This window comes from Bubalus kerabau, chromosome 19 (assembly GCF_029407905.1).
Source record: "Bubalus kerabau isolate K-KA32 ecotype Philippines breed swamp buffalo chromosome 19, PCC_UOA_SB_1v2, whole genome shotgun sequence".
Taxonomy (NCBI): domain Eukaryota; kingdom Metazoa; phylum Chordata; class Mammalia; order Artiodactyla; family Bovidae; genus Bubalus; species Bubalus kerabau.
The window spans coordinates 70505805-70576999 of record NC_073642.1 but is presented as its reverse complement, the minus strand read 5'-3'; the positions used below and the strand labels follow the sequence as shown (position 1 = coordinate 70576999).

General features: G+C 51.4%; 2 gene segments (V, D, J or C); both read left to right on the top strand.

Moving 5' to 3' along the window:
- Positions 1–20804: 20804 nt before the first annotated feature.
- On the top strand, positions 20805–32654 carry LOC129633969 (Ig mu chain C region membrane-bound form-like). The segment is given in 8 exon segments: positions 20805–20852; positions 21097–21163; positions 28421–28744; positions 28821–29153; positions 29406–29720; positions 29852–30184; positions 32165–32280; positions 32382–32654. Coding segments are annotated over 8 exon segments (1545 nt in total).
- Positions 32655–37968: 5314 nt separating this feature from the next.
- Positions 37969–48383, top strand: LOC129633968 (immunoglobulin heavy constant delta-like). The segment is given in 9 exon segments: positions 37969–38041; positions 38945–39268; positions 39409–39498; positions 41166–41231; positions 41476–41799; positions 41904–42224; positions 46573–46732; positions 47078–47267; positions 48273–48383. Coding segments are annotated over 9 exon segments (1659 nt in total).
- The last annotated feature ends 22812 nt before the right edge of the window (positions 48384–71195 follow it).

Genomic DNA, 71195 nt, shown 5'->3' with positions numbered 1-71195 from the left:
CTCCAGTAGTCATGTATGGATGTGAGAGTTGGACTGTGAAGAAAGCTGAGCACAGAAGAATTGATGCTTTTGAACTGCAGTGTTGGGGAAGATTCTTGAGAGCCCCGTGGACTGCAAGGAGATCCAACCAGTCCATTCTCAAGGAGATCAGTTCTGGGATTTCTTCAGAAGGAATGATGCTAAAGCTGAAACTCCAGTACTTTGGCCACCTCATTCAAAGAGTTGACTCATTGGAAAAGACTCTGATGCTGGGAGGGATTGGGGGCAGGAGGAGAAGGGGACGACAGAGGATGAGATGGCTGGCTGGCATCACCGACTTGATGGACGTGGGTTTAGGTGAACTCCGGGAGTTGGTGATGGACAGGGAGGCCTGGCGTACTGTAGTTCATGGGGTCACAGAGTTGGACATGACTGAGCGACTAAACTGAACTGAACTGAAATATGGTTTGAAAATTTCCTTATATTTTATGCTATTTTTGTATTATCTTTTGGGGTTTTGTTAAATCTATTGTATTTTTTTGATTTGTGGTGGCCTCATTTTTAAGTATTAATTAGTGAGTGAAGTGAAGTCACTCCGTCATGTCCAGCTCTTTGTGACCCCATTGACTGCAGCCTTCCAGGCTCCTCCGCCCATGGAATTTTCCAGGCAAGAGTACTGGAGTGGGTTGCCATTTCCTTCTCCAGGGGGTCTTCCTGACCCAGGGATCAAACCCAGGTCTCCCACATTGTAGGCAGATGCTTTACCTTCTGAGCCACCAGGAAGCCCTTCCTATATTAAGTATGCTCAGTTCAGTTCAGTTCAGTCACTCAGTCGTGTCCAACTCTTTGCGACCCCATGAATCGCAGCACGCCAGGCCTCCCTGTGCATCACCAACTCCAGGAGTTCACTCAGATTCATGTCCATCGAGTCAGTAATCCCATCCAGCCATCTCATCCTCTGTCATCCGCTTCTCCTCCTGCCCCCAATCCCTCCCACCATCAGAGTCTTTTCCAATGAGTCAACACTTCACATGAGGTGGCCAAAGTACTGGAGTTTGCTTTACCATCAGTCCTTCCAAAGAAATCCCAGGGCTGATCTCCTTTAGGATGGACTGGTTGGATTTCCTTGCAGTCCAAGGGACTCTCAAGAGTCTTCTCCAACACCACAGTTCAAAAGCATCAATTCTTCGGCACTCAGCTTTGTTCACAGTCCAACTGTCACATCCATACATGACCACAGGAAAAACCATAGCCTTGACTAGACGGACCTTTTCTGGCAAAGTAATGTCTCTGCTTTTCAATATGCTATCTAGGTTGGTCATAACTTTCCTTCCAAGGAGTAAGCGTCTTTTAATTTCATGGCTGCAGTCACCATCTGCAGTGATTTGGGAGCCCAAAAAAATTAAGTATGTTAACCCTTCCTACATCTACTCACTTTAGACTGATAGTTATTTTGGCTCAATCACATACTAAAAAGTATTTATATTTTCTTACTCTCCTTTTCCATATTTGATGGCTTTCATGTCCTTTTTTACATCTTCATTTTTATCCTTTTTCTGATCATTGTGGTTATTATTACTTTTCACAATCTTTTTTTAATTTTTTAAATATGTATACTGGTTTATTTAAGTGATTTACTTTCCAGTTGTGATTTTCTCATTCTTATAGCCTCTTCCTTATTTTCTATTTAGAGAAGACCTTTAATATTTCCTTGGGACTTCCCTCGTGGCTCAGACAGTAAAGCGTCTGTCTGCAATGCAGGAGACCTGGGCTGGATCCCTGGGTTGGGAAGGTCCCCTGGAGAAGGAAATGGCAGCCCACTCCAGTATTCTTGTCTGGAAAACCCCATGGACCACAGAGCCTGGTAGGCTACTGTCCATGGGGTCGCAAAGAGTCGGACATGACTGAGCAACTTCACTTTCACTTTAATATTTCCTTAAGGATAGGTTTAGTATTGCTGTATTCTTTAAGTCTTTGCTTGTATGGGAGATTCTTTATCTCTCCTTTCTGAATGATAATCTTTCTGGGTAAAGTATCCCAGGCCATAGGGTTTTTAATTTCAGGACTTTGACTATATCTTGCCTTCTGGCCTACAGAGTTTCTGTAGAGAAATGGGCTGATGGCATTGCAGACGTCCTTTGTTTTCATTTTGCTGCCTTAGAATCCTCTCTGAATCTTTAAATTTTGCCCCTTTTACTATAATATGTCTTGGTGTAGATCTGTTCAAGTTCATCTTGTTTGGAACCCTCTGTGCTCCTGTATCTGGATCGCTGTTTCCTTCTTTAGGTTTGAGAAATTTTCAGCCATACTTCTTCAAATACTTTTCAATCCCTTTTTCTCTTTCTTCTCCTTGTGGATTCTCTATTATGCATAGATTTGCACACTTTATATTATCCCACGGGTCCCTTACTCTTTTCTTTTTAATTTATTTTAATTGGAGGCTAATTGCTTTATAGTATTGCGGTGGATTTTGCCATAGATTCACATGCACCAGCCAAGGGTATACATGTGTTCCCCATCCTGACCCTCCCTCCCACCTCCCTCCCCATACCATCCCTCAGGGTCATCCCAGTGCACCAGCCCTGAGCACCCTGTCTCATGCATCAAACCTGGACTGGCAATCTATTTCACATATGATAATATACATGTTTCAATGCTATTCTCTGAAATCATCCCACCTCACCTTCTCTCACAGAGTCCAAAAGTCTGTTCTTTACATCTGTGTCTCTTGCTGTCTAGCATATAGGGTCATCATTACCATCTTTCTAAATTCCATATATATGCGTTAATATACTGTATTGGTGTTTTTCTTTCTGACTTATTTTGCTCTGTATAATAGGCTCCAGTTTCATCCACCTCATTAGAACTGATTCAAATGTATTCTTTTTAATGGCTGAGTAATACTCCATTGTGTATATGTACCACAGCTTTCTTATCCATTCGTCTGCTGATGGACATCTAGGTTGTTTCCATGTCCTGGCTATTATAAACAGTGCTGTGATGAACATTGGGGTACACATGTCTCTTTCAATTCTGGTTTCCTCAGTGTGTATGCCCAGCAGTGGGATTGCTGGATCATAAGGCAGGTCTATTTCCAGTTTTTTAAGGAATCTCCACACTGTTCTCCATCGTGGCTGTACTAGTTTGCATTCCCACCAACACTGTAAGAGGGCTCCTTTTTCTCTGCACCCTCTCCAGCATTTACTCTTTGTAGACTTTTGGATAGCAGCCATTCTGACTGGTGTGAGATGGTACCTCACTGTGGTTTTGAGTTGCATTTCTCTGATAATGAGTGATGTTGAGCATCTTTTCATGTGTTTGTTAGCCATCTATATGTCTTCTTCGGAGAAATATCTGGTTTGTTCTTTGGCCCATTTTTTGATTGGGTCACTTATTTTTCTGGAATTGAGCTGCAGGAGTTGTTGTATATTTCTTAGATTAGTTGTTTGTCAGTTGCTTCATTTGCTATTATTTTCTCCCATTCTGAAGGCTGTCTTTTTACCTTGCTCATAGTTTCTTTCGTTGTGCAAAAGCTTTTAATTTTAATTAGGTCCCATTTGTTTATTCTTGCTTTAATTTCCATTACTCTGGGAGGTGGGTCATAGAGGATTCTGCTATGATTTACGTCAGAGCGTGTTTTGCCTATGTTTTCCTCTAGGAGTTTTATAGATTCTGGTCTTCATTTAGATCTTGAATCCGTTTTGAGTTTATTTTTGTGTATGGAGTGAGAAAGTGTTCTAGTTTCATTCTTTTACAAGTGGTTGACCAGTTTTCCCAGTGCCACTTGTTAAAGAGATTGCCTTTTCTCCATTGTATATTCTTGCCTCCTTTGTCAAAGATAAGATATCGATAGGTGTGTGGATTTATCTCTGGGCTTTCTGTTTTGTTCCACTGATCTATGTTTCTGTCTTTGTGGCAGTACCATACTGTCTTGATGACTGTTGTTTTGTAGTATAGCCTGAAGTCAGGCATGTTGATTCCTCCAGTTCCACTCTTCTTTCTCAAGATTGCTTTGGCTCCTTGAGGGTTTTTGTATTTCCATGCAAATTGTGAAATTATTTGTTCTAGTTCTTTGAAAAATACAATTGGTAGCTGGATAAGGATTGCATTGAATCTATAGATTGCTTTGGATAGTTTACTCATTTTCACTATATTGATTCTTCCAATCCATGAATATGGCATATTTCCCCATCTATCTGTGTCATCTTTGATCTCTTTCATCAGAGTTTTATAGTTTTCTATACATAGGTCCTTTGTTTCTTTAGGTAGCCTTGAGAACCCCATGAACAGTATGAAAAGGCAAAATGATAGGATACTGAAAGAGGAACTCCCCAGGTCAGTAGGTACCCAATATGCTACTGGAGATCAGTGGATAAATAACTCCAGAAAGAATGAGGGGATGGAGCCAAAGCAAAAGCAATACCCAGCTATGGATGTGACTGGTGATAGAAGCAAGGTCCGATGCTGTAAAGAGCAATATTGCATAGGAACCCAGAATGTCGGGTCCATGAATCAAGGCAAATTGGAAGTGGTCAAACAGGAGATGGCAAGAGTGAATGTCGACATTCTAGGAATCAGCAAACTAAAATGGACTGGAATGGGTGAATTTAACTCAGATGACCATTATATCTACTACTGCGGGCAGGAATCCCTCAGAAGAAATGGAGTGGCCATCATGGTCAACAAAAGAGTCTGAAATGCAGTACTTGGATGCAATCTCAAAAATGACAGAATGATCTCTGTTCGTTTCCAAGGCAAACCATTCAATATCACAGTCATCCAAGTCTATGCCCCAACCAGGAATGCTGAAGAAGCTGAAGTTGAACGGTTCTATGAAGACCTACAAGACCTTTTAGAACTAATACCCAAAAAAGATGTCCTTTTCATTATAGGGGACTGGAATGCAAAAGTAGGAAGTCAAGAAACACCTGAAGTAACAGGCAAATTTGGCCTTGGAATACAGAATGAAGCAGGGCAAAGGCTAATAGAGTTCTGCCAAGAGAATGCACTGGTCATAGCAAACACCCTCTTCCAACAACACAAGAGAAGACTCTACACATGGACATCACCAGATGATCAACACCGAAATCAGACTGATTATATTCTTTGCAGCCAAAGATGGAGAAGCTCTATACAGTCAACAAAATCAAGACCAGGAGCTGACTGTGGCTCATATAATGAATTCCTTATTGCCAAATTCAGACTTAAATTGGAGAAAATAGGGAAAACCACTAGACCATTCAGGTATGACCTAAATCAAATCCCTTATGCTTATACAGTAGAAGTGAGAAATAGATTTAAGGGCCTAGATCTGATAGATAGAGTGCCTGATGAACTGTGGAATGAGGTTCATGACATTGTAGAGGAGACAGGGATCAAGACCATCCCCATGGAAAAGAAATGCAAAAAAGCAAAATGGCTGTCTGGGGAGGCCTTACAAATAGCTGTGAAAAGAAGAGAAGACAAAAGCAAAGGAGAAAAGGAAAGATATAAACATCTGAATGCAGAGTTCCAAAGAATAGCAAGAAGAGATAAGAAAGCCTTCCTCAGTGATCAGTGCAAAGAAATAGAGGAAAACAGCAAAATGGGAAAGACTAGAGATCTCTTCAAGAAAATTAGAGATACCAAGGGAACATTTCATGCAAAGATGGGCTCAATAAAGGACAGAAATGGCATGGACCTAACAGAAGCAGAAGATATTAAGAAGAGGTGGCAAGAATACACAGAAGAATTGTACAAAAAATATCTTCACGACCCAGATAATCACGATGGTGTGATCACTGACCTGGAGCCAGACATCCTGGAATGTGAAGTCAAGTGGGCTTTAGAAAGCATCACTACGAACAACGCAAGTGGAGGTGATGGAATTCCAGTTGAGCTATTCCAAATCCTGAAAGATGATTCTGTAAAAGTGCTACACTCAATATGCCAGCAAATTTGGAAAACTCAGGAGTGGCCACAGGACTGGAAAAGGTCAGTTTTCAGTCCAATCCCCAAGAAAGGCAATGCCAAAGAATGCTCAAACTACCGCACAATTTCACTCATTACACACGCTAGTAAAGTCATGCTCAAAATTCTCCAAGCCAAGCTTCAGCAATACGTGAACTGTGAACTTCCTGAATTCAAGCTGGTTTTAGAAAAGGCAGAGGAACCAGAGATCAAATTGCCAACCTCTGCTAGATCATGGAAAAAGCAAGAGAGTTCCAGAAAAACATCTATTTCTGCTTTATTGACTATGCCAAAGCCTTTGACTGTGTGGATCACAATAAACTGTGGGAAATTCTGAAAGAGATGGGAATACCAGACCACCTGACCTGCCTCTTGAGAAACCTGTATGCAGGTCAGGAAGCAACAGTTAGAACTGGACATGGAACAACAGACTGATTCCAAATATGAAAAGGAGTATGTCAAGGCTGTATATTGTCACCCTGCTTATTTAACTTCTATGCAGAGTACATGATGAGAAATTCTGGAAGAAACACAAGCTGGAATCAAGATTTCCAGGAGAAATATCAGTAACCTCAGATATGCAGATGACACCACCCTTATGGCAGAAAGTGAAGAGGAACTAAAAAGCCTCTTGATGAAAGTGAAAGTGGAGAGTGAAAAAGTTGGCTTAAAGCTCAACATTCAGAAAATGAAGATCATGGCATCCGGTCCCATCACTTCATGGAAAATAGATGGGGAAACAGTGGAAACAGTGTCAGATTTATTTTGGGGGGCTTCAAAATCACTGCAGATGGTGACTGCAGCCATGAAATTAAAAGACGCTTACTCCTTGAAAGGAAAGTTATGACCAACCTAGATCGCGTATTCAAAAGCAGAGACAATACTTTGCCAACAAAGGTCCATCTAGTCAAGGCTATGGTTTTTCCTGTGGTCTTGTATGGATGTGAGAGTTGGACTATGAAGAAGGGTGAGTGCCGAAGAATTGATGCTTTTGAACTGTGTTGGAGAAGACTCTTGAGAGTCCCTTGGACTGCAGGGAGATCCAACCAGTCCATTCTGAAGGAGATCAGCCCTGGGATTTCTTTGGAAGGGATGACGCTAAAGCTGAAACTCCAGTACTTTGGCCACCTCATGCGAAGAGTTGACTCATTGGAAAAGACCCTGATGCTGGGAGGGATTGGGGGCAGGAGGAGAAGGGGATGACAGAGGATGAGATGGCTGGATGGTATCACTGACTTGATGCACATGAGTCTGAGTGAAATCTGGGAGCTGGTGATGGACAGGGAGGCCTGGCGTGCTGCTATTCATGGGGTTGCAAGGAGTCGGACACGACTGAGCCACTGAACTGAACTGAACTGAACTGATACTCAAATTTTTAAAACTCAGCAGTGGCCACAGGACTGGAAAAGATCAGTTTTCATTCCAATCCCCAAGAAAGGCAATGCCAAAGAATGCTCAAACTACTGCACAATTTCACTCATCTCACACGCTAGTAAAGTCATGCTCAAAATTCTCCAAGCCAGGCTTCAGCAATACATGAACTGTGAACTTCCCGATGTTCAAGCTGGTTTTAGAAAAGGCAGAGGAACCAGAGATCAAATTGCCAACATCTGCTAGATCATGGAAAAAGCAAGAGAGTTCCAGAAAAACATCTATTTCTGCTTTATTGACTATGCCAAAGCCTTTGACTGTGTGGATCACAATAAACTGTGGGAAATTCTGAAAGAGATGGGAATACCAGACCACCTGACCTGCCTCTTGAGAATCCTATATGCAGGTCAGAAAGCAATAGTTAGAACTGGACATGGAACAACAGACTGGTTTCAAATAGGAAAAGGAGTACATCAAGGCTGTATATTGTCACCCTGCTTATTTAACTTCTATGCAGAGTACATAATGAGAAACACTGGGCTGGAGGAAGCACAAGCTGGAATCAAGATTGCTGGGAGAAATATCAATAACCTCAGATATGCAGATGACACCACCCTTATGGCAGAAAGTGAAGAGGAACTAAAAAGCCTCTTGATGAAAGTGAAAGAGGAGAGTGAAAAAGTTGGCTTAAAGCTCAACATTCAGAAAACGAAGATCATGGCATCTGGTCCCATCACTTCATGGCAAATAGATGGGGAAATAGTGGCTGACTTTATTTGGGGGGAGCTCCAAAATCATTGCAGATGGTGATTGCAGCCATGAAATGAAAAGACGCTTCCTACTTGGAAGGAAAGTTACGACCAACCTAGACCACATATTAAAAAGCAAAGACATTACTTTGCCAACAAAGATCCATCTAGTCAAGGCTATGGTTTTTCCAGTGCTCATGTATGGATGTAAGAGTTGGACTATAAAGAAAGTTAAGCACCGAAGAATTGATGCTTTTGAACTGTGGTGTTGGAGAAGCCTCTTGAGAGTCCCTTGGACTGCAAGGAGATCCAACCAGTCCATCCTCAAGAAGATCAGTCCTGGGTGTTTATTGGAAGGACTGATGTTGAAGCTGAAACTCCAATAGATGGCCACCTGATGCGAAGGGCTGACTCATTTGAAAAGACCCTGATGCTGGGAAAGATTCAGGGCAGGAGGAGAAGGGGACGACAGAGGATGAGATGGTTGGATGGCACCACCGACTCAATGGACATGGGTTTGTGTAGACTCCGGCAGTTGGTGATGAACAGGAAGGCTGGGGTGATGTGGTTCATGGGGTCACAAAAAGTTGGACACAACTGAGAGACTGAACTGAACTGAACTGATTCCTAAGTATTTTATTCTTTTTGTTGCAATGGTGAATGGAGTTGTTTCCTCTATTTCTCTTTCTGTTTTCTCATTGTTAGTGTATAAGAATGTAAGGGATTTCTGTGTGTTACATTTATATCCTGCAACCTCACTACATTCATTGATTAGCTCTGGTAATTTTCTGGTGCAGTGTTTAGGGTTATCTATGTAGAGGATCATGTCATCTGCAAACAGTGAGAGTTTTACTTCTTCTTGTCCAATCTGGATTCCTTTAATTTCTTTTTCTTCTCTGATTGCTGTGGCTAAAATTTCCAAAACTATGTTGAATAGTAGTGGTGAGAGTGGGCACCTTTGACTTGTTCCTGACTTTGGAGGAAATGCTTTCAACTTTCACCATTGAGGTTAATGACTGCTGTGATCATTATCTGCTTAATATGCTGATATATATCTGATCAATATGCTGCTTATCATATGCGGCTCTTATTATGCTGAGGCATGTTCCTACTATGCCTGCTTTCTGGAGGGTTTTTATCATAAAGGGATGTTGAATTTTGTCAAGGGCTTTCTCTGCATCTATTGAGATAACCCTATGGTTTTTATCCTTGAATTTGTTAATGTGGTGGTATCACATTGATGGATTTGCCACTTTGAGGAATCCTCGCATCCCTGGGATAAAGCCCACTTGGTCATGGTGTATGAACTTTTTAATATGATGTTGGATTCTGTTTGCTAGAATTTAAGGATTTTGGCATCTATGTTCATCAGTGACATTGGCCTGTAGTTTTGTGGCATCTTTGTCTGGTTTTGGAATTAGGGTGATTGTGGCCTCATAGAATGAGTTTGGAAGTGTCCCTTCCCCTTCAATTTTCTGGAAGAGTTTGAGTAGGGTAGGTATTAGCTCTTCTCTAAATTTTCGGTAGAATTCAGCCGTGAAGCCGTCTGGTCCTGGGCTTTTGTTTGCTGGAAGATTTCTGATTACAGTTTCAATTTCTGTGCTTGTGATGGATCTGCTAAGATTTTGTATTTCTTCCTGGTTCAGTTTGGGAAGGTTATACTTTGCTAAGAATTTGTCCATTTCTTCCATGTTGTCCATTTTACTGGCATATCGTTGCATATAGTAGCCTGTTATGATCCTTTGTATTTCTGTGATGTCGGTTGTGATTTCTCCATTTTCATTTCTAATTTCCTTGGTTTGATTCTTCTCCCTTTTTTTTTTTTCTTGATGAATCTGGCTAATGGTTTGTCTATTTTATTTATCTTCTGAAAGAAACAGCTTTTGGCTTTGTTGATTTTGGCTATGGTCTCCTTTGTTTCTTTTGTATTTATTTCTGCCCTAGTTTTTATGATTTCTTTCCTTCCACTAACCCTGGGGCTTCATTTCTTCTTTTGCTAGTTGCTTTAGCTGTAAAGTTATGTTACTTATTTGATTTCTCTCCTGTTTCTTGAGGTAGGCTTGTATTGGTATGAACTTTCCGTTTAGCACTGCTTTTACTGAATCCCATAAGTTTTGGGTTGTTGTATTTTCATTTTGATTCCTTTTATGCATATTTTTATTTCTTTTTATTTCTTCTGTGATTTGTTGATTATTCAGAAGTGTGCTGTTTAGCCTCCATATATTTGTATTTTTAATAGTTATTTTCCTGTAGTTGACATCTAATCTTACTACATTGTGATCAGAAAAGATGCTTGAGATTATTTCAAGTTTTTTAATTTACCAAAGCTAGATTTATGGCCCAGGATGTGATCTATCCTGGAGAAGGTTCCATGTGCATTTGAGAAAAAGGTGAAAATCATTGTTTTAGGGTGAAATGTCCTATAGATATCAATTAGGTCCAACTGGTCCAAGGTATCATTTAAAGTTTGCGTTTCCTTGCTAAGTTTCTGTTAGTTGATCTGTCCACAGGTGTGAGTGGGGTATTAAAGTCTCCCACTATTATTATGTTAATTTCCCCTTTTATACTTGTTAGCATTTGCCTTACATATTGCGGTGCACCTATGTTGGGTGCATATCTATTTATAATTTTTATATCTTCTTCTTGGATTGATCCTTTGATCATTATGTAGTGTCCTTCTTTGTCTCTTTTCACGGCCTTTGTTTCAAAGTCTATTTTATCTGATATGATTATTGCTACTCCTGCTTTCTTTTGGTCTCCTTTTGTGTGAAATATCTGTTTCCAGCCCTTCACTTTCAGTCTGTATGTGTCCCTTGTTTTGAGGTGGGTCTCTTGTAGACAGCATATATAGGGGTCTTGTTTTGTATCCATTCAGCCAGTCTTTGTCTTTTGGTTGGGGAATTCAATCCATTTACATTTAAGGTAATTATTGATAAGTATGATCTCGTTGCCATTTACTTTGTTGTTTTGGATTCAAGTTTATAAATCTTTTCTGTGTTTCCTGTCTAGAGGAGATCCTTTAGCATTTGTTGGAAAGCTGGTTTGGTGGTGCTGAATTCTCTCAGCTTTTGCTCATCTGTAAAGCTTTTGATTTCTCCATATTTGAATGAGATCCTTGCTGGGTACAGTAATACGGGTTGTAGGTTATTTTCTTTCATTGCTTTAAATATGTCCTGCCATTCTCTTCTGGCTTGAAGAGTTTCTATTAAAAGATCAGCTGTTATCTTATGGGGACCCCCTTGTGATCCCCATATTTGTTATTTTTCTCTTGCTGCTTTTAATATTTTTTCTTTGTGTTTGACCTTCATTAAGTTGATTAATATGTATCTTGGGGTGTTCCACCTTGGGTTTTTGCTGTTTGGGACTCTTTGGGTTTCTTAGACTTTGGTGGCTCTTTCCTTCCCCATTTTATGGAAGTTTTCAATTATTATCTCCTCAAGTATTTTCTAATGCCCTTTCTTTTTGTCTTCTTCTGGGACTCCTATGATTCAAATGTTGGGGCACTTAACATTGTCCCTAGGGTCTCTGAGGCTGTCCTTGTTTCTTTTAATTCTTTTTCCTTTTTTTATCTCTGCTTCATTTACTTCACTGCTCTATCTCCCACCTCACTTATCCTCTCTTCTGCCTCAGTTATTCTGCTGTCGGTTGCCTCCAGAGTGCTTTTGATCTCAGTTGTTGCATAAATATTCATGACTGACTCACACTTTTTTATTTCTTCTAGGTCCTTGTTAAACTTTCCTTGCATCTTCTCAGTCCTTGTCTCCAGACTATTCATCTGAAACTCCATTTTGTTTTCAAGATTTTGGATGATTTTTACTATCATTACTCTGAATTCTTCTTCAGGTAGACTCCCTATCTCCTCCTCTTTGGTTTGGTTTGGTGGGCTTTTGTCGTGTCCCTTTGCATGCTGAATTTTTCTCTGCCTTTTCATCTTTTTAGGTTGCTGTGTTTGGGGTGGCCTTTCCTCTTACTGCTTTTCTAGGGTTTTTTCTGTATTGGGGGGGGGCAGTGGTGGCTTTCTGTGCCTTTTATATTGGAAACCTTTCATTAGTCTATCTTCCAGGTCACTTATTCTTTCTTCTGCTGGATTCATCCTGCTATTCATTCCCTTGAGCTCAGCATTCATCTCAGCAAAGGAATTTTCTAATTTTTCTTGCTCCAGCTTGAGTTTTTAACTCCTTTTAACAATAATCTGCCTTTCTGTTGATACCTTTTCATAATTCCTTCAGTATTTTCATTATGTCCTTTTTGAACTTGGTGTCCTTAGGCTCAAGAGGTCTGACTCATTGTTTACTCCTTCTGGGGAATTCCCTTGGTCTTTTATGTGGGAGTGGTTTCTCTGATTCTTCATTTTGCTCATATTTCTCCCAGTCTGTGAGTTTAGGAAATACAGTTGTCTACAGTGGTCTTCATGGGCTATTTTATAAGGGAGTAGCCTGCGTGGGTTTAATATACTTCGGTGCAAAGGCTGTTTTTCATGTGAATGCCTGCCGTCCCTTTCCACAGTGTGTGCAGGCCGTCACTCGTCCCCTTGATAGGAGGTGTGCACTGGACATTGAGCAAGGCTTCCCCTTTGCTCTGTGGGTGTCACAGCCCTTGCTGTTGGAGTAGAGGCCCTCAGATCCGTTTCTGAGCTGCATTAATGATCTGTGGCGGGAGGTAGGTGTGACTGGAGCACCGCCACTGGAGAGCAGCCACTGAGCGCTCCTCCTCTGGAGCTGTTCATCCGGGAGTGTGCGGTGCTGTGTCACCCGTCACCCGACGTGACAGCTCATAAAGCTCACTGCTGCTGGCACGGCCCCTGCCCCACCTCATTGCTGGGGATGCTGGCCACCTGCCCTGCTGTCCCTCAGTCATTGCTTTCACAAGGCCACCGGCTCAGATCCGCTGAAGGCAGGCTCCAGGAGCACAGCGGGTGTGCGCCTGCACCTACCGTGGAGGCCGCTCAGAGCCAGACCCAGCCCAGTACTGGCACACACGCACCTACACAGCCCACAGCTGCCAAGAACAGACCTTTCCAGCTTCCAGAGAACCTGCAGTCCATCTGGATGACCTACAGTTGCTGAGTTCACAAACACGGCCATGGTGATAAATTCACAGCTCACACAGCCATGAGAGGCGATCTCAGTCCTGCTTCCTAAGTCTAACACACCCTGGGGCTCAATTATGGTTTCAGCCCCACCTCCATGAGTGGGCAACCCACTGTGTCTGCTCCTGGAGCCTGCCGAGGCAACAGCAGCTGAAACGTACACTCCTGAATCTGCCACTGTGGTCCTCTTGAGCACATCCCAAAACTGCCAAGGTGCTATCCTATTCATCACATCCCAGAGCCTACCAAGGTGGTGTCCTGTTGGGCAAACCCTGGAGCCCACCACGGTTGTGTCCAATCAGGCACACCCTGAAACCCGCCATGGTGGTGTCCTGTCAGGTGAACCCTGGAGCCCTCCATGATGATGTCCTGTCGTACACACCCAAAAGCCCAACAAGGTAGTGTCCTGTGAGGCGCCCACTAGAACCAATCAAGCTGGTGTCTTGTGGGGCACACCCTAGAATCCGCCAAGGTGGTTTCCTGTGGGGCTCAACTTAGAACCTATCAAGGTGGTGCCCTGTGGGGCTCACCCTAGAACCCACCAAGGTGGTGTCCTGTCAGGCACACCCTAGAACCCACCAAGGTGGTGTCCTGTGCAGCACATGGGGAACAAGGTTGCTAAGGCATGTCTTGCCCAATCATTCACAAGCCTCTCACCAATGGTGCTTTGCTTCTAAGGCAGCTCCAGACTTCTTCCATGTACCCCCTGACTGCAGCTGTACCACACCCCTGCCCCTTCAGGCTGTCTCTGTGCAGCCAACACCACTTCTCTTCCTGAGTCCTCTAAAGCCCAAGTTTCATCCCTCAGTTCCTGCCACACACCTCAGTCCCTGCCACACTCCTCCTGCCACAGGGAGCTGGTGTGGCTCCAAGCAGAAGCAGCACCACCAGCATAAAAGCAGCTGGCCATAAGTAGGCTGACTGTGGTGGGTCAGTTATGGTGGAGGATGGTGGGGGGGCGCACCTTTGGATGTGAAAGCCAACTCATCACCACACCTTCAAGGGGGATCTTCCTGTTGTGGGAGCTGAGCGTGCCACGTTATCTGGTTCTGTCCATCCTGAGACCTCATCCACAGGACAGCCACTTTCCCCAGTATGGTGTGGGTGGTCAGTCAGGACCCATGGGCACTGGGAGCCATCCAAGTATTCCAAGGGCGCTTGGCTCTTCTCCTGGCCCTTCCCTTTACCATTGGCTGGAAATTTATGGTGGCAGGAGTCTGTGGGAATGATGAAGGAAAAGTTCACAGCAAGAAAGAACCTCAAAATCCAAGTCATGACTGCCCTCAGGAGAAAAGCTGGCAAACCACCTCAAACACGCATAAGACTTGGCAAAGTGAACTACTGCATGCAAAGAAATTCACACAAATTCCTGCAGACTAATGAGTGTAAGCACATTCGTGCAAGCAAGTGCACATAGCAATGACAGGGCCCCCTGTTAGGTGCCCCTCCATGTCCTATAGGTGAGGGGGAGTGCCCACACCCTAGGCCCCACCTAGGGCTGTGGATCCCCCCTGGGGACTGTTGCCCAAGCATTGGCCTTGGCCTGATGTATGTAATCTTAGGGCAAAGGAGGGTTTGTGAAGGGGGTATCGTGGTCACTGAGACCCTGCTAAATGTGCAGGTCATTGTACTAAAGGGATAAGCATGTCCCACTGTCAGGGGGATTCTGCCCCAGGATCTGAGCCCCGGGGCTCCTGCCCTGTCACTGAAAACCCATCCACGTTGCTCATACCCTTTCCCTGGCAGCTCACATGGCAGCCAATCTGTCCAGGCAGAAAGAAGAGTGCGGGGAGCTGCCCGTGAGAACAGGATCCTTTGTCCGAAGGACACAGCTCTGGGAGCTGCCTCAGTCCTTGAGGGTTTGCTTGCAAACATAGCTCTCTGTCCCACCACCCCAGAGATTAGGCGCTTATTTACTGCAAGCACCTGGAGTTCTGTGCAAACTTCTCACACACAGAGAAATGTTATCTGGTGTAAGAAATAATAACAGGATGCCATTCCCATGCTCTCAAGATTTCTTGTGACTTTTTGTAAGATGTATAGGTCAACCAAGAAAAATGCTAACTGTCTTGTCTTTCTCATGCTCTTCTGTATAAATATGAGATGCTGAATAAAGTTGGTGTCAGACTGCGTCCCTTCGTGGAGACGTGTCTGAACCTCTCGACCCCATCTTTGTTGTAGATTTCTCTTGCTTTAGTTTCCTTTCTCAGCCCCGCCGTGCACGTTCTCGGGACCTGATCGACTTTGCCGGCTGGCACTGGCAGAAGAGGTTAAGACAAGGCACTCAGAAACAACTCTGCCTCCCTGGAATCTCCCAGAGGAGAGCATTCCCGGCTCCCGGGGTGCTGTGGATGCAGCATCGTTCTGAACACGGAGGTGTGGAAGCAGCAGGGCTCCCCTTCCTGCATGAACAGCCAAGCTGCAGTAGGGGTGACTTGCTGCTGCTCTTCCTTCCTGCCGCAGGGCTGAGGAGAGGGCCCGTCATGCTTCCAGCTGTGGCAGCCGGCCCATAGTCCTGAGAGAATGGCCAAGATGTCCTCAGAGACACAGCCCGCCCCCATACCCTCAGCCTTGAGCAAGCTCCCACCCCGTGTCCGCACTTGTGAGGAGGCCAGCCAGCCTTGGTCGTCCCAGGGAAGGTCAGGCCTCTGTCACCTGCAGCTGGAGGTGTCCTTCCCATGGAGTACCATGGCACCCCTGGTCAGTGTCCTTCTCCCAGGACTGTAGGGACTTAGGAGACCTCTCAAAGCTTTAACCCCTCAACTGCCTCTTCTGAGCTGTAGGGGTGTAGGGCAAACAAGCCAGTGGACACAAGAATCTTTTGTTACTTTCCTGAAATTTGCCTTTTGAAACTTACAGCATGTGTTGGTTCCCCTCCCCCACCCCACCTTTTAAAAACTTTCTTAGTTGTTACCTTTTCCTCTGGTTTTTACCTCCTTTGCTCACCCCCTTGGGTGTCACTGGAAGGTTCCCACAGACTTCTTTTTCCCTTTGGTGACTTCTTGCACATGTTGATTTATCAACTGAGGCAGCAATAGCCCTGATATAGCTTCTAACCTAATCAATGAAGTGTCAAGATTTTTTCCTCTTGTGGTTTTGCCCATAAGGACCCACCTTCTGGAACAAGTGTCCAGAACAGTTTCTGTCCATGAGGGGATGCCCTCAGAAGCAGCATCTCACATACAAGCACTCTCCCCCAAACTCAAGGAATGTCTTTGCTGCTGCTGCATCGCTTCAGTCGTGTCCGACTCTGCGCGACCCCATAGACAGAGGCCACCAGGCTCCCGCATCTCTGGGATTCTCCAGGCAAGAACACTGGAGTGGGTTGCCATTTCCTTCTCCAATGCATGAAAGTGAAAAGTGAAAGTGAAGTCGCTCAGTTATGTCCGACTCTTAGCGACCCCATGGACTGCAGCCCACCAGGCTCCTCCATCCATGGGCTTTTCCAGGCAAGAGTACTGGAGGGGGTGCCATGGTCTTTATCACTTGTCAAATCTCACCACATCCTGGACATCTGGTCTACCTCAGTGCAGGCTCTAGGAAACAAGGTCCCAGAGTGGGATTCACTCACCAAGTCTGCAGGGCTTGGAGAGCCCTGGGCCCACCCACAGCCCCCACCCTAGGTAAGGTCTCTGATCACCCAAGCAGATGTCATCTCTGTCTTTTCCATCTCCTGAACGCTATGACCCAGAATTTCAAGGAGCTGAGACCTCCCTCCCATCACAGCTCACCCAGTGGTCTTCCCCTCTGCCTTGGACATCAAGGCCCGAGAGCCCTTGTAGCTCACTGGCTATTTTTAGAAGCAATTGCATGGATGTGCCCTGACTCAAATGAGGCAGCTGTGTGACCAGGGCAACCTTTCCTCCTGCCTCAGGGTTCAAGTTCTCAACTGGACTCCACACCCTGCTTAGGGCAGCCCAGTCAAGAGACACCTTCACAGCCTCATGCTCCAGAGTGGGGTAGGTCACCCACCCTCCAGAGTGGTGTGGGCGGAAGATAGGAGACTGACTCAGCATGGCCAGTGGGCCTGGTTCCAGCTGCTCCATCATGGAGATCCAGACGCATCACCTGGCAAGTTGCTGGGGCACACGCCTGTAGCATCATGTCCTTTCTCTGGTTTGAGGAGGGTGGGGGCAGGACGGGATCCCAGAACTCAGCCACGGGATGCCATAGAAGGAGCCCAGCCTGGGCATGAACACGGCCAGTCTACAAGCTCTGGACCTGCCACCCCTGCACTAACCTAAGCTCTGCACACCATTACTGGGAAGAGGCAGTTGTGGGGTGGAGGGGGGAGGCAGGCCAGACTCTGAAGGGCTCAAAAAGTCAAAGCCATATCCTGTCACTCGTGGGGGCCAGACAAGGGCAGGGCTGCCGCCTGCACAGGGCCCACAATGCTGTGACCTGGCTGATCCTGTGCCAGCAGGGCCCCGGCTGCATGGGGCCGGAGATGCAAGCCCAGTGAGAGGGGCTGGCAGGGCACCGCGGGCACCTCCCCTCCCCCATGCAGGAACCAGAGATGCAGGAGGGCCACAGCAGTTGTTTCCTGGAGGGCCTGGGGCAGCCACATCCCCCATTTCCTGAAAGGGAGACACAAGGCCCCAGAGCCAAAACCAAGTCTCTCAACAAGCCCCCCATCTTTCAGCTGGGCACACAAGTGGTGGTGGTGGTTTAGTTGCTAAGTCGTGTCCGACTCTTTGCGACCCCAAGGACTCTCGCCTGCCAGGCTCCTCTGTCCGTGGGATTCTTCAGGCAAGAATACTGGAGTGGGTTGCCATTCCCTTCTCCAGGGGATCTTCCCGACCCAGGAATCAAACCTGGGTCTTCTGCTTGCAGGCAGATTCTTGACTGACGGGGCGACGGGCACCCAGGTGGATGAATTAAAGCTTAGCTGACAGTCCAAGTCCCTTTAAGGTGTGGGTGCACTTTCTCACTCATGTTTTCCTTAAGCCTGTGCAGCAGAGTGTCTTGCCTGAAAACTGGCCTTTCTTTAGGAGCTACTGATCACACAGCACAATGTATTACTCATGGAAATGATTTTCTGAGGCTCTATGTTAATGCTACGGAGAAGGCAATGGCAACCCACTCCAGTACTCTTGCCTAGAAAATCCCACGGACGGAGGAGCCTGATGGGCTGTAGTCCATGGGGTCGCTAGGAGTTGGACACGACTGAGCGACTTCACTTTATTTTTTCACTTTCATGCATTGGAGAAGGAAATGGCTGCTGTCTATGGGGTCGCACAGAGTCGGGCACCACTGAAGCGACTTAGCAGCAGCATGTTAATGCTTATTGAGTCTTGCCTGGGGACCTGTTTCTCAAGATTTGTATCCCTGATTACACAACAATGGGATATATCTCACCCAGATCAAAGCCCAGAACTCCCTGGCTAACCTTGTACTGAAGTTATCTCAGGACATATGCCTTGGGAAAGGGTCTGGTGGAACTCTTACAACCTTGAGGCATGCTTCTTACCTGTTCTCAGCAGCCAGTTGCGAAGTATTTAAGACTTAACTAGGCCGGTACTCTCCTACCCTCTCCTGATGTCTGTCAGAAGCTTTTTCTGTCACTTTCACTTCAAGTAAAATTCTACACAAAGATCTAGTGACTGAGACTGTCTTTGGTCCCAGAGTTAAATCTTCCCCTTTGGAGACTACAAAGGAGACCAGCGGCACTGTTCACCAAGCACTTTAAGCTATCACAGGTCACCTTTAAACCCAACCACAAAAACTACCAGCCATTCTCCTCTGGGCACAAGGCCCAGCCTCTAGTCGTGGCCTCAGCTGGACTCAGACACAGAGACTTCCCAACTTGCTGTCCACTCACCCACTCCCTCAGCAAGCCTCCAGGGCACGGTCACTCCCCCTAGTCCGAGCCATATCTGTGCCCTTCTCTCCCACCCCCAGCCGTGGTCCAAGGGCGAGCACACCCACCACACTCACAACCGCCCCCCCCCGAGGGCCCATATGTGGCACACCTGTGGGTTCCTGCACCCCAGCCCCAGCTTTGATGCTGTTGAGGGCAGGCCCCCTCCCCTCCAGCCCCCAGGGTGCGTGCAGGTCTGGAGGGGGAGTGATCCTCTCCTTGAAACCATCATGCCCCTCCCCTCACACCTGCCTGCCTGCCGGGGGCATTTAGAGCTGAACCTCCTCCCCGCGGACAGCAGCCAGTGGACACAGCAGGCCCCAGCCGTGGGGGCACCCCGTGGTCCAGCATGCAGTGCAGCCTCAGCCCCTGGACGCCACTCCCATGGAGGCAAGTGAGAGGTGGAGTTAATAAGGGACTTCTGCCAGCTTCACAGCCACAGCCAGAGAGAGCCCCTGACAGATGCCCAGGGCCAGCCACCCAGAGGGCCAGCAACAGCCCAGGCCCGCCCCCCACCCACTGCCCCCACGGGCCTTTCCCCAGCTGAGAACACAGCTCCAGTGCGGGTGGACCCAAGACAGCTCGAATCTGCCCTCATTTCCAGAAGGGAAGGGACCCAGTGCAGGCCACCTTCAGCACCTTGAGGATCACTAACAGTGACAGACTCTGTGTGTCCAGCCCAGGAATGACCATGGGGATCTGTGGGCAGGGCTCTCCAAGGGGCTCCGTGGCTGACCCCCGCAGCCCCAGCTCACCTGCAGCCAGCCCTCAGGGTTTTGGCCAAGCCAGGAACCACAGTGGAATCGGTGGGGCCACAGAGATTGACAACTTCACAAAAACCTCTGAGCAGAGCGGCCCCAGGGAAGCCGAGTGTCTCACTCTGAGGGTTCCCTGTCAGGGCACACAGGGTCAGGTCAGCCAGGAGCCTAAAGGCACTGGAGAAGAGCCACCTGGGCTGAAGGTGGAGGGGCCTCCCAGGCGGGCATGGAGCAGAGCCCAGCCCAAGCAAAGGCCCAGGTCCCCAAGGCCTGGGGTGCAGGGAGTCCAGGGAATCGGGGGTTGAGGTGGCGAGCCTCAGAAGGGGCAGGGAGCACATGACCTCATGGAACAAAGCAGGTCAGAAGACAGCAGACACTCAAATCCAGGACCAGGGGCCTGAGGCGGGCAGGTGCTTGTGGGGTGGGGGGCAAGTGTCTTCAGGAAGACAGACTTGCAGCTCCTGGGGGCTCCCTGGGGACCCTGGGTGGGTTTCCGTGCCCCCCACCATGGGGCCAGTCCACTGTGACTGTGTGACTTCCATCTCTGGGGCCAGGCTGCCCTGGGCACCGTCTCCTCAGGTGAATCTGGTGTCTAGTGTCCAAGTCAGGGGACAGCAGGACTTGGGTGGACTTGGGATGGGAGTCATGGCCAGCAAGGAAGTAGGGTGTGTTTTTGTGGAAAAGAAGCAGCAGCATGGAAGCCATGCTGCTGGGACTTGGATTTCTGGGGCCAGCGCACCCCAGTCACCGTGTCCTTGGGGAGTGTCTCTCTTGCAGCACTGCCTGGGCCTCAGGCTGTTCCCCGGGGTCCGTGCAGCCCCACCATGCCCTGAGCAAGGCAGGGTCCTGGTCCAATGGGGTCCCGCCCTTGCATCTGCCAGAGCCCCTGGAGGTGAGCCAGCTGAGGCCTGAGGGGAGGACAGGAGCTGGCTGGGCGGGAGGAAATGTGGGCAGAGCCCGACGGGGCAGGGTCTGTGCGGTGAGGGCAGGGGAGGTCCCCAGAACTGGTGTCCCCAGGGTTCATGTCTTGGGGGCAGCTTCCCTCAGCAATGCTTTTGACTCCTGGGGCCAGCGCGCCCCCGTCTCCGTCTCCTCAGGTGAGACAGCTCTCTGCCCGCTCCGTCCTGGGCCAGGGAAGATGTCTCCAGGGGCCCCTTGGTCTGGGGCAGACCCTCCGTGGTCCCTGGGGGATCTGCGTCTGAGGCCGTTTGCCTCTCTGCCCTGTTGAGGTGGCGCCTCTGCCTGTGGAACGCGACCAGGCAGAGTGCGCTCTGTGCCTGGGGGCCTGGCTTTGTGTGGGGGCAGAGGCTGCCAGGCTTTGGGTTTTTGCACAGCCCCTAGCGGGGCCCATGGCACTGTGACTATGTCGATACCTGGGGCCCAGGAGTCCTGGTCACCGTCTCCTCAGGTGAGTCCTCAACAGCCCTCTCTCCTCACTCTCTCTCAGGGTTTTGGTGCACTTTGGGGGAAATTGAGGCTGTCGGGTCTAGAGGGCCTGGGGTGGCCGGGGTCTGAGACACGGAGGGCCCAGGGGCCCAGGCTTACAGCAGCGAGGAGCAGAGGCTCCAGGCACCCTCTCCTCCTGGGCTCTGTAGCCAGGGCTTTCTCTGGGGCCCTCAGCCACCCCTGGGCTCTGACTCCCATGAGGCCACAGGTGAGGTGGTCCAGAGGCCTCGGCCGGCCACGAGCTCTCGCCTGGGGTCCCAGCATCATTGTCACTGTGTAACAACTGGCTCAAGCACTGGGGTCGGGAAGCCTGGGCACTGTCTGCTCGGCTGAGCCCTCACCACCCCACTTCACTGCACCTGGGGAGACCCGGGTGTCAGAGATCCAGGGGCATTCTGGAGGTCAAGATTGGGAGCTGGGGAGAGGGTTCTGGTGACAGGCAGAGCCAGACCTCCCCTCCCCAAGGACACTGCGATGTGGGTATGAGGTGGCTCCTTTGGCGGGCCTGGCTGTCTGACTTGAGCAGGACCAGGGGCTTCCGTCGCTTTCTGGGGCAGGCGGCTGCTCGAGGCTGGACTTAGGAGTCTGTGGTTCAGTCAGCCGGCCCAGGCAGGCAGTGGTCTGCCTCTGGGGACCAGAATGGGACATAGTGTCTCTGGCAGAGTCAGGGTCACACACAAGTGACTTTGACCGACGGCTTCCCTGTGGCGCCTGGAGATGGGTTGGGGGCCCAGGCGCCTCGAGCCTTGCCAGGCTCCTGAGGTTTTTGTTGGGCGACGCTGGAGATATCACCACTGTGATTCCTATAGTATATATCTTTGGGGCCAAAGGATCCGGGTCACCGTCTCCTCAGGTAAGAGCGGCCCATCCAGGGCCTTTGCTTTCTCTCCTACTCGTGGGATTTTTCAGAGCATCACTGTCTGGTCCTCTGATGTGTCCTTGTCCCCTCCTCCCTGGGGGGACTCGGCAGACTGGCCAGGAGGGGCCCAGCTGCCCTATGCATTTCAGAGTGTCTTATTTTCTGATGCCTTTAGAAAATCAGAATCTCGCTGGCATTCAGAGGGGGCTTGGTCAGGAAGGGCCACCAGTGGGGGAGGCCCAGGCCCCCCTTGGCAGCAGGGCAGCTTGGGATGTGGTAGAAGGCAACTTGCCGCAGTCCTAGTATCTGCGGAGGAGCGTGTCTGGATAATTAGGGCCTCAGGAACGCTGCCCGCGGTGGGCGCAGAGAACACCCTCCTCGGGTGAGGTGTGTTCTGCACTAGACTGTGTTTAAAATTCTTTATTGGGTAGGAAGAGAATTGTCTAGGTGAGGACGGACACGCAGTGTCCCGATCGTGGTGAGAGAGGGGAGCCCAAAGAGGTGACGGGCACTGGACTTTGTGAGGCCACTCTAAGAGAAAGAAATGCCGTTCGCCAGAGGAGGTGTGCTTGCGAATACCAAGACAGGGCATCTTCGAAGCGATTCCTGATAGTGTGCAAAATTGAAACTTTAAAAAAAGATGTTTAAAGTATTTTAAATTTTTATCATTTAATTAACAACCGCAAATCATGGCTTTGGAGAGTTGAGACGGGTACAAGTTTGGCCGAAAAGTACTAACTAGGTTCTATCGGCCCTCAGCCCCAATTCAGGGCTGTTTTGAGAATAATAAATTCAGCTTATTTTTTTTAATGTAATTGGTGGTGCCGAGTTAGTCAAGATGGCCACGGGCAGGACTGACCACCTGCAGCAGGTGGCAGGAAGCTGAGAGTCTGTTTTTGGAAGCAGGAAAACACAGTTGGTAAATTTATAGCTTCTGGTTCCCAAAAGGTGGTTTGCGGCTGGTTTTGCCCAGCCCCACAGAACCGAAAGTGTTCCCCTGAGCGGAGCAACACCTGGCTGATTTGCATTTCTAAAACAAGGCACAGATGCTGACCGAAACTGGAAGGTTCCTCTTTTAACCATTTGAATTTACTTCAGCTTTAGCTTATCAACTGCTCACTTATATTCATTTTCAAAGTCGATGTTTAAGAAATTAATTTGTCTCAGGTGCATTTTATCAATGCATTGGTACACTCTTTAATGAGTTACTCCTTCAAGGTAGTTAAGCTGAGACTGTGCGCACGCCGTGTGCACTGAGTGTGCTCACAATCGTAGCTGGCCGGCTCCTGCCTGGCAATGATGCAGCTTTCTCAGTGCGGCTCCCTCACTGCAGAATGTTCAGGGCCGCCTTTCGGGTACCCATCTCAGGACAGACTTGGGTGAAACGGGGGCATTCGTCATGAGTCACTCTGCTACACCACTAGCTGGGGGACTGAGAGGATGCCCGGTGGGGTGGCAGTCAGCGGGGCCTGGGAGCGCCCGCACCTGGGGACGTGTGGGCCTGGCCTCTGCCGCCAGGCCAGCGGGCAGGTCACGAGTTAGCGCAGCGAAGGGATTCGGAGGAATCCGCCCAGGTCAGAGAGCCCACGGGACGTGCCAGGGACCAGGCGCCGAGCTGTGAGGGGCAGGAGCCGGTGCAGCCAGACTCGCTGCCCCGGGACGTTTCTACGAGTTGTTTTTGTTTCTACTTGAAAGGGAATCTGCCTTTACCTACTGCCTGCGATGCCAGGGTGCTTCACATCCACAGGGACCACTTGCCGCGTCCACACTTAGGTGTTCAACGCAGCTTTGGGGTTCAGATGGTCGCTGTGTGCTACAGAGTATCCTCTTTCTCAGCAGAACTTTGTGATAAAGACAGAATTGGGAGCAGGTTCAGATAAGATGCATTTCCAGTGGTTTTTAATGAGGACATTTGCCAGAGAGCAGTTAGTCACCAGGACTGTTTTAGACTTGGGGCAGGATCTCAGGCCCTCGGCACGTGGCCAGGCCCCAGGGACGTGTGCCCAGGTTCTCCTCTCCCAGAGAAGTAGCGCTGCCTGCTTATCAGAGACAGGGCCTCTGTCTGAGGGTGGCAAGCATGTCTCAGCCTGTGAGATGCTCTAGGGAAGCTAAAGTCATCACGATGCTTTTCACCCAGAGTGGAGGGTGGTGGTGACTGACGGCTGGGAGAAGGGCCAGCTGGGCCTGGTGTGGGGATGGAGGCGTCGGGCACCCAGGAGAAGCGGGAAGAGGCTGGGAGGGGTGAGCCCAGCTGGGCAGCGTCTGCAGACCAGGGGCTTTAGCCGAGGCCACGGGTCCGGGATCTGACCCTTTCTTGTCAGGACCACTGGGCTTTCACGTCTGTGAGGGCAGCCCGGGCCACCAACCGCAGGTGAGCTGTGCTGGACTGGGCTGGGCTGAGCTGAGCTGAACTGAGCTGGGTTGGGCCAAGCAGGTGAACTGGGCTGAGCTGAGCTGGGCGGAGTGGGTGAGCTGAGCTGGGCTGAGCCAGGTTGAGCCAGGCTGAACTGAACTGAACTGAGCTGGGTTGGGCCAACCAGGTGAGCTGGTCTGAGCTGAGCTGGGCTGAGCCAGGTTGAGCCAGGCTGAGCTGGACTGAGCAGAGCTGGGCTGAGCCAGGCTGAGCTGGGCTGAACTGAGCTGGGCTGAGCTGGGTTGAGCTGGGCAGAGTGGGTGAGTTGAGCTGGGCTGAGCCAGGCTGAGCTGGGCTGAACTGAGCTGGGTTAGGCTGAGTTTAACTGGGCTCAGATGGGCTGAGCTGCAGAGTGGGTGAGCTGGGCTGGGCTCAGCTGGGCTGCACTGGGCTGGGTTGGGTTGGGTTGGGCTGGGCTAAGCTGGGTTAGGCTGAGTTGAGCTGGGCTCAGCTGGGCTGTGCTTAGCTGGGCTGGGCTGGGCTGAGCTGGGCTGAGCGGAGCTGGGAGGAGTGGGTGAGCTGGGCTGAGCTGGGTTAGGCTGAGCTGGGCTGGGCTGGGCTGAGCGGAGCTGGGCAGAGTGGGTGAGCTGGGTTGGGCTGGGCTGGGCTGAGCGGAGCTGGGCAGAGTGGGTGAGGTGTGCTGCGCTGTGCTGAGCTGGGCTGGGCGGAGCTGGGCGGAGTGGGTGAGCTGGGCTGAGCTGGGTTAGGCTGAGCTGAGCTGGGCTGCGCTGGGCTGGGCTGAGCTGGGCTGAGCGGAGCTGGACAGAGTGGGTCAGCTGGGCTGAGCTGGATTGGGCTAGGCTGCGCTGAGCTGGGCTGGGTGGAGCTGGGCGGAGTGGGTGAGCTGCTCTGGGCTGAGCTGCGCTGGACTGAGCTGCTCTGGGCTGCGCTGTGCTGGGCTGAGCTGGGCTGAGCAGAGCTGGGCTGAGCTGGGTTGAGCTGAGTTGAGCTAGGCTCAGCTGGGCTGCGCTGGGCTGAGCGGAGCTGGGCGGAGTGGGTGAGCTGGGCTGAGCTGGGTTAGGCTGAGCTGAGCTGGGCTAGGCTGAGCGGGCTGGGGTGAGCTGGGCTGAGCTGAATGGCGTGGCTGAGCTGGGCTAAGGGGGGTTGAGCTGAGCTGTGTTGAGCTGGACAGAGTGGGTGAGCTCGGCTGAGCTGAATGGAGTGGCTGAGCTGGGCTGAGTGGGGCTGAGCTGGGCCGAGTGTATGGGCTGGGCTGGGTTGGGCTAGGCTGGGCTGATTTGGGTTGAGCTGGGCTGAGCTTTTCTGGGCTGAGCTGGGCAGAGTGGGTGAGCTGGGCTGGGTTGAGCTGGGCTGAGCTGGCCTGAGCTGGGTTGAGCTGGCCTGAGCAGGGTTGAGCTGGCCTGAGCAGGGTGGCATGAGTGAGCTGGGCTGGGCTGGGCTGGGCTGGGCTGAGCTGAGCTGAGCTGGGCTTAGTTGGGTTTACCTGTGCTGAGCTTAGCTGGGCTTTGTTGAGCTGGGCTGAGCTTGGCTGAGCTTTGCTGGGCTGAGCTGGACAGAGTGGGTGAGCTGGGCTGGGCTGGGTTGAGCTGGCCTGAGCTGGGTTGAGCTGCCCTGAGCTGGGCAGAGTGGGTGAGCTGGGTTGGGCTGGGCTGGGCTAAGCGGAGCTGGGCTGGGCTGGGCTGGGCTGAGCGGAGCTGGGGTGAGCGGAGCTGGGAGGAGTGGGTGAGCTGGGCTGGGCTGGGCGGAGCTGGGCGGAGTGGGTGAGCTGGGCTGAGCTGGGTTAGGCTGAGCTGAGCTGGGCTGGGCTGAGCTGGGCTGAGCAGAGCTGGGCAGAGTGGGTGAGCTGGGCTGAGCTGAATTGGGCTAGGCTGCGCTGAGCTGGGCTGGGCAGAGCTGAGCAGAGTGGGTGAGCTGCGCTGGGCTGAGCTACACTGGGCTGCGCTGTGCTGGGCTGAGCTGGGCTGAGCTGGGTTGAGCTGAGTTGAGCTAGGCTCAGCTGGGCTGTGCTGGGCTGAGCTGGGCTGAGCGGAGCTGGGCAGAGTGGGTGAGCTGGGCTAAGCTGGGTTAGGCTGAGCTGAGCTGGGCTAGGCTGAGCTGAGCTGGGCTAGGCTGAGCGGGCTGGGGTGAGCTGGGCTGAGCTGAATGGCGTGGCTGAGCTGGGCTAAGGGGGGCTGAGCTGAGCTGTGTTGAGCTGGGCAGAGTGGGTGAGCTGGGCTGATCTGGGCGGAGTGGGTGAGCTGGGCTGAGCTGGGTGGAGTGGGTGAGCTGGGCTGAGCTGGGTTGAGCTGGGCTGAGCTGAATGGAGTGGCTGAGCTGGGCTGAAGGGGGCTGAGCTGGGCCAAGTGTGTGGGCTGGGCTGGGTTGGGCTGGGCTGGGCTGATTTGGGTTGAGCTGGGCTGAGCTGGGCTGAGCTTTGCTGGGCTGAGCTGGGCAGAGTGGGTGAGCTGGGCTGGGCTGGGTTGAGCTGGGCTGAGCTGGCCTGAGCTGGGTTGAGCTGGCCTGAGCAGGGTGGCATGAGTGAGCTGGGCTGGGCTGGGCTGGGCTTAGTTGGGTTGACCTGGGCTGAGCTGAGCTGGGCTTTGTTGAGCTGAGCTGAGCTTGGCTGAGCTTTGCTGGGCTGAGCTGGGCAGAGTGGGTGAGCTGGGCTGGGCTGGGCTGGGCTGAGCTGAGCTGAGCTTGGGTGAGCTGGGCTGAGCTGGGCTGAGCTTTGCTGGGCTGAGCTGGGCTGAATTTTGCTGGGCTGAGCTGAGCTGAACTCGGCTGAGCTTTGCTGGGCTGAGCTGGGCAGAGTGGGTGAGCTGGGCTGGGCTGGGTTGAGCTGGCCTGGGCTGGGTTGAGCTGGCCTGAGCTGGGTTGAGCTGGCCTGAGCTGGGCAGAGTGGGTGAGATGGGCTGAACTGAGCTGAGCTGGGTTGAGCAGGGCTGTGTTGAGCTGGGCAGAGTGGGTGAGCTAGGCTGAGCTGGGTTGAGCTGGACTGAGCTGGGCTGAACTGAGCTGAGTTGAGTTGGGCTGAGCTGGCCTGGGCTGAGCTGAGCTGGGCTTAGCTGAGCTGGGTTGAGCTGAGCTGGGTTGAGCTGGGCTATGTTGAGCTGGGCAGAGTGGGTGAGCTGAGCTGGGCTGGGCTGGGCTGAGCTGAGCTGGGCTGGGCAGGGCTGGGCTGGCAGAGTGGGTGAGCTGGGCTGAGCTGGGTTGAGCTGGACTGAGCTGGGCTGAACTGAGCTGAGTTGAGTTGGGCTGAGCTGGCCTGGGCTGGGCTGAGCTGGGCTTAGCTGAGCTGGGTTGAGCTGAGCTGGGTTGAGCTGGGCTATGTTGAGCTGGGCAGAGTGGGTGAGCTAGGCTGAGCTGGGCTGAACTGAACTGAGCTGGGCTGAGCTGGGCAGAGTGGATGAGCTGGGCTGAGCTGAGCTGGGCAGAACTGGGCTTAGCTGGCTGAGCAGGTGAGCTGGGCTGAGAGGGTTGAGCTGAGCTGAGCTGAACTGAGCTGGGTTGAGCTGGCCTGGATTGGGCTGATCTGGATTGAACTGAGCTGAGCTGGGCTGAGCTGGTCTGGGCTAGCCTGGGCTTAACTGGGGTATGCTGGGTTAACCATGGTGCACTGAGACTGGGCCAACAGAAGTGAACCCACTGAGCAGGCTTGACTTGGGCAAATTGTTGAGATGCTTTGGGTGCATTTAACCTCCACTGAGGCTGGTGGGTCTAGATGGACTGAGCTGACCGCACTGGACTGTCCTGGTCAACAGTGGGCTGACCTCAGTGATCTGGTTGTGCTGAGGACTGGGAGCCTGAGTGTGTATCAGTCTTATTGATGACCCCAGACCCCCAGGGCAGGCCCCAGGTGGGTAATCACAGACAGTGAGGGTGGGCTGGCAGGGCTGAGTGTGCCCTCCGCTCCACTGTCCCAGAGAGAAGGTGGAGCTGCCCACACCCCCTACCAGCAGGACACCTCTCACCCCCCTCTTCTCCTGTGTCCTCTCTCGGGTCCCCAGAAGGTGAATCGCTCCCAAGAGTCTTCCCCCTGGTGTCCTGCGTGAGCTCCCCGTCTGATGAGAGCACGGTGGCCCTGGGCTGCCTGGCCCGGGACTTCGTGCCCAATTCTGTCAGCTTCTCCTGGAAGTTCAACAACAGCACGGTCAGCAGCGAGAAAATCCGGACCTTCCCCGAAGTCCTGAGGGGCGGCTTGTGGTCGGCCTCCTCTCAGGTGGTCCTGCCCTCCTCAAGCGCCTTTCAAGGGCCAGATGACTACCTGGTGTGCGAAGTCCAGCACCCCAAGGGAGGAAAGACCGTCGGCACCGTGAGGGTGGTCGCTCAAAGTGAGTCGGGCCCGTCCCCTGGTTGGGTGCGGGGGGGAGGGTCCAGGCCCCGCTGACCCCTTCTCCTTCTCTGCAGAGGCGGAAGTGCTGTCCCCCGTCGTGAGTGTCTTTGTCCCGCCTCACAATGGCCTCTCTGGTGACGGCAATAGCAAGTCCAGCCTCATCTGCCAGGCCACTGACTTCAGCCCCAAACAGATCTCCTTGTCCTGGTTTCGTGATGGAAAGCGGATAGTGTCTGGCATTTCTGAAGGCCAGGTGGAGACTGTACAGTCCTCACCCATAACATTCAGGGCCTACAGCGTGCTGACCATCATGGAGAGAGACTGGCTCAGCCAGAACGTGTACACCTGCCAGGTGGAACACAACAAGGAAACCTTCCAGAAGAACGCGTCCTCCTCATGTAATGCTGGTGAGTGCAGCCCTGGGGGGCGGGCGCTCACCCTCAGGTCTGCAGACACCACCCCAGACCTGCCAGCTGCTCCCTGAGCCTTGGCTTCCCAGAGCGGCCAAGGGCAGGAGGGGCTGTGCAGGGCGGCTGGGGGCCGGCGCCCCTCCAACAGGGCCCCAGGTTCACAGGGGACTCAGCCAAGTGGGCCCTGCTCTTTGGGCGGACCTCTCCCTTCACCTGATTTCACTCCAAGCAACTCTCTCCCACCTCCAGCACCACCATCACCCATCGGGGTCTTCACCATCCCCCCATCCTTCGCCGACATCTTCCTCACGAAGTCAGCCAAGCTTTCCTGTCTGGTCACAAACCTGGCCTCCTATGATGGCCTGAACATCAGCTGGTCCCGTCAGAATGGCAAGGCCCTGGAGACCCACACTTATTTTGAGAGACACCTCAATGACACCTTCAGCGCCAGGGGTGAGGCCTCGGTCTGCTCAGAGGACTGGGAGTCCGGAGAGGAGTTCACGTGCACAGTGGCCCACTTGGACCTGCCCTTCCCAGAAAAGAACACCATCTCCAAGCCCAAAGGTAGGCCCTGCCCTGCCCCTGCCCTCCACCCCAGACTCTCCCACGGCTTCCACGGTCTGAGGACAGCAGGCAGGGCCAGCAGAGGACCCAGGCTCCCCGATCTCACCACTGTGACCCCCTCCCCCACCCAGACGTTGCCATGAAACCACCGTCCGTGTACGTGCTGCCTCCAACGCGGGAACAGCTGAGCCTGCGGGAGTCGGCCTCCGTCACCTGCCTGGTGAAGGGCTTCGCGCCCGCGGACGTGTTCGTGCAGTGGCTGCAGAGGGGGGAGCCCGTGACCAAGAGCAAGTACGTGACCAGCAGCCCAGCGCCCGAGCCCCAGGACCCCAGCGTGTACTTTGTGCACAGCATCCTGACGGTGGCCGAGGAGGACTGGAGCAAAGGGGAGACCTACACCTGCGTCGTGGGCCATGAGGCCCTGCCCCACATGGTCACCGAGCGGACCGTGGACAAGTCCACCGGTAAACCCACCCTGTACAACGTGTCCCTGGTCCTGTCTGACACAGCCAGCACCTGCTACTGATGCCTGGTCAGAGCCCCCGGGTGACCGTCGCTGTGTGTGTGCATGAGTGCAAACTAACCGTGTCAATGCGTGAGATGTTGCATTTTATAAAAATTAGAAATAAAAAGATCCATTCAAAGATGCTGGTTGTGAGTGAGCAAAGCTCTCCCTGCTAGGCCCGTGGCTGTCTGCCCTCACCTTGCAGACCACCCTCCATCATCCGCACCCCCGCCTCCCCACTCGCTTCCACCCACGCCCAGGAGCCCCAGTGCTCCTTGCGGGGTGCTCACAGCAGGCCGAACCCATGCTCACTGTGCCTCGAGTCGCTTCCATGGCCACACTGGGGGCACACGGGTGTGCAACACACACACATGCACACAGTCACATACATACATGCAGAGAGACACGTGTGTGCACACACATGCATGGGCACGCAGACATGCATGCACATGGACAGAGACCTGGGCACACGTGACACAGACATGTATGTGATGGACCTGGGTGAGCAGGCACACACAGATGTGGACACATGAACATGTGGACACACAGACACACATGTACACGCGCATTCACACGCAAGTGCACACAGTCACTCAAGCACATGCACATGGGCGCTCACAGACACACACGCATGATGAGGACAAGTCATAGACATGTAGACGTACACGCACAGATGTACACATGCTCATGCACACACATGAATGCACTGCACACACCCAGGCTCACACACTCGGATCCCAGCCCTTGCACACCCGTGGTCACTCAGTGCCCTGTCTGGCGGGGTCCCTCTGTACCATGCCCGTGCTCTGCTTGTCCCTCTGTCTCAGCTTGGAGGTACATCTGGAGGCCGGCCCAGCCTGGACTCCTCCACAGCCCCCAGCCCCAGCCCTAGAGCAGGGTGCACAGAGGGCCACTCTGGGCCTGGCCGGAGGCAGCTCCTCAGGAAACTCACGGCCCCTGTCCAGGCCCTTGTGAAGGTGGCAGGGCCCCAGCTCTCCCCTTTCCCTGTGAAGAGACAGAGTCAGGCGTGTCCTGACAGAGCAGGCCATGCCTGGGAGGCCCCCTTTGGAGTAGGTAGCTGCAGGGCCACGCGTGAGCCTGGAGTGGTGGGCACAGAGCCAAGGGGCGAGCGGGCCTCCTCTGCCGCCCACACCAGTGCCCCTGCAGGCTGACTCCCGACCTCCCCTACACTCCTGGCTCTTTAGGGACCAAGGGCCCATCAGTGTAGCAGCTGCAGACCTAGGTGACTGTCCTCAGCGTTTGTCCCAGCATCTCTCTCCCTGGGCCTCATACGTCTATCTGACCTGATTCCACAGCTGTGAGTCCTGCAACCCAGGCCCCAGACAGGGCCCCACATGGCCTCTCTTGTACGTGCCATGGCTCCAAGACAGAGAGAGATGGAGGCTAGAGGGATGGGCCCCTTGGCACAGGCAGCCATCTGCCCCCAGGGCTTGTCCTCACTGGCTGGGGAGCCCACCCCAAACCACCAGAGACAGGATGCCCCACCACCGCTGTCAGCCCCAAGTGGCCCTGAGTCCTCCAGAGGGGTCGAGGACACTGGGCCACTCCCCCACCTCCAGCCCAGCGAGACCCCACCCTTGTGTGTATGTGTGTGCTCTGTGTCACTCTCTGCCACCCCGGCGCTCCTAGGGCCAGGCACTCGGGGCCACTGCTCGGCTCAGCCTCAGCCATGCTCTGCCCCTGCCGGCTGTGGAATTGGGCAGCCAGGGCCTACCACGCCTAGCCAAGACGCTGCCTAACAAGGCCCGAGCTCCCAGCTGCCCCTGGGGTGCCGGGGAAGCAGGCACACGCCTGCTCACCTGCCCGCTCACTTCTGCAGTCCCCCAGCCCTTCTGGCGGGTCAGGGCGGCCGAGGGGGGCCAGGGTGGGGTCTGCGGGCAGCTCAGCCGTGCTGACCGCCATGCTCTATCTCCCACAGAGGGGGAGGTGAGTGCCGAGGAGGAAGGCTTCGAGAACCTCAACACCATGGCCTCCACCTTCATCGTGCTCTTCCTCCTGAGCCTCTTCTACAGCACCACGGTCACCCTGTTCAAGGTAGGCTGCCTGGCCCCGGGGAGGGGGTGAGGCCACAGAGCCCCGGGGCCGCAGACCCCCAGCACCCCCGCACCCACTCACACTGTCTCTGTCGCCTGCAGGTGAAGTGACGGCCAGCCAAGAACATGGGGCACCAGAGACGGAACACGAGGGGCTGCCTTGGGGCCGGGTCCCTGGCCTATGTGGCTTGTCTGCTTGTACTGAAATTTTCCCTGTGTCCTCTCCAGCTTCAAGCTGTAAGAAACTGGCTTTTCTCGGAGCAGCTGAGTGCCATGGCCAAGCATGGAGCCCGCAGTTATAGGCTCCACCTGGCCCTGCTTTGCAATGTCGCATTTGTGGCCTTGAAATAAACAAGTATACTTAATCTTGTGAAACCGCTTCCTCGTGAAGGTTTTTTTCCCCCAAGCCACACTCCTGTGGGCTGCATATCCTGAGCGCTGAACCCACTGCTGATGGGAAAGGGATGTGTGTCTCCTCCCAGGCCAGTGGCGCCACGCCAGGGTGGTGTCTTGGGGCTGGTCCAGATGCAGGAAGATGGCCGAGTTGCAGATCCCAGGACTGGTTTCCCAAGGTGGCCTGAGCTGGGGCCTCTGTGGGCATCCGTGAGGACCCTGCCACCAGCCCCAAGGATACCCTGTCCCTCTCTGCCGCCATTCCCGGAACCCCAACCACGGCAGGGCTTGTCAACCTCGGGTTCGCGTGGTGTGTGCAGGAGGGACTCGGGAGGAGGCCGGTGTGTGTGCAGCACACCGTGCCCTGAGGGAGCACGAGACCTCACCTGCAGGCCAGAAGACGGTGCCTGGAGGGTGAAAGGAAGTGTCAGGTGAAGCTGCAGAGAGGTGCAGGACTGGAGAGGCACGGAGGAAAGGCCTGGAAAGAGGGGGCAGCTGGCAGCGGGACGGGGACAGGGGAATTAGCCCTCAGAGATAAGCTGCGTGGGTCCAGGTGGGGGCCGACAGGGGCGCCGGCACGCTCGGGCCCCGGGGAGGTCCAGGGTAGGGTGGGCGGTGGGATGGGAGAGGACACCCCGGGGGCCAGGGCAGGGAGCTCAGTGAGGGTGATATGGCTCTCCAGGGAGGAAATTTCAGGGGCAGGAAGGAGACTGGGGCTTCCCAGGACGCCTCTCATGGGGCCGCCAGGGGCCTGACAGTGACTGTCCAAGGGAGTGGGAGTGGACCTGGTCCCCAGAGAAGGCCGTCTCCCAGCAGGAGGCTCCTGGAAGGCATTTCTGGTTAAACACTGTCCTTTGCGGCCCAACCCATCAGGCAGGGGAACGTTGGGTGAGGGGCTCCACGGCAGGCAGGGTGCCTCCAGCAGGGGAGGGGGACGGCTGCACGGAGGCTGAGGGGCTGAGGTCAGGACCTGTGGGCTTGTCTGAGGGCCGTGACGACAAAGAAGCACAGGCCAGGTGTGAACAAAAGGAGCTGGCTCTCTCCAGCGTGAGGGAGGGCCCAGGGCCGAGGTGTCAGCAGGGCTGGCTCCTTCTGGTGCTCCACGGGGAGTCCGTTCCCTGCTCCTGGGGGTTCTCAGCGCCTGTTGGAATGTATTTCCTTCAGAGGCTATCAACTGCTCACTTATATTCATTTTCAAAGTCGATGTTTAAGAAATTAATTTGTCTCAGGTGCACTTTATCAATGCATTGGTACACTCTTTAATGAGTTACTCCTTCAAGGTAGTTAAGCTGAGACCGTGCGCATGCCGTGTGCACTGAGTGTGCTCACAGTCGTAGCTGGCCGGCTCCCTCCTGGCGATGAAGCAGCTTTCTCAGTGCGGCTCCCTCACTGCAGAATGTTCAGGGCCGCCTTTCGGGTACCCATCTCAGGACAGACTTGGGTGAAACGGGGGCATTCATCGTGAGTTACTCTGCTACACCACTAGCTGGGGGACTGAGAGGATGCCTGGTGGGGTGGCAGTCAGCAGGGCCTGGGACCCTCTGGAGGGACAGTCTCTGCTCTGAGTCCCCAGGCTCGCCGAGGCTGGGGGTCTCCTGGGACTGCCCGCAGCTGGGGAAGTGCGGGCCTGGCCTCTGCCGCCAGGCCAGTGGGCAGGTCACGAGTTAGCACAGCGAAGGGATTCAGAGGAATCCGCCCAGGTCAGAGAGCCCACAGGACGTGCCAGGGACTAGGCACTGGGCTGTGAGAGGCAGGAACCGGTGCAGCCAGACTCGCTGCCCCTGGACATCTGCACAACCCCCCTCAACTTAACATCTGGTTATGTCTTCATAAGCCCAACATAAGTTGAAAGTAGTTTTAAATTCCATTTAGTGTGCTTTGCAGGCCAAACACCAGGGCTTATCTTCACCTTCCTTAAAAGGCTCAGAACACTTACATTAACTGACACTTGGGTAAAATCATCTGACTCAATCCTTGTTGTTGCTCCGTTGCTCAGTCGTGTCCAGATTTTTGTGACGCTATGGACTATAGACAGCAAGTTTTCCTGTCCATCACCAACTCCCGGACCTTGCAAACTCATGTCCATTGAGCCAGTGATGCCATCCAACCATCTCATCCTCCGTCTTCCCCTTCACCTTCTGACCTCAATCTTTCCCAGCATCAGGCCCTTTTCAAATGAGTCAGCTCTTCACATCAGGGGGCCAAAGTATTGGAGCTTCAGCATCAGTCCTTCCAATGAATATTCAGGACTGATTTCCTTTAGGGATTGACTGGTTGGATCTCCTTGCAGTCCAAGGGACTCTCAAGAGTCTTCTCCAACACCATAGTTCAAAAGCATTGATTTCTCAGCATTCAGCCTTTTTTATGGTCCAACCTTCACAACCATACATGACTACTGGAAAAACCATAGCTTTGACTAGACAGCATTTGTCAGCAAAGTAATGTTTCTGCTTTTTAATATGCTGTCTAGGTTGGTCATAGCTTTTCTTCCAAGGAGCAAGTGTCTTTTAATTTCATGGCTGCAGTCACGGCCCGCAGTGATTTTGGAGAATAAGAGAATAAAGTCTGACACTGTTTCCATTTTTCCCCCATCTATTTACCCTGAAGTGATGGGACCAGATGCCATGGTCTTAGATTTTTGACTGATGAGTTTTAAGCCAGCTTTTTCACTCTCTTCTTTCACCTTCATCAGTTCAGTTCTGTCGCTCAGTCATGTCCGACTCTTTGCGACCCCATGAATCAGAGCAGCCAGGCCTCCCTGTCCACCACCAACTCCCGGGGTTCACTCAGACTCACATCCATCGAGTCAGTGATGCCATCCAGCCATCTCATCTTCTGTTGTCACCTTCTCCTCCTGCCACCAATCCCTCCCAGAATCAGAGTCTTTTCCAATGAGTCAACTCTTCCCATGAGGTGGCCAAAGTACTGGAGTTTCAGCTTTAGCATCATTCCTTCCGAAGAAATCCCAGGACTGAGCTCCTTCAGAATGGACTGGTTGGATCTCCTTGCAGTCCAAGGGACTGTCAAGAGGCTTCTCCAACACCACAGTTCAAAAGCATCAATTCTTCGGCGCTCAGCTTTCTTCACAGTCCAACTCTCACATCCATACATGACCACTGGAAAAACCATAGCCTTGACTAGACAGACCTTAGTTGGCAAAGTAACGTCTCTGCTTTTCAATATGCCGTCTAGGTTGGTCATAACTTTTCTTCCAAGGAGTAAGCATATTTTATTTCATGGCTGCAGTCACTATCTGCAGTGATTTTGGAGCCCAAAAAAATAAAGTCTGACGCTGTTTCCCCATCTATTTCCCATGAAGTGATGGGACCAGATGCCATGATCTTCGTTTTCTGAATCTTGAGCTTTAAGCCAACTTTTTCACTCTCCACTTTCACTTTCATCAAGAGGCTTTTTAGTTCCTCTTCACTTTCTGCCATAAGGGTGGTGTCATCTTCATATCTGAGGTTATTGATATTTCTCCTCACAATCTTGATTCCAGCTTGTGCTTCTTCCAGCCCAGCGTTTCTCATGATGTACTCTGCATAGAAGTTAAACAAGCAGGGTGACAATATACAGCCTTGTTCTTTAGTTCCTCTTTGCATTCTGCCATTAGAGTGGTATCATCCGCATATCTGAGTTGTCAATATTTCTCCTGGCAGTCTAGGTTCCAGTTTGTGATTTATCCAGCTGGGAATTTCATATGATGTACTCTGCATATAAGTTAAATAAGCAGGGTGACAATATATAGCCCTGACATACTCCTTTCCTGGTTTTGAACCCGTTCATTGTTCCATGGCCACTTCTAACAGCTGGTTTTTGACCCGCATGCAGGTTTCTCAGGAGGTAGCTAAGGTGTCTGTCATTCCGTCTCTTTAAGAATTTTCCAGTTTCTTGTGATTCACAGTCAACGGTTTTTACGTAGTCAGTGAAGCAGAAGTCGATGTTTTTCTGGAATTCCTTTGCTTTTTTTTCTATGATCCAGTGGATGTTGGCAGTTTGATCTCTGATTCCTCTGCCTTTTCTAAATTCAGTTTGTACATCTGGAAGTTTTCAAGCCTATTTTATTAATGGAAAGTGCAGATCGTCTGGTGTAATTTACTGAATACTGAACACACACACACACACACAAAAAAAAAACAGAGCAGTTTTCAAGGCCCAGGGTGGCCGTGAGTGTGAGTTGCTCACCCTCCTGGGCACCGGGGTCGTGGCTGCAGCCGCGGCACTGCCCAGCTTCACAGCGGAGGACAGACTGCGTGTCGCAGGTGGGAAAGATGGAAATTCGAAATTCAAAGTGCAGTCTCTCCTGAATATGTGTTGCTTCCACAGCATCATAAAGTCAAAGATTAAAACATTGAGTCGTGAATCAGGGACCTCTTGTATGAGACGTTTGTTTTTACACCAAGGGGAATCAGAGGTCTATTTGTCTGAATTCCTCAAGTGACCACTGCCCAGCCCGCTCAGCTTGACTTTCCCTAAAGACTGTTTCTAGGAGAAAGCGGCCAGGGCTGCTCCCCTTCCCTACTCTGTGGATAGCTCAGGTGTTTCACACCCACAGGGACCACTTGCCGCGTCCACACTTAGGTGTTCAATGCAGCTTTGGGGTTCAGATGGTCGCTGTGTGCTACAGAGTATCCTCTTTCTCAGCAGAACTTTGTGATAAAGACAGAATTGGGAGCAGGTTCAGATAAGACGCATTTCCCGTGGTTTTTAATGAGGACATTGGCCAGAGAGCAGTTAGTCACCAGGACTCTTTTAGACCTGGGGCAGGATCTCAGGCCCACGGCAGGTGCCCAGGCGGCCAGGCCCCAGGGACGTGTGCCCAGGCTCTCCTCTCCCAGAGAAGCAGCGCTGCCCGCCCAGCAGAGACAGGGCCTCTGTGTGAGGGTGGCAGCGTCGCTGGGCCTGCGAGGTGCGCTGCTGCTGCTGCTGCTGAGTCGCTTCATTGGGCCCGACTCTGTGCGACCCCATAGACGGCATGTCACCAGGCTCCCCGTCCCTGGGATTCTCCAGGCCAGAGCACTGGAGTGGGTTGCCATTTCCTTCTCCAATGCATGAAAGTGAAAAGTGAAAGTGAAGTCGCTCAGTCGTGTCCGACTCTTAGCGACCCCATGGACTGCAGCCCACCAGGCTCCTCCGCCCATGGGATGTTCCAAGCCAGAGCACTGGAGTAGGGTGCCATTGCCTTCTCCAGTGAGACGCACTAGGGAAACTAAGGTCGCCAGCAAGCTTTTCACCCAGAGTGGAGGGTGGTGGTGACTGACGGCTGGGAGAAGGGCCGGCTGGGCCTGGTGTGGGGATGGAGGCCTCAGGCACCCAGCGGAAGGGGCGAGCAGGCTCCCAGGAGGAGAAGCGGGAAGAGGCTGGGAGGGGTGAGCCCAGCTGGGCAGTGTCCGCAGACCAGGGGCTTTAGCCGAGGCCACGGGTCTGGGATCTGACCCTTTCTTGTCAGGACCACTGGGCTTTCAGGTCTGTGAGGGCAGCCCTGGGCCGCCCACAGAAGGCTTGAGCTGGGCTGAGCTGTGCTGAGCTGGACTGAGCTGGGCTGGGCCAACTGGGTGAGCTGGGCTCAGCTGGGCTGAGCTGGGCTGAGCTGAGCTGAGTTGGGTTGATCGGGGCTGACTTGAACTGGGCTGAGCCAGGTTGAGCCGGGCTAGGCTGAGATGGGCTGAGCTGGGTTGGGCTGAGCTGAGCTGGGCTGAACTGGGTTAAGCTAAGCTGAGTTGGTTGATCGGGGCTGGGCTGAGCTGGGCTGAGCCAACTGGGTGAGCTGGGCTGAGCTGGGTTAAGCTGAGCTGAATTGATTGGGGCTGGGTTGAACTGGGCTGAGCCAGGTTGAGCTGGGCTGGGCTGAGCTGGGTTAATCGGGGCTGGTTGAACTGGGCTGATTATCCAGGTCCAGCAGTAATACACTGCCTGGGCTTGACTTGGGCAAGCTGATGAGATGCTCTGGGCTTGCTTAGCCTCTGCTGAGCATGGTGAGTCTAGCTGGACTGAGATGGCCGTGCTGGACTGTCCTTGCCAACACTGGGCTGACCTCAGTGATCTGGTTGTGCTGAGGACTAAGGGCCTGAGTGTGTATCAGTCTTATTGATGACCCCAGACCCCCGGGCCAGGCCCCAGGTGGCTGAGCCGCGGGCAATGAGGGTGGGCTGGCAGGGCTGAGTGTGCCCTCTGCTCCACTGTCCCAGACAGAAGGTGGAGCTGCCCACACCCCCTACCAGCAGGACGCCTCTCACCTCCCTCTTCTCCTGTGTCCTCTCTTGGGTTCCCAGGAGGTGAATCGCTCCCAAGAGTCTTCCCCCTGGTGTCCTGCGTGAGCTCCCCGTCCGATGAGAGCACGGTGGCCCTGGGCTGCCTGGCCCGGGACTTCGTGCCCAATTCTGTCAGCTTCTCCTGGAAGCTCAACAACAGCATGGTCAGCAGCGAGAGATTCTGGACCTTCCCCGCAGTCCTGAGGGGCGGCTTGTGGTTGGCCTCCTCTCAGGTGGCCCTGTCCTCCTCAAGCACCTTTCAAGGGCCGGATGACTACCTGGTGTGCGAAGTCCAGCACCCCAAGGGAGGAAAGACCATAGGGACCGTGAGGGTGGTCCCCAGAGGTGAGCCAGGCTCTGCCCATGGCCAGGGTGGGGGCAGGGCCAGGGGAGCCCACCCCCGCCCTTCCTGTCCGCCTTGCAGCCCCTCCCCCAGGGCACAGCGCATTCTGACCCTCACCTGCTCCCTGCTCCTCTGGTTTCAGCATCGACTCCAACCCCGACCACATTAGTGCCTTCTCTGATATCCAAGTCAGAGGGCTCCGACAAGGCCGTCAGCACTCAGAGCAGCCCAGGTGAGCAGCCCCATCCACGCACACCTGTCTGCCCGTCCCTCCGCTGCCACCTTCAGGCCGCCCTCGAAGATGTCTCTGTTGAGTCCTTAAGTCACACCTTGAGCCAGGAGGGTGGGGCACTGAACTCAGGGGCACCGACTGTGGGCCAGGCCCGGGCTGGGCACTGCCAGATGCCACCTCAGGCCCCTGTGTGGCCCTCAGCCCCTCGTGAACGGGTGAGGTGCCCAGATCACACTGGGAGGTGCATGGTGAGAGGGAGGCCCACAGGCCAGCTCTGGACTCCCATGGTCCAGCCCACGCTTGGAAAAAGTGTGGAGCTGAGACCCTCACAGAAACTGTGCCGCCTGCCAGCTGCCCTCCCTGCCACCTGCACCTGGCTCCAGCTTCTCTGAGTGCCGGGCACCCAGCTGGGGCCCAGAGTCACCCCTCACCCTGGACGCACCCCTGGCCCAGATCAGGAGCTGCTAGAGGGAGCTGGGCAGTTTCCTCACCGGCCCCCAGGCCACTGGCGACCCTCCAAGAGGGGACCCTGGCTGTGATGTCTCCCTGGGCAGCCCCTGACCCAGCCTGTGGGCCATGATACCCACAGTCTGGGGCAGAATCTGCCACCGATGTGCACGACCCCTGGGTGTGGGGTGACCTTGTCAGGCACACAGGGTGGGCCGAGTTAGGAAAGAGGTGGGCCCTGCAGATTACAGGGTCACCTCGGGGTCGGGGGGCGCTGCGCACAGCCAGCCCTCCCAGAGCATCAGTGGTCAGCCCTGACCAGACTGCTGCAGCCACGCTGCCCGCCCAGCAGCCGTGGGGGTGGGGGCTGAGCTCCGCGAGCACAGGCTGTGCCCTCCTGCCCCAGGGCTGGACTGCCCTCCAATGGGGAGTGACCCTCCTGGGGCCCAGGGCCTGCTGACTGCAAGAGCCCAGCCCTCCCCTCAGGGCATGGTCCCTGACCCAGACACGGTGCAGCTCGAGCACAGCCTGAAGGCCAGATGAATCCTGAAGCCAGATCCCAGCAGCCGGGGCTGGCCTGTCCAGCTCTGAAGCGGCGTTGGCCTGTCCACTTAGAGGGATGAACAGGACAGAAGTCCTGTGTGGTGGCAGCACAGCCTCAAGCACCTGCTGTCTGGGCCTTTATAGGAAGAGTTGGCTGACCCCTGGCTGTCAGAGACCCATGGCCATTCGCTCAGCTGACCCCTGGATGTCAGAGACCCGTGGCCAGTCGCTCAGCTGACCCCTGGCTGACAGAGACCCGTGGCCAGTCGCTCAGCTGACCCCTGGCTGTCAGAGACCCATGGCCAGTCGCTCAGCTGACCCCTGGCTGTCAGAGACCCGTGGCCAGTCGCTCAGCTGACCCCTGGCTGTCAGAGACCCGTGGCCAGTCGCTCAGCTGACCCCTGGCTGTCAGAGACCCGTGGCCAGTCCTCACGACTCCTTTTCGTCGTAAGCTGTCCTGGCGATAGTCAAGAGGGCGGCCCCCTGGCACTTAGCGTAGATACTCGCAACCACCAAGCGGGCAGCCAGGGTCCCACCAGGGCCAGCGCAGAGCTGCGGACACTGGTGGAGGAGACCCTCAGATGACGGCCACCCCTGGGGCTGAGGATGTGGGGAGGCCTCAGCCCCGGCCGTCTGTGGCGCCTGGAGGAGACCCTGACTCCCCCCACTCTCCACAGCGCTGGCCACCAGCCACAGCCAGACAGAAGCCCGGACACTGGCATGTCCAAAGGACCCCTACAGAGGTCAGTCCCTTGGGACAGGGGGAAGAAATGTGGAGTGCTTTTGGGGGCACTTGAAACAGCCTGCTTGCAAGCCAGACCCCAGCCCAGTGGTGGGCAGACCCCTGCCCTCTGCAATTCTGGAAGCAACAGAGTCCAGGGGTCCCTGGGGAGAGGACTGGCCTGGGGCCGGGCAGGTGCCGCTGGCCAGCCCTCAACCCCACCGCCCCCACCAAGACCCCCACACCTCTCCTCCCCCTCCCCGCAGACTGTCAGAACCACACCCAGGCCCCCAGCGTCCACCTGCTGCCCCCAACCCCCCAGGGCCTCTGGCTCCTGGACAAGGCCGAGTTCACCTGCCTGGCCACGGGGCAGGCCCCGCCACTCGCCCGCTTCTCCTGGGAGGTGAACGGGCAGCCCCACAGCGGGGCCCTGGAGGAGGGGCCCACCTGGCACATGAACGGCTCCTGGAGCCAGAGCAGCCGCCTGGTCCTGCCCAGGTCCCTGTGGGCCTCGGGCTCCAACGTCACCTGCACACTGAGCGGCCCCGGCCTGCGGTCGCCGGTGACCCTGACGGCTCAGAGAGAACATGGTGAGGGCAGCCGCGGGCCCCGCGGCACCCCGGCCACCTCCTTCCCCCGGAGACCCACCCCCTGGAGCCCCAGATGACGAGCATAACACGGCTTCTCCCCACAGCCGCCTCAGTGCCCAGCAATCTGACCCTCCGCACTGTGACCACGCCTGGCCCCTTCTCCCCTGCCTGGCTCCTGTGCGAGGTGTCCGGCTTCTCACCCGTGGACATCCTCCTCACGTGGCTGGAGGGCCAGCAAGAAGTGGAGCCTTCCCAGTTTGCCACGGCGCACACCACGGCCCAGGCTGGGCACGCCTCATTCCACACCTGGAGTGTCCTGCGGGTCTCCAGCCCCCTGAACTACACGGGGGCCACCTACACCTGTGTGGTCAGCCACGAGGCCTCCCGGACGCTCCTCAATGGCAGCTGCAGCCTGGACACTGGTGGTGAGTCACATGGGCCCGGGGCTCCATCTGAGTGGCCGGGACACAGGGAGGGGAGTAGAGGGGCAGCCCCGGAGGCATCGGGCAGCAGGGACGCGGCCGCTCTATGTCGGGTGCCCCGGGGCTCTTGAAACCTGACAGCTGCCCCGCTGGCCCCGGACACACGTCCACATGCTGCACACCAGTCCAGGAAGGGCGGGAGGTGTTGCCTGCCCCCCAGGACCAAGCAGCCATTTCCCACCAAGATGCCCGCCACAGGGCACAAAGCAGGGGCCTGCGCTGGGCTGGGAGTGAGGGCGGCCTCCCTCAACAGCTGCCCTCTGGGGTCATCCAAGGCTCCCCAGCTCCCAAGCCCCCCACCCTTCCGGGAGCCCAGTCAGCACCTGGGAGGCCACATATGCCCAGGACGTGGGCTGGACTTGGGCTCCCAGAGGGGCTGATTCGCACACACCCACAGCGGCCCCTGACCGTAGGCCTCCTGGAGGAACGCAGGGCAGGTGCCACAGAGGAGGGGGTCTGGGGGCCCAGGGCTCGCCCTCCCCTCTGAGGTGTCCTCCCCCGACACTGCAGCATGCAGCCCGGCCCCGCGAGACCACGGTGGACACACCAGTCAGGGAGGCTGCAGGACACATGGGCCGGCAGGCGTCCAGGTCCCCAGTGCAGGGGCCGGCAGGGAAGGTGTCTGACGGGGGCCCGAGGCAGTGGGCACTGGGAGAGGAAGGCTAGGCTTGCCCAGGGTGCAGGACCTAGCCTGCAGGCCTGAGCTGCTGTGGGCCCCACGCCGAGCAGGGAAGACATGCAGACCACAGCCCAGGCCCCGACACCTCGCGCGAGACGGGCCTCGCAGGGTGCGCCCTGAAGGCCACGCAGGGTGCCCCGGGGATCCGCCGCAGCATGCCCACACCCACCCCCGTCACACACCCCCCAGCGGGCCCCCCGCCCACACCCCCGCCCCACACACCCCGTAGGGCCTCCTCCTTTAGACCCAGCCTGCCCCCACCCCGGACAGGCTACCTGACACAGCCTGGGCACTGTGCGGCCTCGAGTCACAGGACACTCTGAACCGGCCTCCCCCAGAGGCTTGACCCAAACCTCCCACTTTCCTGTAGGGGCCAAAGCTATGTCCAGCAGCCAGGGCCACACTCTGTACAGGGCGAGTGGCAGAGGCTGCGGGAGGCCTGGCCAGACCCCAGGGCCCCTGAGGGGCGGGGAGAAAGCCCGGCTCCAGGGGGCTGCAGCCAGCACCAGCCCCGGCCCCAGGGCTGACCAGCCGCCGGGCCTTCCCTGGTGGGCCCTCCTCCAGACCAGAGGAGGACGGCCAGGCTGCTCCCTGTAAGGCAGCCTGGGTCTCCACAGCCGGGGCGGCAGCCCCTGCTCGCTGGGCAGCTCCCCCCGTTCTAGCACTGCTGCCTGAGGGGTCTGCTGCTTTCCTTGAAGGACTCCCACGCCCCCCAGCCTGCCCCATCCACCTGCATCGGAAGGCCACCCCTCAGTCCCGGCTCCAGGCCCAGCCTGCCGCCACTGCCCTCTTCGCACAGGAGGCCGCTCGCCGCTCGACCAGGCCTGCAGCTGTGGTGCTCGTTCTCACAGAGTCGCAGCCGGAGGCTCCCGGGGCCCGGCCTCTGCCTCCCGTCCTGCTCTGGGAGGCTCCCGGGGCCCAGCCTCGGCCTCCCGTCCTGCTCTGGGAGGCTCCCGGGGCCCGGCCTCTGCCTCCCGTCCTGCTCTGGGAGGCTCCCGGGGCCCGGCCTCTGCCTCCCATCCTGCTCTGGGAGGCCCCCGGGGCCCAGCCTCGGCCTCCCATCCTGCTCTGGGACGCTCCCCGGGGCCCAGCCTCTGCCTCCCGTCCTGCTCTGGGAGGCTCCCCGGGGCCCGGCCTCTGTGTCCCGTCCTGCTCTGGGAGGCTCCCCGGGGCCCGGCCTCTGCCTCCATTCCTGCTCTGGGAGGCTCCCCGGGGCCCGGCCTCTGCCTCCCGTCCTGCTCTGGGGCCCCAGGCTCCTCAGCCACGGGCCGCGTCTCCCGAGAGCCTGCGTCAGCCCGGCCCCCCAGACTGCAGCCCGGGCCCTCTGCCCTCTGTCATCACAGAAGCCAAGACACCCGCCCAAGTCCCGCGCCCCTCGAATCGGCCCCTTCTGTCCGAAGACCCCACCCCAGCCCTCCTGTCCCTGCCAGTCTCACGGCCCAGGGCTGTCCCCTCAGCCCACCCTCCTCTCAGCTGCCGAGGTGACCTTCAAACACCCATCAAAGTTCTGCTTCCACTTAGGATGTAGAAGCTAGGTCAGCCACTCATGTAGTAACAAAAGGTCAATGCCAAATAAACTGTAAAAATCATGTTTATTTAAAGTCTCAGACGAGCCAAGGACTCATTGTCCAACTGGCCCAAATTCCTAGGTCAGAAGAGGCTGCTGGCAGGTATCCTCAACCTCAACACAGGTGGACAGAGGCCTGGGCATCTGTGAGACGAGAGGGACGTGACGGACCAGCCAGGGTTTAGTCCCCACACAGGCTGGCCCAGGGTGTGGGTACAGGCGAGCCCCCCAAAATCCCCTGGGCCCATGACCCTCCACCCAGGGATTCTGCTGCGAGCAGCCCCTGAGAGCAGGCGGGGCCACAGCAGGAGAGGTCCAGGCTCAGAGCCTTTCCCGCCGGGAACAGGGGCCTCACCCCACTCCCACGCTGGAGGCCAGTAGCCAGGGAACCCGCCACCCAGCCCAACTCAACTCCTGGTGAAAACACAGCTCCTCACGCTCCCTGCCCGACAGAGGAGAGTGCGCTCACTCCACAGAAAGTATACACGCGTCACCGATGTCACGCTCACTTTCTGTCTGTGCACCATGGCCGGCGTGCAATCAGAATCCCCTCAGCGTGCAAAGAAGCAGAAAACTTCACCCGTAGTCAGTATGAAAACAGCAAATAAAGCCAGACCACCGTGACCCAGACCTTGGAGCTGAAAACAATTGCGATCATGTTCTCGGCTTAAGCTCTGCGGGTGGCTCCTGTTGCCTTGAGAAAAACATTGTGCCCCACGGTTTCACGGGCTCTTCCCAAAGGGCTGCCCCAGCAGAGATGGGTGAAGGGGCGTGACCTTTCTCGCCTGCAGTTCTTCTCAACGTGGCTTCTCCAACCTGAGCTCTTTCCCGCCTTCTCATCCCGGCAGCTGCTGCCTGTCATTCACACGAGCTCTCCTGTGTGTGAGAAGACCTCCTGACCTCCGTGGCTGGGCCATGGGGCAGCCGGGACGCCTGGCCTTTACCCGAACGGAGCGCATCCAGGGGGTCCTGTCATCGCATTTAGCCGCCTCACCCACCCCCAGACCACTCACCCCCGCATTCCATGTGTCTAGGACAGGCTCCTTCAGGTTCTCCATGGCAAAGGGCTGCTGCCTTTGAAAAATTTTCCAATGAATCATGGATCCATAGCATTGTAGAACACAATATGAACTCATTAGCGGAAAACTGAGATAAACAGAAACCAAGATGCATCGCTATTTCATCATTAGATCCCACAGAGGGCGAGCACAGTCTCCATGCTTACTTCCTGTGCCTTGACCAGCGGTTCCTAGACGGCAGCCCTGCAGACCCCACCTCCTGCAGCTCTGGTCAGGCTCAAGGGGGACTCCCAGGGAATGAATGCTCATGGAAAGAGGGACTAGGAAGTCCAGGCCGGGTGATGGGTCCCAGGACTTAGCACTTCCTCCCTGCCCCGGGCCCTCCCACTGGACTGGAGCGTGACTCCACACGAGGGTTCTGAGCTGGCCGGCCCATCCTGCCCCAGCCCCCACCCCAGGTCCAGCAGGACTGACTTCTGATGCACAGACTCAGCCCTGGCTTAAAGCCTCTAGTTCCCAGCTCGGCCTGCCCTGGCCTCCTGTGCGACACCTCGGCCAGCTCCTCGCTGCAGTACGCAAGGCTCCCGTCTACTCTTCCAACTCAGGGCCCTCGTGATGCCGTTCCTCCTGCTGGGACACGGGCCCGGTCTCACCTTTCACCCTCACACAGCAGCTGCTTCTACGAGAGGCTGTCGCTGCAGCCTGCAGGGCGGGGCCTGAGGATCCACATCGGCATGAGGGCTGCCCACCCGCCCCCGCACTCATGCTGGCATGAAGGCCGGCTTCAGGCCGTCTGCCCCACCGTGCTTGTGCCCCTTCCAGCTCTGTGCCCCGTCGGGCCCTGTGACCCCTCTGTGCCCCATCCGTGTCCTGCAGGGAGAAGGTTGTTCACACGGGGCCCCAATGCCAGTGGTGCCGTGTGGGGGACTGTGGCCGTGCCCCACGGGCAGACTTCTTGAGGTCAGCAGCCTGCTGTGTGCTAGGGTGGGCGTGGGCCAGCCCTCAGTAGCACCCGCTCCCCCACAGGTCTGGCCACCTGGCCGCGCTGGAGCCAGGATGAGAGCAGCGACGACGAAATGGATGTGGAGGAAGCCAGCCCACTTTGGCTCACCTTCCTGGCCCTCTTCCTCGTCACTGTGGTCTACGGCGGCTTCGTCACCTTCATCAAGGCAGGTGGCCCGGGCAGGTGGGGCCCTATGTCCAGAGACAGAGCCCCTAGGGTTGGCCAGGGTTTCTGAGGGAGCCGCACTCAGCCCTGGAGTAGGACAGGTGCTAGGACCTGCTCCCCAGGGCCACGGGGAGGTGGGGTCCCCAGCTCGGCTGACCAGGGGTCCTGGGCCTCAGAGCCCCAGCCCCTTCCTGACCCCGGGGCTTTTGCTGCAGGTGAAGTAGCCCTGGAGAGCAGACGCCAGCTCCACATGGACAGAACCTGGCCTCCATGCTGCCTGCTGCTCCCGGAGGGCAGAGGAGCCCACACTGGACCCCACCCTGCGCACAGAGGCCATGCGGCCCCACACTCGGTCCACCACAGAGCCCAGCCCCCAGCCCAAGAGGAGGGCATCATGGTGCAGAGAGGGGGCCCCCGGCTGGCCCTGCAGCCCCAGAGTCGGTGGTCTTGGCTGCAGCCACTCCCCCCCTCTGTGCCCACCATCTGCTGCATAAAGAGCTTTGGTCCTTCCTCCTGCCTCCCATTTCTGTGCCCCAGCCCTCAGATCTTCCAGGTGAGAGCGCCCAGGAAGCCGAGGGCAAACACCCGAGCGGGTCCACGCACACAGGAGAGGCGGGCAGCGTCAGGCACACAGCAGGGGGCTGCCTCGGGAGGAAGATGCCGAGCCTACTGCGCTGAAGGGACTGCACACACCAGATGCGTGTGTCCACACCTGCACACACATGCAGCCCTCACACATAAGCATGTGTGCACCTACAGGTGGGGCTACACCCTGCACACACAAGCACACCCACACGCGTGCAGACACACAAACGCAGGACATATGCCTGTGGGCATGCATGCAGAGGTCTGCATCCACACGCACGCACACACATGGATTCACACTCAGAGACATGAAAGCACATGTGCCCATGCACCACTCAGGTGTGCACATGCTCACACACACACAGGAGAGGGCCCTAAGTGGTGGGAGCGGGAGAGGCTGGGCACACAGAGCCCCCATCAGATGGCAGGAGGCACCCCTCACGCCCCTCATGGAGGGCAGGGTGTGGAGGAAGGTGCTGCCTGAAATGGCTTGGAGAAGACACTGGCACTGGTCAGCTCCTGGTCACTCCTGGCCCTCCTGCCGCTGTCCAGAGTTCCCGAGGCAGGCGGGTGTGACCCTGGGCCCAGGCAGCCCCCAGGCAGGGAGGCCAGTGTGGCAGACACCCTTCCTCGGTGCTGGCCTCGGGCGGGTCCCGTCTGGCCTCCCCTCTCAGACCAGGAGGAGGGCATCCCGTCTCTGGCCAGTCCCAGTTTTGGACACGGTGTCTCACTCCTCTTGTCAGCTCTGGACTCCACACCATTCGTTCCCCTGCTCACTTGTTAGTTCCCCTGCTCACTGCTGGGTCCACATCTCACTGGTTAGTTCCCCTGCTCACTGGTTGGGTCTGGTTCTCCTTGCTCACTGGTTAGTTCCCCCTGGTACTGGGCTTCCCCCTGGGCCCCCATCCAGCCCCCTCACCTGGCATATGGCCAGCAGCACCTGTCCACAGCTCCTGCTCGCCTCTCATCCCAGACATGGACCTTACTGCATGTGTCAGGCCTGGAGGTCAGCAACGCATCTCACTCCCAATACACCCAGCACCACAGTTCTAGAGAGCAGGCCGACCCACCCTACAGACACTAGTCCAATCCCGTAGCCTCTGAGTGGGGGCTGAGCTTGGCTCCTGAGATGGGAGAGGGGCCTGGCACCTTGGCCTTGGGCCATCACCAGGCCCTCACAGGAGGAGCCGGGGGGCTGGCAGAGCAGAAGGCCTGAGAGGCGGACGCAGGACACAAGTCTGCTGACTCTGAGGATGCAGGAGGGGCCATGAGCCGGGTTGCAGCTCTGGCAGGCGGAAGGACCAATGCAGGACCTCCCTGGGGCCTCTGGAGGACAGGCAGCCTTTACCATGCTTGCCAAGGCCCAGCGAGACTTTTCAGATTTGTAGCCTCACTGTGTAGGGAACAAATGTTTGCAGTAATTTGCCTAAGCCACAAAAACAAAGACACCAACTGTCTCCAGATCAGCCGTTCCCACCCGAGGCCATTATTGCTCCAGGAGAGGCTGTGTGTCCTCCTGGCCAAGGCCCCCCCCCCCGCCCCCGTCCTCCCAGGGCTCAGGTGCAAACCCTGGGAACTGATTCCCTTCCTTGTGGCAGCCCATCCCAGAGGAGGCGCAGACCTTGCCCTCTGCCTGTAACCTCCACCAGGAAGCTGAACTTGCCGCCATGGCACACCTGCTGCCCTCACGGGGGCAGTCGCCATGCCTGAGGGTCCTCGGGGGCTTCCTCCGGTCAACCACCCACCACTGCCCTGTGCCCTCTACAGCCCTCTCCTTCCGGCAGCAAGCAGCCCTGTCTCAAGATCTCAGATGAGGCCTCAGCTGGTCCACAGCCAGAAAGGGTCTCACGTTTTATCAGAAATTCGTCTGCAGGTCCTGGGGTTCCTTGCGGTACCCCCTCCCTGCCCCGGCCTCCTGTCCCGCCGCCCCTGCCTGCTCCCTTCCCTGCTGAGCTCTCTGCTCCCACCCTTCCTGCACATTCTACGGGTCACACACTCGTCACACCAGCAGGTTGTCTCTTTATCCCAGAAAGCTAACCCCAAGAGCACAGGGACTCCCGATGCTCTGTGTGAGCAGAGACCATGTGCAGCTGATGCCAGCAAATACGCGTGGAGAGACGGAGACCAAGGGTGCCCAGCACAGAACAGGCCACAAGGTCCCTGACTGACCAGAGTGTCCCCATAGTGATGGCCCTCCTCAGACCGCCCCCTCGCCCACTCTTCCCATCTCAGTGAGTGACCACCTGCCAAGTGGGCCCCAAAGGATACCTCGAAGTTGTCTCCAGAGCTGGGGTGAGGCTGCTCCCCAGCCCACAGCCAGCAGGGTATTTCCAACCCTACATTCGTCTGGCAACCCCTGCTCAAACCCCATCATGGGTTCCTGTACATCAAAAATGGAATCAGGGCTTCCCTGGTGGCCCTGCAGTTAAGAATCAGCCTTGCTTCAAAGGGGACATGGGCTCAACCCCTGGTCGGGGAGCTCATATGCCATGCAGCAACTGATCCCACAGCACAAACAGAAAGTCCGTGGGCTTCACCAAAGACCCGAGGCAGCAAATTTAAAAAAAAATAAAACAAGAGAATGAAATCTAAAGTTTTACATCTGGGGCCCCACACTGGCCACGCACCCTGCTCTCAGCCATCCACGCCTGTGGCCCACTTTCCACGTGTGTCCCCACCTCTGGGGGCCCTAGGGGCTGCCCGCGCCAGCCTGGACAGCAGGACTGGCAGTTCCAGTGCCCGCAGCCCTTGAGGCTTGTGTGAAGGGAGGAAGCAACATTCGGCCGGAGGGCTGACGACCTTAGAGCCTCCAAGGAAGATCACCCGTGGCCCCAAGTGGCCGCTCCCCAGGAGCCCCTGTGCGGCCTCACGCCACCCCACACAGTCCCCAGGCCCACGCTCCTGGCCCCGCCTCCCAGGGGCTCAAGCCCTGGAACCCCACCTGCAGACCCTGGGAGGCTGGGAGGGCTGATGACCCCAAGGCCCACAGATGTGACCCCCTGAGCCTGGGGCACCAGTCTGAGCCAAGTCGTCTGGACTTGAGCTCTTTTATGACCAATAAACACTTTCACAGAATGCCTCAAAGCACAGCATGAAGTGGGCTGTCACCCACATGCTCCCCGCACCTCTCCTAGAGCCGAGCTCCCCTGACCACAGGAAAGCACACGAGCCGCCTGCCAGCAGACTTCCCCTTTCATCTGCCCAGAGGCCTATCTGCAGGAGGCAGGTGCCCCGGGGCCTCCACGTGGCAAGCCGTCTCCCTTCCCGGCACTACCGCGGCCCCAGGCTCCACTCCGTCGCGAGCGTGGGGCCATTACCCCCTCACTCTGCAGCCCGCGTGCCTGCACACCCTCCTCCAGGGCCACAAACGTCTGTTTCCAGCCGAGGCAGCAAACAGCACCCATCCACCCTCCCTCACCTAAATCAAGGCCTGACAAGCCTGGTCCCAGGGTGTGGGAGTCACTTCTCAGCCACCTGCATGGGGTTCAACTGCCCGCCCATCCCTTGGTGTTTGGGAGGAACGGTCTCAGCCAGTCCTGCTCCCCAGGGCTTATGGACCGAGGCCTCCCCAGACCTGGGCATGAGCATGCCTGCACACTCCAGCCAGGGCCCATGTCTGTTCCTGGCCCACGGCCAGGCCCATGTTGCTGAGTTTATTCTGGATGACTTGTGGTGGGACAAGACCTCAAAAGAGAGCCTGGAGATGGAAGAGCAAAGAGTCGGGACCCCTGCTCTCACCATCATGACAAAAGCAAGGTCAGGACCAGCAGCATCGATGCAAATCAAAACTCAGACCAAAGGAAATGATGGGAGACTATTTATGTTCTGCTGGGGCACACAGGCGTTTTCTCAGAATGACACCACGGCCAGGAACTTTAAAAATAACATTGATAGATCTGCCTACAGAGAGAGAAAATTTTAATCTATAAAGAGAAACTCACAGTAAGCAAAGTTTAATGCGATGAGAGACAGACTGGCTGAAGTATGTAACTGAAAAAGCCTGTATCAGTCAGGGTTCTACAGAGAATAAATATCTGAGATAAACAGGTGAATGTACATGTGTACGTTGATATAAAGATATAAGGGAGAGGGACTTTAAGCAACTAGCAGCCCAGAGACCAAGGGAAGAGGTGGTGCTACAGTTTGAGTTCAAAGGTATAATTCCTTCTTCCTTGGGGAACCAACTATTAGAGGAGGCCCACCCAAGTGGAACAATCTGTTTCATTCAACATCTACTGATTTAAATGTTAAGCACATTTTTCAAACACCTTCACCCTTTCCATTAGTGTTTGATCAAATATGTGGGTCCTGCGACCTAGTCAAGTTAATCCATAAAATTAACCGTCACACAGTCCAACTAAATAAACATTGAAATAAACAAAACAAATGGGACAAACTTCAAGTAAAAGTTTTCAATGGGAGGTAGAGAGATCATTTCCAGTGGGTTGTAAACAACAAATAACCAGTAAAACACATGAAATTGTAAAAATCCACAAATAACCAAAGAAAATTGGCTTTCAACAATGGACCACCCATGAGAATGGCAGTTATTCATGTAGACCCACTGCATGCCACACAGGCGTTAAGATGAAAACACACAGTGTGACTACGTGCGGCACCGCTGTCTGACAGGGTACAAATGACACAGTTAGAAATCAGCCAGCACCTACGAAGGGCATGGCGGCCAGGCAAGGATGGGCACCCCAGTGCCTGGCAAGGTCTTGGCGGAGGCAGGCTTTGTGCAGGTCTGGGTGGCACATCCAGGCACAAGGAGCAGAAGGAGTAAAGGTCCGAGGGACAAACATCTTTGCAAGTACAAGGGGCGGTGGGAAGGCCAGCGGGGCCAGGTAAACAGATAGGAGCCTGCGGAGGAGGGGGCAGAGCAGCCTGACCACACGGGGCAACACCAGCACTTTCGAGCTTTAGACTTTGTTCTGGGGTGACGGGAAGCCCCTGGAGGCATCTGGGTGGGATGGGGTTTTCCAACCTTTCACCGGAAAGCAGGCTGTGCAAGAGGAAGGGTGGAAGTTCAGGAGCCCTCAGGATCTGTGCAGAGGTCCTGATGGGAATGTAGGAGGAAGTGGGGGTGCGGAGGGAAGAGAAGCCCTCAGATCAGGCGTGAGCCTAGAGGTTGAACCAAGGGTCTGCAGAGAGAGGACTGCTCCCATTGGGCCTCCTGCCTCACAGCATGAATGCAGTGCCATTTGCTGAGTGCCAGGGTCAAAAATTCTCCTTTCAGTGATGTGGGTGTGAGCTGCCCATCAGAGGTCCAGGAAGGGATGCTTGGTGGGAAGCTGTGGGAGCCAGGACTTTGGGGCTCAAAATGAAATGAGAGGTGGAGGAGCTGGGCTGGGGCCCTTAAATCTCAGCAGAGTCAACACAAAGGGCAGCCTGGAGGTCACGGGGAGCATGGGCAGGGACGGAGGGGAGCCTGCAGGCTGAGGCAGCAGCCTGAGAGGGAGGGTGACAAGGCAGAGTCCCACCCTGTCCCTGCTCCCGATGGTCTGGTCAGAGGCTGTGGGGGTCCCAGTGGGCTCCCAAGTGCAGTCTCTATAGAGAGGTGGCCAGGACACGGCTGGACTGGGCTCAAGACCTGAGAGCAAGGTCTGGTGGCACAGCCTAGCCGCCCCACTCTCACCAAACACAGAGCTGGCCTGTAAAGTTCAGCATCCGCTGGGCACAGATAAAACGCCAAATACCAAGACCTTGGTGTCAAGTTCTCTGAAAGCACTGCAAATGAGGAAGACGTCTCAGACAAGGGGATAAAAAAAAATACCCCTACACGACTCAAGGGTTAAATCAAGAGCAAAGTAAATTACTTAGTAAACTGATACTGGCAGAAATTAAGAAGTCTGACCACACCAAGTTTTAGGATATAGATCCATGGAATCTTTCAAGCATTGCTTCTGGGAAGTCAAATTGGAAAAGTCAATTTGGAAGAAAGCTTTACCATTGACTTCAAATGTAGCATATTTTGCGTGAACCCTTGTTTCACTCCAGGAAAGACATACGATGTACAGTTGGGCCAGACAGGGCTCTTTTAGGAGTCCTGGACCACCATGAGCACCACGGATAGAGAGTGTGAAGAACTAGACTCTGCACAACTGTGGGAGAAGCTAGGAGATAAAAGATCTGCAGGTCCACTCTAGAGTCATGGAAGTCACCAACAAAACACCCTGAAGGCAGTCGATGACAAGGTCTGTGGAGGGCTCTTGCCTCTGAAACAGGCAGAGGGTCTGAAGGTGCCACACTTCATCAGGGCAGGCAGTTGAAAGAAAATCTGTCTAACATAGCCATTTGGAACTCTGGGGTCTACTAAAGGCTTCAAGTTCCAGATGAAGACTTGGTGGAACACTGTGATGAATTTTGGTCAAGTGCAGAAGCTAACCAGTCCCCAGCTGCAGCCACATGGCAGACAGCTGGACATGGGCTCCTGGAGTAACTTGCACATAGCTTAAAGGGGCCAGGGACTGGGCAGAAAGGATGCAGTCTTCCAAATATCAGAGATCTATGCTGCAGTTGCTCCTTCCGACCGCAGTGTGTGTGTGCTCACTCCTGTCCAACTCTTTGCAACCCCATGCGCTGTAGCCCATCAGGCATCTCTGTGCATGGGATTTCCCAGGCAAGAATACTGGAGTGGGTTGCCATTTCCTCCTCCAGGGGCTCTTCCAACCCAGGGATCAAACCTGTGGCTCCTGCATTGCAGGCGGATTCTTTACTGCTGAGCCACTGGGGAAGCATAGAGGTGCTTATAAAGAGGAGGGCAGCCTCTGTTGTTTTACCTTCCCCCACTGTTGTAAGTCCCTCATCCCTGGCTGAGGTGGGTTAAGGGGCTGGAGCCCTCTTTTCCCAACCCTTACCTTTATTCTTCCTGTTTACCTTTTGGGAACCATCAAAGACTAAGACATTCAAAGGCAACGATGTATTTAGGGAAAATTAGAAAGTGGACATGCATGTCCTAGGATGGCACAGGCTCAAAAAACACCCGAGACCATGGTGATTTACACCTCAGGGTAGTCACTGGCACAGAGGCAGCCTACCATAACAAAAAAGAAAAAAACCCAAAACAATAAACCGAAACACTACCAAAAATATTTCAAACCCTGGAGTGGTAATAAAGGGATCTGATTTCCAGAGTCACCACATTATTATTTTCAATTGTCAACCTTTCAACCAAAAAATTACAAGGCATACCAATAAACAAGAAAGTATGGCAACTCAAACGAAAAAAATTAATCAACAGAAAATGTTTCTGAAAAAGATTTGATGGCAAATCTATTAGATAAAGTCTTTAAAATGGCCATCTTAAAGATGCTCAAAGAACTAAATGAATACGTGGAGAAAGTCAAGAAAATGATGTCTAAACAAAATGAAAATGTCAACAAGGAGCTAGAAAAGCTAAAAAGAAACCAAAAAGAAACTCTGAAGAAGAAATGTGGAGAATAACTGAAACGAAAGAGTCAAGACAAATCTGAGCAATGATTCTTTGAGAAAAAAAGAATCGTTGAGCTAGATGATAGGATAGTGGAATTACCAATTTCTGTATGGGGAACAGACAGAACAAGATTGAAGAAAAGCAGAGACTAAGAGCCCTGCAGGAGACACTAAGTGGTCCAACACACACCACGGTAGTCGCGGAAGAAGACAGAGAGAGTATTTGAACAAAAGGACTGAAAGCTTCTGAAACTTGATGGAAGACACGAATATAAATATCCAGGCAGCTCAGTAAGCTCCAAGTTAAATGACCTCAGAGACTCATACCAAGACACATTATAATCAAATTTCAAAAACCAAAGGTAAACAGAGAATCTTGAAAACAGTAAGACAGAAGCAACTTATCACATATGAGGGCTTCTCCTAAGGTTGTAAACATATTTCTCATCAAAAACATTGGAAGCCAGAAGGCAATCAGCCAATATATGTGAAGCGCTCAAAGAAAAAGCCAGGCAATCAAGAAAACGTCCTTCAAAAGTGAGTAAGAAGTTAAGACATTCTCCAATAAAAACTGAGTGAGTTGATGCCCATTTGACCTGTCTGCAAAAATGTCCAAGGGAGTCCTGCAGAGTGCAGTGAAAGAACACTGCACAGTAACTAGAAGCTGTGCGAAGAAATTAAGGTCCTGGAAAAGGTAAATACGTGGGCAATTGTGAAAATGTGTATTTTTATAACCGACGTGTGTAGCTCCACACAGAAGTAGTAGTGTTAGTTGCTCAGTCATGTCTGACTCTCTGTGATCCCACAGACGGAAGCCCACCAGGCTCCTTTGCCCGTGGGATTCTCTGGGCAAGAATACTGGAGTGGATTGCCATTCCCTCTCCTGAGGATCTCCCTGACCCAGGGATCAAACCCCGGTCTCCTGCATTGCAGGCAGATTCTTTACTGTTTGGGCTACAGGGAAGAATATAACTCCACATACTCTTTTCTATTTAATACATGATTTAGGGCTAGTAAATGTTAATTAGTCTAAAAATGAATATTACTGAAACTTTGACTTATAATTCCATGTGCTCTTTATCATATAATTTAAAAGAGTAATTGTTCCTAAACTAACACAAGATCATATATCAATTAGATCTCAATAAAGCAGGAAAAAGAGAGACTAATACATTTAAAAGAACTCTTACATTGTGTGTTGAAATATGTAATGTACAAAGATGTGAATTTGTGACATCAGCAATCAACTGAGGGGAAGAAGAGTTTGCATGTTATCGAGGTGGTTGTTGCTCACTGTCGTTTTTTCATTGTTGTTCAGCCATTCAGTGTGTCCAATTCTTTCACACCCCATGGACTGCAGCACGCCACTCTTCCCTGTCTTGCACCATCTCCCAAAGATTGCTCAAACTCATGTCCATTGAGCCGCTGATGCCATCCAACCATCTCATCCTCTGTCACCCCCTTCTCCTCCTGCCCTCAATCTTTCCCAGCATCAAGGACTTTTCCAATGAGTCAGCTCTGCACATTAGGTGGCCAAAGTATTGGAGCTTCAGCTTCAGCATCAGTCCTTCCAATGAATATTGAGGACTGATTTCCTTTAGGATTGACTGGTTTGATCTCCTTGCTGTCCAAGGGACTATTAAAAGTCTTCTCCAGCACCACTGTTCAAACACATCAATTCTTCACTGCTCAGCCTTCTTTATGGTCTCACATCTGTACATGAATACTATGGAAAAACCATAGATTTGAATATACAGAACTTGTTGGCAAGGTGACATCTCTGCTTTTTAATATGCTGTATAGGTTGGTCATAGCTTTTCTTCCAAGGTGCAAGCATCTTTTAATTTCATTGCTGCAGTCACGATCTACAGTGATTTTGGACCCAAGAAAACAAGTCTGCCACTGTATCTATTTTTTCCCCATCAATTTGCCAGAAAGTGATGGGACTGGATGCCATGATCTTAGATTTTGGAATGCTGAGTTTGGGGCCACGTTTTTCACTCTCCTTTTAACTTCATCAAGAGGCTGTTTAGTTTCTCCACCCTTTCTGCCATTATGGTGGTGTCATCTGCATATCTGAGGTTATTGATATTTCTTCTGGCAATCCTCATTCCAGCTTGTGCTTCATCCAGTCTTGCATTTTGAATGATGTACTCTGCATAAAAGTTAATGTTCAAGGTGATAATATACAGCTTTGATGTAATCTTTTCCCAGTTTGGAACCAGTCTGTTGTTCCATGTCTGATTACAACTGTTGCTTCTTGACCTGTATACAGACTTCTCAGAAGGCAGGTAAGGTGGTCTGGTATTTCCATCTCTTGAAGAATTTTCCACAGTTTGTTGTGATCCACAGAGTCAAAGGCTTTAGCATAATCAATGAAGCAGAAATAGATGTTTCTCTGGAATTCCCTTGCTTTTTCTATGATCCAGTTGATGTTGGTGATTTGATCTCTGGTTCCTCTCCTTTTCTAAATCCAACTTGGGAGGCGGTCCTAAGATGGCAGAGGAATAGGACAGGGAGACCACTTTCTCCCCCCACAAAGTCATCAAAAGAACATTTAAACACTGAGGAAATTCCACAAAACAACTTCTGAATGCTGGCAGAGGACATCAGGCACCCAGAAAAGCAGCCCATTGTCTTTGAAAGGAGGACACTTCATTGCACTCCAGAGAGAAGAAATCCAGCTCCACCCACCAGAACACCAACACAAGCTTCCCTAACCAGGAAACCTTGACAAGCCACCTGTCCAACCCCACCCACAGCGAGGAAACTCCACAATAAAGAGAACTCTACAAATTGCCAGAATACAGAAAGGCCACCCCAAACACAGCAATATAAACAAGATGAAGAGACAGAGGAATACCCAGAAGGTAATGGAACAGGATAAATGCCCACCAAACCAAACAAAAGAGGAAGAGATAGGGAATATACCTGATAAAGAATTCCGAATAATGACAGTGAAAATGATTCAAAATCTTGAAAACAAAATGGAATCATAGATAAATAGCCTGGAGACAAGGATTGAGAAGATGCAAGAAAGGTTTAACAAGGACCTAGAAGAAATAAAAAGGAGTCATTATATAATGAATAATGCAATAAATATGATAAAAAACACTCTGGAGGGAACAAATAGTAGAATAATGGAGGCAGAAGATAGGATTAGTGAAGTAGAAAATAGAATGGTAGAAATAAATGAATCAGAGAGGAAAAAAGAAAAACAAACTAAAAGAAATTAGGACAATCACAGAGACCTCCAGGACAATATTAAAAGCTCCAACATTCGAATCATAGGAGTCCCAGAAGAAGAAGACAAAAAGAGAGACCATGAGAACATACTTGAGGAGATAATAGTTGAAAAATTCCCTAAAATGGGGAAGGAAATAATCACCCAAGTCCAAGAAACCCAGAGAGTCCCAAACAGGATGAACCCGAGGCGAAACACCCCAAGACACATATTAATCAAATTAACAAAGATCAAACACAAAGAACAAATATTAAAAGCAGCAAGGGAAAACCAACAAATAACACACAAGGGGATTCCCATAAGGATAACAGCTAATCTTTCAATAGAAACTCTTCAGGCCAGGAGGGAATGGCAGGACATACTTAAAGTGATGAAAGAAAATAACCTACAGCCCAGATTACTGTACCCAGCAAGGATCTCATTCAAATATGAAGGAGAAATCAAAAGCTTTACAGACAAGCAAAAGCTGAGAGAATTCAGCACCACCAAACCAGCTCTCCAACAAATGCTAAAGGATCTTCTCTAGACAGGAAACACAAAAAGGGTGTATAAACTCGAACCCAAAACAATAAAGTAAATGGCAATGGGATCATACTTATCAATAATCACCTTAAACGTAAATGGGTTGAATGCCCCAACCAAAAGACAAAGACTGGTTGAATGGATACAAAAACAGGACCCCTACATATGTTGTCTACAAGAGATCCATCTTTCAAAACAAGGGACACATACAGACTGAAAGTGAAGGGCTGGAAAAAGATATACCATGCAACTAGAGACCAAAAGAAAGCAGGAGTAGCAATACACATATCAGATAAAATAGACTTTAGAACAAAGACCGTAAAAAGAGACAAAGAAGGACACTATATAATGATCAAAGGATCAATCCAAGAAGAAGATATAACAATTATAAATATATATGCACCAACATAGGAGCACCACCATATGTAAGACAAATGCTAACAAGTATGAAGGGGAAATTAACAATAACACAATAATAGTGGGAGACTTTAATACCCCACTCACACCTATGGATAGATCAACTAAACAGAAAATTAACAAGGAAATACAAGCTTTAAATGATACAATAGACCAGCTAGACCTAATTGATATCTATAGGACATTTCGTGCCAAAACAATGAATTTCACCTTTTTCTCAAGTGCACACGGAAACTTCTCCAGGATAGATCACATCCCCGGCCATAAATCTAGCCTTGGTAAATTTTTAAAAAATTGAAATCATTCCAAGCATCTTTTCTGACCACAATGCAGTAAGATTAGGTCTCAATTACAGGAGAAAAACTATTAAAAATTATGACATATGGAGGCTGAACAACACGCTGTTGAATAACCAACAAATCACAGAAGAAATCAAAAAAGAAATCAAAATGTGCATAGAAATGAATGAAAATGAAAACACAACAACCCAAAACCTGTGGGACACTGTAAAAGCAGTGCTAAGGGGAAGGTTCATAGCGATACAGGTATACCTCAAGAAACAAGAAAAAAGTCAAATAAATAACCTAACTCTACACCCAAATCCAGGTGGAAACTAGAAAAACTAGAAAAGGAAGAAATGAAGAACCCCAGGGTTAGTAGAAGGAAAGAAATCTTAAACATTAGGGCAGAAATAAATGCAAAAGAAACAAAAGAGACCATAGCAAAAATCAACAAAGCCAAAAGCTGGTTCTTTGAGAGGATAAATAAAATTGACAAACCATTAGCCAGACTCATCAAGAAACAAAGGGAGAAAAATCAAATCAATAAAATTAGAAAAGAAAATGGAGAGATCACAACAGACAACACAGAAATACAAAGGATCATAAGAGACTACTATCAGCAATTATATACCAATAAAATGGACAACTTGGAAGAAATGGACAAATTCTTAGAAAAGTACAACTTTCCAAAACTGAACCAGGAAGACATAGAAAATCTTAACAGACCCATCACAAGCATGGAAATTGAAACTGTAATCAGAAATCTTCCAGCAAACAAAAGCCCAGGTCCAGACGGTTTCACAGCTGAATTCTACCAAAAATTTAGAGAAGAGATAACACCTATACTACTCAAACTCTTCCAGAAAATTGCACAGGAAGGTAAACTTCCAAACTCATTCTATGAGGCCACCATCACCCTAATACCAAAACCTGACAAAGATCCCACAAAAAAAAGAAAACTACAGGCCAATATCACTGATGAACATAGACCAAAAACCCTTAACAAAATTCTAGCAATCAGAATCCAACAACACATTAAAAAGATCATACACTATGACCAAGTGGGCTTCATCCCAGGGATGCAAGGATTCTTCAATATCCACAAATCAATCAATGTAATACACCACATTAACAAATTGAAAAATAAAAGCCATATGATTATCTCAATAGATGCAGAGAAAGCCTATGACAAAATTCAACATCCATTTATGATAAAAATTCTCCAGAAAGCAGGAATAGAAGGAACATACCTCAACATAATAAAAGCTATATATGACAAACCCTCAGCAAACATTATCCTCAATGGTGAAAAATTGAAAGCATTTCCCCTAAAGTCAGGAACAAGACAAGGGTGCCCACTTTCAGCACTACTATTCAACATAGTTTTGGAAGTTTTGGCCACAGCAATCAAAGCAGAAAAAGAAATAAAAGGAATCCAAATTGGAAAAGAAGAAATAAAACTCTCACTGTTTGCAGATGACATGATCCTCTACACAGAAAACCCTAAAGACTCCACCAAAAAATTACTAGAGCTAATCAATGAATATAGTAAAGTTGCACGATATAAAATCAACACACAGAAATCCCTTGCATTCCTATACACTAATAATGAGAAAATAGATAAATTAAGGAAACAATTCATTTCACCATTGCAACAAAAATAATAAAATACTTAGGAATATATCTACCTAAAGAAACTAAAGACCTATATATAGAAAACTATAAAACACCGGTGAAAGAAATCAAAGAGGACACTAATAGATGGAGAAATATACCATGTTCATGGATCAAAAGAGTCAATATAGTGAAAATGAGTATACTTCCCAAAGCAATCAATAGATTCAGTGCAATCCCTATCAAACTACCAATGGTATTTTTCACAGAGCTAGAACAAATAATTTCACAATTTGTATGGAAATACAAAAAACCTCAAGGAGCCAAAGCAATCTTGAGAAAGAAGAATGGAACTGGAGGAATCAACCTGCCTGACTTCAGGCTCTACTACAAAGCCACAGTCATCAAGACAGTATGGTACTGGCACAAAGACAGAAATATAGATCAATGGAACAAAATAGAAAGCCCAGAGATAAATCCACGCACCTATGGACACCTTATCTTTGACAAAGGAGGCAAGAATATACAATGGATTAAAGACAATCTCTTTAACAAATGGTGCTGGGAAAATAGGTCAACCACTTGTAAAAGAATGAAACTAGAACACTTTCTATCACCGTACACAAAAATAAACTCCAAATGGATCAAAGATCTAAAAGTAAGACCAGAAACTATAAAACTCCTAGAGGAGAACATAGGCAAAACACTCTCCGACATACATCACAGCAGGATCCTCTATGACCCACCTCCCAGAATATTGGAAATAAAGGCAAAAAGAAACAAATGGGACCTAATTAAAATTAAAACCTTCTGCACAACAAGGAAACTATAAGCAAGGTGGAAAGACCGCCTTCAAAATGGGAGAAAATAATAGCAAATGAAGCAACTGACAAAGAATTAATCTCAAAAATACACAAGCAACTCCTGCAGCTCAATTCCAGAAAAATAAACTACCCAATCAAAAAATGGGCCAGAGAACTAAACAGACATTTCTCCAAAGAAGACATACAGATGGCTAACAAACACATGAAAAGATGCTCAACATCACTCATTATCAGAGAAATGCAAATCAAAACCACAATGAGGTACCATTTCACGCCAGTCAGAATGGCTGCTATCCAAAAGTCTACAAGCAATAAATGCTGGAGAGGGCGTGGAGAAAAGGGAACCCTCTTACACTGTTGGGGGGAATGCAAACTAGTACAGCCACTATGGAGAACAGTGTGGAGATTCCTTAAAAAACTGGAAATAGAACTGCCATACGACCCAGCAATCCCACTGCTGGGCATACACACTGAGGAAACCAGAATTGAAAAAGACACATGTACCCCAATGTTCATTGCAGCACTGTTTATAGTAGCCAGGACATGGAAGAAACCTAGATGTCCATCAGCAGACAAATGGATAAGAAAGCTGTGGTACATATACACAATGGAGTATTTGATCAGATCAGTTGCTCAGTCGTGTCCGACTCTTTGCAACCCCATGAATCACAGCACGCCAGGCCTCCCTGTCCATCACCAACTCCCAGAGTTCACTGAGACTCACGTCCATTGAGTCAGTGATGCCATCCAGCCATCTCATCCTCTGTTGTCCCCTTCTCCTCCTGCCCCCAATCCCTCCCAGCATCAGAGTCTTTTCCAATGAGTCAACTCTTCGCATGAGGTGGCCAAAGTACTGGAGTTTCAGCTTTAACATCATTCCTTCCAAAGAAATCCCAGGGCTGATCTCCTTCAGGCTTTTGAGTTCCTCTTCACTTTCTGCCATAAGGGTGGAGTCATCTGCATATCTGAGGTTATTGATATTTCTTACTCAGCCATTAAAAAGAATACATTTGAATCAGTTCTAATGAGGTGGATGAAACTGGAGCCTATTATACAGAGTGAAGTAAGCCAGAAAGAACAACACCAATACAGTATACTAATGCATATATATGGAATTTAGAAAGAAGGTAACAATAACCCTGTATGCGAGACAGTAAAAGAGACACAGATGTATAGAACAGTCTTTTGGACTCTGTGAGAGAGGGAGAGGGTGGGATGATTTGGGAGAATGGCATTGAAACATGTATAATATCATATATGAAATGAATCGCCAGTCCAGGTTTGATGCATGATTCAGGGTGCTTGGGGCTGGTGCACTGGGATGACCCAGAGGGATGGTATGGGGAGGGAGGTGGTAGGGGGCTTCAGGATGGGGAACACGTGTACACCCGTGGCGGATTCATGTTGATGTATGGCAAAACCAATACATTATGGTAAATTAATTAGCCTCCAATTAAAGTAAATATATTTATATTAAAAAATAAAATAAATCCAACTTGCACATCTGGAAGTTCTCAGTTCATGTACTGTTGAAGACTAGCTAGAAAGTATTTGAGCATTACCTTGCTAGGACATGAAATGAGTGCTGTTGTGAAGTAGTTTGAACATTCTTTAACATTTCCCTTCTTTATGATTGGAATGAAAATCAGACTTTTCCAGTCTTGTGGCCACTCTTGAGTTTTCCAAATTTGCTGGCATATTGAGTGCAGCACTTTCACAGTATCATCTTTTAGGATTTTAAATAGTTCAGCTGGAATGCCATCACCTCCACTAGCCTTGTTCCTAGTGATGCTTCCTAAGGCCCACTTGCCTTCACACTCCAGGATGTCTGGCTGTAGGAGAGTGATCACACCATTGTGATTATCCAGGTCATAAGGACCTCTTTTGTACAGTTCTTCTGTGTATTCTTGCCACTTCTTCTTAATATATTCTGCTTCTGTTAGGTCCATACAATTTCTGTTCTTTATTGTGACCATCTTTGCATGAAATGTTCCCTTGGTATTTCTAGTTTTCTTGAATAGATTTCTAGTCTTTCCCATTCTATTGTTTTCCTCTATTTATTTGCATTGTTCGCTTAAGAAGGATTTCTTATCTCTCCTTGCTGTTCTTTGGAACTCTGCATTCAGAGTTTCAGAGTTCCTTTGAGTTTTTTAGTGTCTCCTGAGAAGGCATGGATCAGCAGTGGCCTGCCACTGGGACAGGAGCTCTGGTTGCAGCAGACCTGGGAGGCACAGCAACCACAAACCCAATGAGCAGACAACCCACAAACAGGAGAACAGTTATACCAAAGAAGTTCTTGCACTGTTGTAAAAGTTCCAGGAACAACAACAGGTTTCCCAGACTGAGGAACCGGCAAAGGAGTGAGAACCCCAAGAGAATTTGAAGGCCAGTGGATTTGATCATAGAATATCCACAGGACTGGGGAAACAGGCTCTTGGAGGGAAAAGCAAAGCTTGTGAGCACCAGGACCCAAGAGAAAGGAGAAGTGACCCCACAAGAACCTGAGTCAGACTTGTCTATAAGTGTCCAGGAGTCTCCAGCGAAGGTGTGGGTCTACAGTGGCCTGCCGCAAGGTCAAGGGCACTGAATACAACAATCCTGGGAGCCACAGGGTGTGCTGGCAAAAAACCTTTTGAAGGAGGTCGCCATTATCACCATTACCCCTTCCATAGTTGGACCTCACGCCAAACTACAGGAAGGGAAAACAGCCTCACCCATCAACAGAAAATTGGATTAAGGATTTACTGAGCATCATTCAGTCAGTCAGTTTGGCAACTCAGTCATATCTGATTCTTTGAGACCCCAGGGACTGCAGCACTCCAGACTTCCCTGCCCATCACCAATTCCCAGACCTTGCTCAAACTCATGTCCATCGAGTTGGTGATGCCATCCAAACATCTCACCCTCTGCCATGCCCTTCTCCTCTGGCCTTCAACCTTTCCCAGCATCAGGGTCTTTTTGGATGAGTCAGTTCTTCGCATCAGGTAGCCAAAGTTTTGGAGCTTCAGCTTTAGCATCAGTCCTTCCAATGAATATTCAGGACTGATTTCCTTTAGGATGGACTGGTTGGATCTCCTTGCAGTCCAAGGGACTCTCAAGAGGCTTCTCCAGCACCACAGTTCAAAAGCATCAATTCTTCAATGCTCAGCTTTCCTTATAGTTCAACTCTCACATCCATACATGACTACTGGAAAAACCATGGCTTTGACTAGACGGACCTTTGTGGGCAAAGTAATGTCTGCTTTTTAACATGCTGTATAGGTTGGTCATAGCTTTTCTTCCAAGGAACAAGTGTCTTTTAATTTTGTGGCTGCAGTAACCATCTGCAGTGATTTTGGAGCCCAAGAAAACAAAGTCTGTCACTGTTTCCACTGTTTCCCCATCTATTTGCCATGAAGTGATGGGACTGGATCCTAGGATCTTAGTTTTTTAAATGTTGAGTTTTAAACCAGCTTTTTCACTCTCCATTTTCACTTTCATCAAAAGGCTCTTTAGTTCTTTTTCTCTTTCTGCCATAGGGTGGTGTCATCTACATATCTGAGGTTATTGACTTTTCTCCCAGCAATCTTGATTCCACCTTGTCCTTCATCCAGCCCTGCATTTCGCATGATGTACTCTGCATGTAGGTTAAATAAGTAGGGTGACAATGTATAGCCTTGACATACTCCTTTCCCAACTGGAACAAGAGCAAATTACTGAGCATGGCCCCACCCACCGGAGCTAGACCCAGATCCCCACAGCCAGTCCTTCCCATGAGGAAGCTTTCACAAGCCTCTTAGCCTTATCCATCAAAGGACAGGCAGAATGGAAACCACAAATACAGAAAACTAAACAAACTGATCACTTTGATCACAGCCTTGTCTAACTCAATGAAACTATGAGTCATGCAATGTAGAGCCACCCAAGATGGAGGGGTCATGGTAGAGAGTTCTGACAAAATATGGTCCACTGGAGAAGGGAATGGCAAGCCACTTAGGTATTCTTGCCTTGAGAACCCCATGAACAGTGTGAAAAGGCAAAAAGATATGATAATGAAAGATGAACTCTCTGGGACAGTAGGTGCCCAATATGCTACTAGAGAAGAGTAGATAAACAACTCCAGAAAGAATGAAGAGATTGAGCCAAAGCAAAAACAACACCCAGTAGTGAATGAGACTGTGATGGAAGTAAAGTCTAATGCTGTAAAAAACAAAATCTCACAGGAACTGGAATGTCAGGTCCATGGGTCAAGGTAAATTAGAAGCGGTCAAACAGGAGATGGCAAGAGTGAACATCAACATTTTAGGAATTAGTGAACCAAAATAGACCAGAATGGGTGAATTTAATTCAGATGATCATTACATTTACTACTGTGGGCAAGAATCACCCAGAAGAAATGAAGTAGCCCTCATAGTCAACAAAGAGTCTGAAATGCAGTACTTGGGTGCAAGCTCAAAAATGACAGAATGATCTGTGTTTGTTTCCAAGGCAAACCATTCAATATCACGGTAATCCAAGTCTATGCCCCAACCACTAATGCTGAAGAAGGTGAAGTTGAATGGTTCCATGAAGACATACAAGACCTACTAGAACTAACACCAAATCAGATGTCCTTTTTATCATAGGAAACTGGAATGCAAAAGTAGATAGTCAAGAGATACCTGGAGCAACTGGCACATTTGGCCTTGGAGTAAAATTAAGCAGGGAAAAGGCTAACAGAGTTTTACCAAAAGAATGCACTGGTCAAAGCAAACACCCTCTTCCAACAACACAAGAGACGACTCTACACATGGATATTGCCAGATGGTCAATACCGAAATCAGATTGATTATAATCTTTGCAGCCAAAGATGGAGAAACTCTACACAGTCAGCAGAAACAAGACTGGGAGTTGACTGTGGCTCAGATCACGAACTCCTTATTGCCAAATTCGGACTTAAATGAAAGAAAGTAGGGAAAACCACTAGTCCATTCAGATACCACCTAAATCAAATCCCTTATGATTATACAGTGGAGTGACAAACACATTCAAAGGATTAGATCTGATAGAGTGTGTGAAGAACTACGGACGGAGGTTCATAACATTGTACAGGAGGTGGTGATCAAAACCATCCCCAGGAAGAAATGCAAAAAGGCAAAATAGTTGTCTGAGGAGGCCTTACAAATATCTGGGAAAAGAAGAGAAGTGAAAGGCAAAGGAAAATAGGAAAGATATATCCATCTGAAAGCCAAGTTCCAAAGAATAGCAATGAGGGATAAGAAAATATTCCTAAGTGATCAATGCAAAGAAAACAAAGAATATGCAGAGAATAGCAAGGAGAGATAAGAAAGCTTTCCTAAGAGATCAGTGCAAAGAAAATAATAGAATGGGAAAGACTAGAGATCTCTTCAAGAAAATTAGAGATACCAAGGGAGCACTTCATGCAAAGATGGGCTCGATAAAGGACAGAAACAGTACGGACCTAACAGAAGCAGAAGATATTAAGAAGAGGTGGCAAGAATACACAGAAAAACTATACAAAAAAGATCTTAATGACCCAGATAACCACAATGGTGGGATCATTCTCCTAAAGCCAGACATCCTAGAGTGTGAAGTCAAGTGGGCTTTAGGAAGGATCACACAAACAAAGCTATTGGAGGTGATGGAATTCCAGCTGAACTAGTTCAAATACTAAAAGATGATGCTGTGAAAGTGCTGTGCTCAATATGCCAGCAAATTTGGAAGATTCAGCAGTGGCCACAGGACTGGAAATGGTCAGTTTTCATTCCAATCCCAAAGAAAGGCAATGCCAAAGAATATTCAAACTACCACACAATTTCACTCATCTCACATGCTAGCAAAGTAACGTTCAAAATTCTCCATGCTAGGCTTCAACAGTATGTGGACCGAGAAATTCCAGATATTTAAGCTGGATTTAGAAAAGGCAGAGGCACCAGAGATCAAGTTGCCAACATCCTTTGGATTGCAGAAAAAGCAAGGGAATTCCAGAAGAACATCTACTTCTGCTCACTGACTATGCTAAAGCCTTTGATTGTGTGGATCACAACAAACTGTGGAAAATTCTTCAGGAGATGGAAATACCAGACCACCTTACCTGCCTTCTGAGAAGTCTGTATACAGGTCAAGAAGCAAGTTATAATCAGACATGGAACAACAGACTGGTTCCAAACTGGGAAAAGATTACATCAAAGCTGTATATTATCACCTTGAATATTTAACTTTTATGCAGAGTACATCATTCAAAATGCCATACTGGATGAAGCACAAGCTGGAATGAAGATTGCCAGGAGAAATATCAATAACCTCAAATATGCAGATAACACCAACCTTATGGCAGAAAGAGAAGAGGAACTAAACAGCCTCTTGAAGACAGTGAAAAAGGAGAGTGAAAAAGCTGGCTTAAACCTCAACATTCAAAAAATGAAGACCATGACATCATTCATGGCAAATAGACGGGGATACACTGAAACAGTGGCAGGTTTTATTTTCTTGGGCTCCAAAATCACTGCAGATGGTGATTGCAGCCATGAAATTAAAAGACGCTTGCTACTTGGAAGAAAATCTATGACCAACCTAGACAACATAATAAAAAGCAGAGAGATTATTTTACCAACAAAAGTCCATATAGTCAAAGCTATGGTTTTTCCAGTAGTCATGGATGGATGTGAGAGTTGGACTATAAAGAAAGCTGAGCACCAAAGAATTGATGCTTTTGAACTGTGGTGTTGGAGAAGACTCTTGAAAGTCCCTTGGACTGCAAGGAAATCCAACCAGTCTGTCCTAAAGAAAATCAGCCGTGATGATACGAGTCACCAGTCCAGGTTCAATGAACGATACTGGGCTGGTGCACTGGGATGACTCAGAGGGATGGTATGGGGAGGGTGGAGGGAGGAGGGTTCAGGATGGGGAACACGTGTATTCCTGTGGCGGATTCATGTTGATATATGGCAAAACCAATACAATATTGTAAAGTTAAAAAATAAAAAAAAAGAAAATCAGTCGTGAATATTCATTGGAAGGGCTGAAGCCGAAGCTGAAGCTCCAATACTTTAGCCACCTGATGTGAAGAACTGACTCATTGGAAAAGACCCTGATGCTGGGACAGATTGAAGGCAGCAGGAGAAGGCGATGACAGAGGATGAGATGTTTGGATGGCATCACCAGTTCGATGGACATGAGTCTGAACAAGCTCTGGGAGTTGGTGATGGACAGGGATGCTTGGGGTGTTGCAGTCCATGGGGTTGCAGAGTCAGACATGACTGGGCAGCTGAACTTAATTGCGTTCAGATGAGTATATATTTCCTTTTCTCCTTGCCTTTCACTTCTCTTCTTTTTTAAGCTATATGTAAGAGTTCCTCAACAATAATTTTGCATTTCTTTTTCTTGGGGATGGTTTTGATCACTGTCTCCTGCACAGTGTTATGAACCTTTGTCCACAGTCCTTCAGGCAACCTGTTATCTAATCTAATCCCTTGAATCTGTTTGTCAGTTCCAGTGTATAATCATAAAGGATTTGTTTTAGGTTAAACGGGTATAAATCGTTAGAGTGTTATTACTTAAAATATTAAGTGTAATCTCCCTGATAGCCACAAAGAAAATAGCTATAGGACATTAACAAAAGTAAATGAGAAAGAAACTTGCATGTTCTACTACAAAAAAAATCTAAACACAAAAGAACACGGTAACGAAAGAAATGAAGCCAAAGAAAAAGCTGCAAGGCGTACAGAAAACAAAGAGCAAATGGACACGAGCAAGTCTCTCCTTATCAGTAATCACTTTACCTGTAAATGATTAAACTCTCCAACCAAAAGACGTAAAGTTGTAGAACAGATAAAAAGACACATTCCAATTATATGCTATTTTTTTAATGAGACTACTTTAGAGTAAAAGACACAAATATATTAAAAGCATAAAGATGGGAAAAGATACTCTATGCAAAAGAGAGCAGAGGTAGCTGAACTTAGATAAAATAAGCTTTAAATTTGAAAAATTTACAAAAGGTGAAGGAGAACGCTGTATAGTAATAAAAGAGTCGATGCAGGAAGAATATGTGACAACACAAGCATGGGCATGCTTTGTGACAGAAGCGAGACACCTGCAACGAAACTGGCAGAACTGGAAGGACAAACGGACACCTCTGCAACGAGAGACCAACATCCCGCACTGGGTGATGAACGCTATCACCAGAAGACAGGGAAGAAGCAGGGGTTCATCAATGTGACTAACGTGATTTAACACTCCACCCAGCGAGACCACACACATCCTTCTCTAGTGCGTGAGGCACATTTTCCAAGATAGACCATATGTTAGGCTACAAATTAAGGCTCAATAGATTTTTTAAAACAGACTTCATACAAAATATCTTCTTTGATCACAAATGGGTGAAGTTAGACATCAATAACAGGAGTAAAGTTGGACAACAGTGTGGAGATTCCTTAAACAACTGGAAATAGAATTTCCATATGACCCAGCAGTCCCACTGCTGGGCATACACCTCAAGGAAACCAGAATTGAAAGAGACACGTGTACCCCAGTGTCCATTACAGCACTATCTACAATAGCTAGGACACGGAAACAGCTTAGATGTCCATTGGCGGATGAATGGATAGGAAGTTGTGGTACATATACACAGTGGAATATTACTCAGCTATAAAAAGGAATACATTTGAGTCAGTTCTAATGAGGTGGATGAATCTGGAGTTATACAGAGTGAAATAAGTCAGGAAGAGAAAGACAAATACTGTATATTAACTCATTTATATGGAATTTAGAAAGACAGTACTGACGATCCTACATGAAGAGCAGCAAAGGAAACACAGATGTAAAGAACAGACTTTTGGACTCAGCGGGAGAAGGTGAGGGTGAGATGATTTCAGAGAATAGCATTGAAACATGTATATTACCGTGTAGATGACCAGTGCAAGTTCGATACCTAAAGCAGGGCACACAAAGCCAGTGCTCTGGGACAACCCAGAGGGATAAGGTGGGTAGGGAGATGGAAGTGGGGTTCAGGATAAGAGGAACACATATCAGTTCAGTTCAGTTGCTCAGTCGTGTCCAACTCTTTGTGACCCCATGGACTGCAGCACACCAGGCTTCCCTGTCCATCACCAACTCCCAGAGCTTACTAAAGCTCATGTGCATTGAGTTGGTGATGCCATCCAACCATCTTGCCCTCTGCCGTGCCCTTCTCCTCCCTCCTTTAATCTTTCCCAGAATCAGGGTCTTTTAAAATGAGTCAGTTCTTCGCATCAGTTGGCCAAAGTATGAGAGCTTCAGCTTCAGCATCAGCCATTCTGATGAATATTCAGGACTGATTTCCTTTAAGATGGACTGGTTTGATCTCCTTTCCGTCCAAGGGACTATCAAGAGTCTTCTCCAACACCACAGTTCAAAAGCATCAATTCTTTGGTGCTCAGCTTTCTTTATAGTCCAACTCTCACATCCATCCATGACTACTGGAAAAATCATAGCCTTGACTAGACGGACCTTTGTTGACAAAGTAATGTCTCTGCTTTTTAATATGCTGTCTAGGTTGGTCATAACTTTCCTTCCAAGGAGCAAGTGTCTTTTAATTTCAT